Below are 68,846 nucleotides of genomic sequence, written 5' to 3'. Positions count from 1 at the left end.
AAAGGCAAGACTCGGAGCAAGAAGAAACAACGAGTTGCGCGGGTTCAAGAGGACACTTTTGGCCGGGCTACGGTCCGTAGTTTGGGGGGCTTCGCCCTGGGGATGACCCTCTCTGCAGCTTATGGGGCCTTGGTTATTTTTGGCCAAGGCTACAGCATCTGGTACTGCCTGCTCTCCACCATCACCCTGGCCATCGTCCTCGGCCTCGGCATGGCGTTTTCTTTCAAAGTCCGAGTAACTGTCCTTCTCATGCTTCCTCAATTTTTTTCAAGTAAGTGCCCCCAACACCACCTCCAGAAAAAAAATACAGGAAGTCCTCGACTTACGACCAGAATTGAGCCCCAAATTCCCGCTGCTAAGTGAGACCGTTCAATTTTTGTCCCATTGTTGGCTGATCTTTCTCGCCAGATCGTTGTTAAAGTAGAATCTCTGCACTGTTCAGTTACTCACACGGTTGTTAAGCGTGTTAAGATGGTCACAAAAAGCGGATCACGTGACCCCAGGACACCGCGACCGTCAATCTAGACGAGTCAGTGGCCGCGTGATTGAATTTCGATCACGTAATCGTGGGGAATGCTGCAATCTTTGCGTGGGGAAAAAAAAAGATCGCAAATCACTTTTTTTTCCCAGTGCCGGGGTGACTTTGAGCGGTCACTAAACGAAGCGCTGTAAGTCGAGGACGACCTGTAATGAAAAAGAAAATGGAAGGCTTCTTCACTGAAGGAGCAAGGCCCGAACGCTAATTTCCCAATCTGAGGAGAATCCGGTGTTAGGATTCTCTGAATCGAGTCTTCCCAAAATTGCCAGCGAGAAAGCAAGAATATTTGGACGATATACTGGGGTAGAAAGATCATCGGAGGTGTAATTGCAGTCTGAAAGTTTGTCGAACCCCAGAATAAGACACTTGTAGGGGGGGCCTGATTTATAGGAGGCAGTGTTCCCCACCCACTTGGGGTGCCCATTTTAGGGGGCTTGAAATGGTTTTAAGGTTGCGCGGGGGGCAGGGGGGGGCAAATGTGAATCCAGAAATAGATTCAAAACTCTGCAACGTTTTCCTTATTTCTCTCCTCCGACAGAAGAGGGGAAGATGGTACTGATACTCCTGGCGTTCGGAATGGCTATGGAAGGACCCTTTGCCAACATCGTCCGGAATTTCTACCGGAGCGCCGACACCGTCTCGTGCGGGGCCGAGCTGGCTCTCAACCAGACGGCGGAAATGCTGCAGCGAGCTCGCGAACCTCTGATCAGTGAGAGGGCCTGCCCAGCTGAACGAATACAAGACAGAATGCAGAATAGAATGTGGAACGTAGAATACAATATAGAACAGTCATGGCTAACCTTTTTCTCTGCCTGTGCCAAAAGCGTGCGCGCTGGCACCCCTATGGCAATGCGGGGGTTCCCTGCATGCGCACATGATTCCCCATGTGACCGACGACCCCCCCCCATGCATTCACACGAGGGGTGGGATTGAAAAAGTTTAGCAACCTGCACCATGATGGGAGGGGGGCGTGTTTTCACCCTTCACAGGCTCCTCGAGCCTCTGGGAGGGCGAAAACGGCTTCTCCCGTGCTCCAGAGGCCAGAAACGGGCCCATTCTCAGACTTCCGGTACTTCCGGTAGGCCCGTTTTTTTTTGCCCTCCCCAGGCTCCGGAGGCTTTTCTTGAGCCTCCGGGAAAGCGAAAACGGCTTCCTCTGAGCTCCAGAGGCCAGAAACGGGCCTGTTTTCGGACTTCCAGTAATTCTGGAACAAATAAAGAATAAAGAGTATAGAATATAAAATGGAATATAGAATGTAGAATTCCATTCCATTCCATTCGAGAATTGCTGGGAGCTATAAACTCTACTACAGAAAACGTAGCACGTACGATGCGCAGATTTGCAGAAAAATCCTCTTTTATTTATTTCCCAGGAATAATCGGGAGTTTGCCCAGTGAGATGTCCCAAGAAGGCATGTTCAGCTCCTATTCTATTCCCCTCTCCCCACTTCTGCCTAGATGCCTTAAAGAAAATCAAAGATATTGCCAGAAAAGCCAAAGTGGTTGGAGACCGTGTCCGAAAACTTTTCCGGTCTGTCATGGATGCGGTGCGGCATGTCGGTGAGTGAGGGAAGATTTTTGCAAGTTAAAAATTTAAAGAAAAGGGGGATTTCCAAAAGCTGCGATTCCTTTCACTGCTTCTTTGAGACCACAATCCCCATCTTCCCCAGCCAGCATGGCTCATTCCTGCAGTGTCTGACAGGGAAACATTGCTCCCCATCATCTAATCACATTTCTAATTTTATCGGACAAATGTGCTGAGATGACACTTTAATACGTGGCATTACCGGTTATGACCACCAGTGGCGCTGTTTGATTTTTGAGGAGTGAAACTCGATTTACATGGATCTTTATGAGATAGGTGGTCCTCGACTTACAACAGTTCGTTGTTCTGTCCCAGCTACGGGCCCCAAAGAACACAGCACACACAAAGTCTGTACAAACCTTAGTTTACTAAATTAAATCAGTCTTTTTCAAACAAAGGCTGTTAATTCACTTTCTTAACAGCCTACAAGAATCCAAAGAATAAATAATCGTAATCTTACTATGGTTGGCAGAAAGCCCAGAAGCAATTTGCAGGAAACTGATAAGAGAACTAAGATCAAAACGCGAAGGAGAGCGAACGAAGTTGTTCCCTGCAAATTGCTTCAGTCGGCGTTCCTCCTTAAATAGGCTAAGGGAGTGGCCAATTAGCCCCAAGCCTTACTCTCGAGGAGACCTCCTCCTGAGGAGCCACTCTTGCCTTTTGGCAGCTCTGCGCGCCCGTGCATCGAGAAGAGGCTCCTCCTCTTCTTCCTCTTCACTTATGGGAGCTTCTGGAGGTTCTGAAGGCCCTGGCTGAATCCCCGCCTCTGGCACCACATCTTCTCCAGCCTCCTCATTGTCCGACTTGAGCGCCAGCTGCACAGGCTGCTGGCGCAGCACCACACCAGCCTCCTCGCTGTCGGAATCAGATACCAGCTGCACAGGCCGCTGATGGGCCACAACAACAAAAGAAAACTAAACAATTAGGTGGTTAAATTAGGTGGAGGAATATGGAAACAAATGGGAAGGTTTCACATACATTCGGGGGCTCGATTGCGGTCATACGTCGAGGACAGCCCGTACGCGCCGCTTCTTTTGTCTTGCAGCTCACTGTATGCGCAACGTTTGGTACTTCCTTCTTCACATGGGCGACGTTTGCAACGAGGAGATGGGCCGGCCCTATCAGAAATGTGTCCGCATCTTTGACAGCGCCAAGGACCGGTGTGAACGCGCCATCCCTTTCCTTTCCTTTCTCTGCCACATCGTCCTTCTCTTCAAGTACCTCTGCGGATTGGCTAACAGTGAGCTCGCGGAGTCAGCGGTGGGATTCAAATCATGTTAACAACCGGTCCTCTGCCCTCATGACCGGCTGGGTGGGCGTGGCCATGGTGGGCGTGGCCAGGGGTGTGTGACAGGCAGCACTCGGCCTCCTGCACCAGGAGCAAAAATGGGCCGCGGAGCGCGCGCCTCCCCCCCTGCTCCTCGTTTTGGGCCTAGTAAGCCACCCTGCAGCCTCCTGGGAGCAAAAACGGGCTGCGGGGAGTGGGGGGGAGAGGAGGGCAGCTGTGGGGTCCTTGGTGCTCTCTGAACGTGGCTGTTTTCTTGCAGACGTTTCATGACCCAACTAGGTAACATCATCAGTGCTAGGTAATGAAACATCTGCAAGAAAACAGCCGAGTTCAGGGAAATTTGGCTGTTCTTGGGTGATCGGCCTTCACCGCACCATGCCAACCACGCTCTCCTCATTCCTTCCACAGTCCTTCTGGTGTTCTGCATCATACCGCAGTACATCGTGCCGTTTCTGCGTCGCAGAGTGGCAGAACGTAAGGCCAGAGCGGCGTCGGCGTCCTCCTCCTCCTCCTTTCCATTTCAATATTCCGCCTCTCGCAACGGCCAACCAAACACTTCCAAAAGAGGATTGGCTCTACCCCTTTCTATGTGTCCCAAACCCTCTTGAGGCCCCACCTACCTTTCTTACAGGCCCCACCCACCGGGTGTTCCTACCTGGGAGGGCAGGTGGTCCTGGAAAGGAAGGGAAAGGGGAAAAAAGGATTCCTCAGCCTTTCTGATATTTTCCTGTCTCTCTCTCTCTCTCTCACCCACTCCAAGCCATCGTGGCCATGTTGAATCGCGTGCGGGCCGAGTTCGAATTCAACATCACCACCATCCACCAGTACGAGGTGAGCATCAATGCCAGCAAGAAGCTCTCGGAGGTGGCCTTCGACATCATGGAGGAAGTGTCCGAGCGTCTGCAACCGGTGCGGGAAGCGGTGGGACTTTTCGGCTACATGTCCACTCTGGTCATGCTCTACATGTACCTCGGGTGAGCCAAGGAGGGGAGGAATAACAAGGGTTGGAAGGGATCCTGAAGGTCTTCTAGTCCAACCCCCCCAGGCTCAAGCAGGAAACCCTATCCCATTCTGGACAAATGGCTGCCCAGTCTCTTCTTGAAAACGTCCAGTGATGGAGCACCCACAACTTCTGGTGGCAAGGCGTTCCACTGGTTAATGGTTCTCACTGTCAGGGATTTTCTTCTTAGTTCTAGGTTGCTTCTCTCCAGGGGTGAAATCCAGCAGGTTCTGGAAACCGGTAGCGGAAATGTTGAGTAGTTCGGAGAACCGGTAGCGGAAATGTTGAGTAGTTCAGAGAACCGGTAGCGGAAATGTTGAGTAGTTCGGAGAACCGGTAGTGGAAATTTTGAGTAGTTCAGAGAACCGGTAGCGGAAATGTTGAGTAGTTTGGAGAACCGGTAGCGGAAATTTTGAGTAGTTCAGAGAACCGGCAAATGCCACCTTTGACTGGCCCCAGAGTGGGGAGGGAATGGGGATTTTGTAGTGTCCTTCCCGTGCCATGCCCACCAAGCCACGCCCACCAAGTCACCAAGCCATGCCCACAGAACCGGTAGTAAAATAATTTGGATTTCACCACTGCTTCTCTCCTTGGTTAGTTTCCATCCGTTGCTTCTTGTCCTGCCTTCATCTGCTTTGGAGAATAAGTCGACCCCCTCTTCTTTGGGGCAGCCCCCGAAATATTGGAACACTGCCATCACATCAGCCCCTGGTCCTTTTTTTCCCATTAAACTAGACATACCCTGTTCCAGAAATTCATATGTTTTAGCTTCCAGTTCTTTACAGGATGTGAGGAGGGGGTCCTTCTGGGGATGATGGACCCCCAGAGATGAAGGATGGGGAAATTTGATCCTGTTGTTTTGGGTCTTCTTTCCCCCACGAGGCCTTCTTCGCTTCTTCAGGGCTCTTCTGTACCGAAAACATTATCTACACGAGGACAGTTTCGACAACATTTATATCACCAAATCCTTTCTCGAAATGGACGCCGTTCGGAGGAAAAACAAGCGTCCGTCCGTGCTGCCCTTATCGCCGAAGGAAAGCACCAAATACATCCGGCCAAGTATGTGTGGTGTGGTGTGCAATTGTGTCTCAGGGGTGTGGATGTCACAAACTCCAGAAAGTCCTTGGCTTGTTGATAGCAAGGATGATTTTATTACGCCTTGTTGCACAGCCTCCCTGGTGTTACCGCGCAAGGAGCAGATCGCCTACGCACTGGCCCTGGCTCGTATCTGCCGCCAATTTATCTTGGTGATTTTGCTCATTGTGGCGGACTTCTCCGTCTACTGGCTGTTCGACTTGGTGCGCTATCATCTGGTGGGCGAGATCACCGCGAGAGGTAAGGTGGAGGGGCTGGAGGGAGGAAGGAAGGGCGTTTCATGTACTGGATTTCATCAGGGTGCGCACTTCTGCAGCTCGGGGGCCCGGTGGCTTTCTCTCTGATCGGCCTACCTCGTAGGGTCATTGCAGGGAAGGAAAAGAGGGAGGGGGAGAGGAAGGGGCAAGAAAAGGAAAGGGAAAAGGAAATGGGAAAGAAAGAAAGGAACGAAGGAAAGAAAAGGAGAGGGAGGGGAGAAAGGAAAGGGTGGAAGGAAGAGGCAAGCAAAGTGAAGTGAAAGTGAAAGTAAGTGGGGAAGAGAGGGAGAAAGGGTTAAAGAGGAAGGGAAGAGAGATGGAGGAAAGGGGAAAGGAAAGGGGAGAGGAGAGGAAAGTGAAAGCAAGAGAGGAGGAGCGAGGGAGGAAAGATTAGGGGAGGAGGGGAGAGAGAAAGGGAAGAAGGAAAGGAAAGGGAGAGAGGAGAAAGTGAAAGTGAAACTAAGAAGGGAAGAATGGAGAGAGGAGGAGAAAGAGGAAGGAAGGAACAAGGAAAGGAAAGGAAAGGAAAGGAGAAAGAGGGAAGGGAAAGAAAGGGAAAGGAAGGGAAAGGAAGGGAAAGGAAGGGAAGGAAAAGTGGATCCAAGAAAAAAGAAATCCTTCAAACTCTCCATACTCTATGATCCCCAAAACAAAGAAAGAGAGGTCACCCTAGCGGACACAGGTCCTTCTTCTTCTCTGCAGCTCCAGTACTGACCACGATCAGCGTGAACGGCTCTGGCTACACCAGTGAACTGTACCGCGACTTGGTCTCCTCCTTCGACGTGCTTCAGGAGGGGAATATCAGCGTGGTGTCCCCAAAATGCCGCCTGCGCCCATCGGAGCCCGACTACAACGGTTACCTCGTGATCGGTAGCTGGACTTCAGGCATTGCTTCCGTTCCCGCTCACCAAGGAAGAGACCCTGCCAGTTTCACTGAATTTTCTTCCCCGGTCTTCAGTGAAACTGACCAGATACTCTGCCTGCACGTCCGTTTTCCCCCAAAAAAGAATTGGCGGGAGAATTTTAAAAAAGATAAAAAGCAGTAAATGGGGATAGAAAGAAGTAGACAGTTATGGGTTTAAAAGAGAGAGACTTTGGGGGTTACAGGAAGTCCTCGACTTCCGACAGTTGGTTTAGTGACTGTTCAAAGTTACAACGGCATGGAATAAAAAGGTGATTTATGACCGTTTTTCACACTTAACAACCGTTGCAGCATCCCCTTGGTCACAAAACTCAGATGCTTGACAACCGGTTCATCTTTACGACGGTTGTAGGGTCCTCGAGTCACATGATTCCCTTTCGCGGCCTTCCAATGAGCTACGTCAACGGGGGAAGACAAATTCATTTTACGACCGTGGGGGCTGACTTAACCACTATAATTCGCTGAACAACGGCGGCAAGGAAGGTCGTAAAAGGGAGGCAAAACTTAGCGAACCAATTTCTTGCTCGGCATCTGAAATGTTGGGCTCCCTTGCGGTCGTAAGTCGAGGATCCCCTGCAGACATGGATGGATTTAAAAGCTTTGGGGATTATATGAACAGCAGAGCTGGTAGCACAAAGAGGTTGAATGCAAATTATTTCTTATCTGCACAAGGCAGCCGTTAAAAAGCAGAAAACTCTTAATTCCGTCACGGCGTTTGAATTCGAGGAAGAAAAAAATCTGCCTTTGGAGAGCGATAAAAGTACTTTAAATGACAAATGGGCCGTTTTTCAAGCACTCCAGCGACACAATTTCGCTGCGTTTAAAACTCCCTCGGCGGCCACTTGAACGGAAGCGGTGAGACGAGCATAAGACGCAGTGGCCAGGCATCGAAAGAGACACCGTAATCCATCATCCTCAGCGGGGTGTGTGTGTGTGTGTATCCATCATGCCCGCTGGCATGTTCTTGGGGGAGCCAAGAAGAATCCAGCGAGGGAGGCAGGGGTGGGCTTCAAACATTTTAGCAAGGGGTTCTCTGTCCAGTTGCTGGGTGGGCGTGGCCATGGCGGGTGTGGCCTAGTCAGTCTCCTGCACCACAGCGGGGGGCATTTTTTCCCTCCCCAGGCTCCAGTGGCTTTCCTTGAGTCTCCGGGAGGCCGGAAACGGACTTCCGGTAGGCCCGTTTTTTGTCCTCCCCGAGCCTCTGTGCGTGCCCTGCACTTACATGCATCCAAAATGGGCCGCGTGGGGACTCCTCGGAGGGGTGGGTGGGGCCAGCCAGGAGTGGGATTTGGGGGTTCTCTGAAGTGATTCTGAACTGCACAGAATCTTAGCTAGAGGTTCGCCCGAACCCCTGCGAACCCGCAGCAGCCCATCCCCGGAAGGAGGGTGTGACACCTGCAAATTTGTTTGGAAAGGGAGTCTTTGATTTACGACCATGTTTGGGACCTGATTTTTCTTGTCGTCAAGCAAGGCAGCCATTCAGTGAGTGGCCCCGATTTCACGAACCTTTTTTTTTTTTTTACACGGTTGTTCAGCGAATCAGGCCGTCATTAAACGGACCCGTTGACTTTGCTTGCGGGAAGCTGGCTGGCAGGGTCTCAAATGGGGATTGTGTGACCCTGGGATGCTGCAGTCATGGTAAATACATGTCGGTTGTCGGAATTTTGATCACATGATGGTGGGATGGTCGTAAGAGCGAGGAAAAATCGGGAGGACGGGCTTACTTCCGTCCTTAAATGTTTGACCAAACTATTTAAGATAGTTTTCCTAACTTTTAGCCAAACTTCCTATCTCCTTCCCTCTCTTGCTTCCAAACCCAAGCCTGTTTCCCTGGCTATAATGACAACCGCAGAATTGTTAAATTGAAAGGGCTCTTAGAGGTCATCTATTCCAACCCCCCCTGCTGGAGGCAGAGAAGGTGTGTTCACCCATCTTTTTTCATGCTTCTTCCCCAGGTCTCATGTACGGGATCTGTTTATTCAGTGCCATCTTCGGCACCTACATACAACGTATGCGGCGAGTTCTTTGCGCGTGGTATTATCCGTCACGGGAACGGGTGAGTGTCCCCCCCCCATTTTTCCTTTCTCCTGTGGCCTACCTCGCAATCAGGAAGGTGTTTTTGTGTGTGCGTGCGAGCTAAAGAAATAGGAAAACTTTAATTAAAGTCGCCGCCGACTCTTCGAGGCGAGCTGCAAACGGATTCAACCAAGATCTGCATCGCGTATCATGTTGGCAGTTGGCAATCTCGGAAGTTTAAAGAAAATAAAACTTTTTCCCCCAATTTAGGAACGGGTTTGCTACCTCTACAATACGATTTTGACTCGAAGGACCAAACTTATGAGCGCTGTGCTTAGGGCTGTACGGCAAAACTCAGCGGATGAAGGACACCAAAATATTTTACTCGTCTTTGCATCAAAGTAAGACATTTGCAGGGCAGTTCATAGGGCCACGCAATTTTGTAAAACGAATGAACGAATGAACGAACGAACGAATATTTTAACTGTACATCTCCCAAAGCTTTGGGAGCGAGATGCGAGGTCTCCAAATTTCATACACAAGTAGTCCTCGACTTACGACCACAACTGAGCCCAAGATTTATGTTGCTAAGTGAGACATTTAAGGGAGTTCTGCCCCATCTTACGACTTTTCTTGCCACGTTTCTTAAGTGAATTGCTGGCAGTTGTTATATTAATAACTCGGTCGTTAAGTGAGCCTGGGTTTCCCCGTCGACTTGGCTTGTCAAAAGGTGGATCGTGTAACCCTGGGGCGCTGCGAACGTCATAAATACGAGTCAGCGGCCAAGTGTCTGAATGTAAATCATGTCACCCCTGGGGAAGCTGCAACGGTCGTGAGTGTGAAATACGGTCCTAGGTCCCCTTTTTTCCCAGTGTTGTCGTAACTTCGAACGGGCACTAAACGAACGGTCATAAATCAAGGACCAGCTGTATTGAAGGTTTTTTTTTTTTTAAAGACACAGTTTGCTCGCAGGATGGCAAAATGACGAGACTCACAATAGTGGCGAAGTGGCCAGAAGCCCGCAAATCACAACCCCGGTGGACGAACTCACGGAAAAGCCACACGAGAATCCCATTGCGCTCTTTTTTCCTTTTGCGCGTCGTTCTTTCACACGCTTTCTCCCAAACGCACACTTGCTGCTTTGCCTCCTGCCACAGGTTCCGTCTGTGTCGCTGGTTGGTTAAGATGTTGGGGGTCCACGAAGCGTATTGCATGGGTTGCGGGAAGATCCAGAGAGGGGCGGACGGTGAGGACTTCGTGACGTGCATCACACCAGCTTGCCGAGGTTTGGAAATGAACGAAGGGAGGACGACGGGTGGGGGGGAATAGATGGGATCCCGTGTTATTTGACGCTTTTAAAAATCCTTCGCAGGGATCTACTGCCCCGAATGCTACAGGATTCTCAATAACACCTGCTCCATCTGCATGGCCCCCCTCACCTACCAGGGGGACATAGACGAGGAAATGTAAGTGCCTGCAGCTTACGGCCGTTGTTAAGTGAATCAGTCTCATTCTCTTCCTCTTGGCAAACCCCCACTTCCTTCTAGCACTGATGATGTTACCTAGTTGGGTCATGAAATGTCTGCAAGGAAACCACGAAGCTCAGAGAGCACCAAGGACCCAACAGTCATTGTAATGTGTCATGGTCTTCTTCTTCCTCCTCTTCCTCTTCTTCTTCTTCTCCTCCTCCTCCTCCTTCTCCTTCTCCTCCTCCTCCTTCTTCTTCCTCCTCCTCTTCCTGTTCTTCTCCTCCTCCTGCTCCTCTTCCTCCTCCTCCTTCTCCTCCTCCTCCTTCTTCTCCTCCTCCTCCTCCTTCTTCTCCTTTTTCTCCTCCTCCTCCTTCTTCTTCCTCCTTCTCCTCCTCCTCCTCCTTCTTCCTCCTCCTCTTCCTCTTCTCCTCCTCCTCCTCCTCCTCCTTCTTCCTCCTCCTCTTCCTCTTCTCCTCCTCCTCCTCCTCCTCCTCCTCCTTCTCCTCCTCCTCTTCCTAGCAAACCCATTCCCTTCTAGCCCCGATGATGTTCCCTAGTTGGGTCACGAAACGTCTGCAAGAAAACCACCCAGCTCAGAGAGCACCGAGGACCCCTCACATCAGGGACCCCTCTAGGAAAGGATGTGGTTCTACTAAACCCACTTTCTTTTTAAACCTTCATTCAGAGATTCAAGTGATGAAGAGGCAATGGTGCTCTGGACGAATGCAGTCCATGCGTTGCGCGGAGTCCCGGACGAGAAACGACAGAAGCAACGCCGATTGTTGAAGACACGGATCATGCGGGCGGTGAAAGGAGAAGGAGGGTGTCGCGCGTTACCTGCACAGCTGGCGAGGAAAATCTTGGCACAATTGAAAGAGGAGGAAGAGGAGGAGGAGGAGGAAGAGGAAGAGGAAGAGGAAGAGGAAGAGGAGGAAGAAGGTAGTGAAAGCGAGGAAGAGTCATCCCCCAGTTCAGACGATGAGAGCAGTACGTCGAGTTCGGACACAAGGTGAGAAGTGAATTCTCCTCCCCCATCGGCCATTCCCACAGTAGATCCATATTGTTTTCAACAGAGTGGCCCGCACTGCAGGGATGGAAGGGTGAAGGAAGTTGCGTCTCTCTGTACTGTGCTATCAACCAGCCAGAGTGCAGATGGTGCAGCCAAACTACATCGGTGGGGTTTCCGCATTGTGCTGTGACACAGTTGGTTGAATCGGGGTTTAATCATGGCTGAATCAGGGTTTAATCATGGTTGAATCAGGGTTTAATCATGGGTCATTGGTTGAATGGTGGCTTAATCCTGGAAAGAAGCCCCCAGTGGGTTGGGTTGGCCAGTTAGAACAGTGGGGTCTCCAAACTTAGCAACTTTAAGACTTGTGGACTTCAACTCCCAGAATTCCCCAGCCAGCATGGGTTGAAGTCCATAAGTCTTAAAGTGATGCTGACTGGGGAATTCTGGGAGTTGAAGTCCTTAAGTCTTAAAGTTGCCAAGTTTGGAGACCCCGGAACATAAACAGAGAATTACAAATTACTGGGGGTTTCAAACTTGTTGGCCCGGCCCCCCGACAAGCTGCATCATGGCTTGTGAAGGTAAATTAGGAAAATATATTTAGAAAAAAATATTTTTAAAACATATTTCTTCCCCCCTTTCCTTGCTCCCTTTGAGTCAAGAAAAGGCCAAAATATTTAGCTTTTAAACTCTTTTTACAAGTCAGAGACCATCTGGTAGGAGATGTAACTTCACAGCAATAAAGTAAAAAAACAAATTTAAAATAAAATATAAAATAAAGTGTTTTCTCCTTTTCAGCCATCTGGACTTCAGTTACCAAAACAAGGCCGAGATAAGCAGCGGCGAGGAATTAGAAGAGGTAAAAACTGACCAAAAACTTCACTCGAATAAAGCGAGAAAGAGAATCTGAAAAAAATGACTTTTCCCATAAACTGATCTTCTCGTCTACGTAGAGAAGGTAGATCTACCTGATATTATTCAATAGAGCGATTCAACGAGGCAAAATATGGACTTATTCTCACCCCCCCAAATCTTCTTTGTGTTCTTGGGGACTTCAAGGATCTTTTAGAATTCAGATTTTTGGCAAAAACACAGACGTCGTTGTGAAAAAAAAGCTTTTCAATCTGTTTTACAGCATGAAGATTACTTGGTGGTCTCCCGTTCTTGGTACTGACTAGCCCGAAACTCGTTTTACTTTTAGAGTTCAGATGTGGTGGCTTTCAGGATGAGTCCTTCAACCTGTCACCCAAAGTCAAAAAGGCATTTGATAAATTGGACCTTATGATAGAAATTTAGAACTCAGGGAGAGTTGGAACATATGGTAGAAATCTAGAACTCAGGGAGAGTTGGAACATATGGTAGAAATCTAGAACTCAAGGGGTTGGTCCTTATGGTAGAAAGCTAGAACTCAAGGAGGATTGGACCTTATGGCATAACTCTAGAACTCAAGGAGAGTTGGACCTTATGGTAGAAATCTAGAACTCAAGGGGTTGGTCTTTATGGTCGAAATTTAGAACTCAAGGAGAGTTGGACTTTATGGTAGAAATCTAGAACTCAGGGAGTTGATTCTTATGGTAGAACTCTAGAACTCAAGGAGAGTTGGACCTTATGGTAGAAATCTAGAACTCAAGGGGTTGATTCTTATGGTAGAACTCTAGAACTCAAGGAGAGTTGGACCTTATGGTAGAAATCTAGCAACTCAGTTTGGACCTTATGGTAGAAATCTAGAACTCAGGGAGAGTTGGACCTTGTGGTAGAAATCTAGAACTCAAGGAGAGTTGGACCTTATGGTAAAAATCTGGAACTCAAGGAGAGTTGGATTTTACAGTAGAAATCTAGAACTCAAGGGGTTGGTCCTTATAGTAGAAATCTAGAACTCAAGGAGAGTTGGACCTTATGGTAGAAATCTAGAACTCAAGGACCTTATGGTAGAAATCTAGCAACTCAGGTTGGACCTTATGGTAGAAATCTAGAACAAGGAGAGTTGGACCTTATGGTAGAAATCTGGAACTCAAGGAGATTTGTCCCAAACACAGCTACACGTTCACCATGCCTCTTTTGGTTTTTTTAAATTTAACAATTTCCTTAAAAGTTGCGATCCGGACGTGCCACGCCAAAAGCGAGCAAAAGATACACCGACACACCACCGCAGGCGACAACGGTTCCCTGCTCTCCATTTTATTATCAAGCCCTCGGCACAGACCCAAAAAATAAAATAAAAATCCCCTTGAATTCCAGCACACAAACAATAACAATCGTTTTTAAAAAAATAAAACCGAAGCAGGAACAATCAATCCCCTTTTTTTCCACAGTCCAAGTAACTAGGCTTTTTCTTCCCCCTCCCGCTTCGACTAGCGCTACCCCTGCCAGGTAGGACACTGTAAGAGAAGGAGAGGTTTACTCGACAGACTGTAAAAAAAATCTTCCAACGGGGAAACTGAGGAAATAAGACAGGAAACGTTGCATAAAATAATTGGGAACCTGCTTTTTCTCTCTCTCTCTCTCTCTCTTCCTCCTTTCTTGGTTTCAAGTAGCTAATTCAAGTTTAAACGCAAAGGCACTTGTAAGGCTAAGGAAAATTCAGTCATTTCCTCTTTTTTTCCCGGAAGGGGAAGGGGAGATGGGGATTCATCGAAGTGGGTGGGATACAGGAGGGGATAAAATATATTATCTCTCTTAAATACAGATTAACTCTCAGCAAATACTTCTGGAGGGCGGGAGCTTCTTGTGGTTTTCACACACATACAAACGCACGTACACCCCTCCCTAATTTTAATCTCTCGGAAATCTCCAGGAAAATGCAAAATAAAAATAAAAATAAAAATAAAAAAGTGTGCAAAGATAGGAGCGAGAAACTTCCCACCGTGAAGGCATTTCTTAGTGCAATCGAGTCAGGAAATTCAAGGAAAAAGGATGCAAAAGAATTCTAAGGTTGGGGGGGGGGGTATCATTCCTTTTTTAAAAAAATAATAATAATTAAAAAAAATTATTCGTTTTGTGCAAACTGCCTCGGGGTACCTTTGGTTGAGGAGGGGGAGGGGCAGGTTTGAGCAAGGGGGGGAGATGGGAGAAGCGTCCCCCGTCCCATATTTATGTGCTAATTGTTTTGCAACACGCTTAGGGCGGATGTAGGAAAGGGGGGGAAGGTTTTCTTGCAGCCCCTTCCCCTTCATTGCAGGGAGGATGGGGAAGGCAAAGCTATATAAAGGATCCGAGGGAGTGTGCAGAGAGCAGCCCTCTGCACTGTGCAAGACAGCCACCAGGGGGCAGCCAAGTTTAGGCCAGGGGATTTTGTGATCAAAGGAATCCCATTTTCCTAAACTGGATTTCTGGGATCGGGCGGGAATCTCCCGATGGAATACGCCGTGAAGTCTCTGGGCTGGGTCCGCACTGCCTGACTGGATGCAGCATGCGTGGCCCAAGCTTAAGGGATACAGATAGTCCTCGGCTTATGACCAAAATGTCTTATCGCTAAGCGAGACAGATGTTTAAGGGCGTTTTCGCCCCGTTTTAACGACCGTTCTTGTTAAGTGAATCACTGCAATTGCTAAGTTCGCAGCAGACTTGTTAAGGGAAGCTGTCTTCCCCCGTGATTTTACTTGTCAGACCGTCGCAAAAGGGGATCACGTGACCCCCACCCCCACCCCCAGGATGCTGTGACCATCATAAGAATGAACCAAGCATCTGAATTTTTGATCACATGACCACCAGGGATGCTGCAACGGTCGTTAAGTGTGAAAAAGTCATTTTTTTTCCAGTGCTGTTGTAACTTTGAACAGTCTCTAAATGAATTGTTATAGGTCGAGGACTATCTGCAAGATACTCGGGGGAAGGGGGGACAAGGATACCGCACCTATCTCCAGTCTGTGGATGATGGGATTGAGAGCAGGGGGCCAGGTCAGGCCCCCTGTTCTGTAGAGAGCCTGTTTGGAATGATCTGGTGGGGGTGGGGGAAGACATTTTATTCTTTTTTTAACTTCCTGAAATGGCGGGGGGGGGACCCAAAATGCAGCAATTGAGCCCTGACATGTCATCCAAGTGGATCCCTGGGCCCTCTGAGCAAGAAAATTTGTTTAGAATTGAATTTCTGCACCCTGAACAGGAAAAAGAATCAGGTTTGCCTCTCTTCTCCCTTCCTGATCCTAAAACGATATCCTTAACAGAGAAGGGAAAGAAGAAATTGCCCCCATTCTCACTCTTTTCTCCTTCCTAATGTGAAGCAATGCCCCCCCCCAAATAGCCCCCACCCTGAGTGCTGCTCCTCCCTGCCCCACAACCCATTCGTTTTTCATCGGCTGGGGAAGCAAAACTCGACTATACTTCCCTCCCTGCAAATATATGCTTATTTGAGACACCCTGAGCAAACATGCACCAATTGGCCCTTGATGCCCACCGTCGATCCCCTGTCCAATTGACCCCACTCTCCTTGGCTTTATAGGCTGCTTAAGGCACAGAATTGGGAGAGTGGTGAAGGGGGGTCCTAGTGCATTTGGTCTCCGTGACAATGTCCGGGGAACGCTATATCATCTCGCCATCAATGGTCTGTTTGAGCGAATGAATAGAGATAGTGCACAAACGAGTTTTGCGGTGATGGCCGTCCGAGGAAGTTACGCTGTTTGGACAACTGCCGTTGGGCCAGCTGCTGTTGGGCCATCCTTCTGCACCCCCTCTACAGCTCCTTCTTCCTCTTCCTCCTCCTCCTCCTCTTTGGGGGCGGGTGACCTGGCAGCCGCCCCAGCAGGCCAGTAGTTGTGTAGCTCCTCTACGCGCCCGTTGGTTAAGCCCAGTTGAGCGGAGGCCAAGGCGATGCCGGTAGGTACCAAGGAATCGGTCTCCGGATCGGGGCCCCTCCGCCGGCGCCTGGTCCGGACTTCCAGACAGTTCTGGCCTTTCAGGTGGCGCTGGAGGTGGTCGTCCTTGGCGAAGGCTTTGTGGCAAAGGCAGCACTCATAGGGACGGGCGCCCGTGTGCAAGTGAAGGTGGTTTTTCAGATCGTAGCTGTGCAGGAAGCGAGCTGTGCAGTGGGGACACGAATAGGGGCGCTCACCAGTGTGTTTGCGCATGTGGATCTTGAGTTTGTCATTCCTGGGGAGAGATGAGGAACATGGGTGTAAATTGAGGGAGGGGGCATTGCTAGGTGTTTGACACTTAACTCAGTCCTTAGAATGATGGAAAGGAAGCCAGGAAAATGGAGTGAGCAAGGAGATGCAATTACAGGTAAGCCTCAAGTCACGACCACAATTGAGCCTAAAATTTATGTTGCTAAGTGAAACATTTGTTAAGTGAGTTTTCCCCTATTTTACTACCTTTCTTGCCTCTTTCTCCTTTCTTCCTTCCCTCTTTCCTTTTCTTTCCTTTCTCCCTCCTTCCCCTTTTCCTTCTTTCCATCCTTCCTTCCTCCCTCTTTCTATTTCCCTCATTTTTCCCCTCCCTCTTTCCCTTTTCCTCTTTTCCCCTTCCTTCCTTCCTTCCTCCTTCTCCCCTCCCTTTCCTCCCTCTCCTTTCTTTTCTTCCTCCCTCCCTCCCAAAATTATCCATGAGTGGGGAATCTTTTGTCTCTCCAAAACCAATACTTGATACCCAGCCTGGGATTAATTTGGGGAGTGGTGTGGGATGCGATCGCCTCTTCTGAGTCAAGATCTACTCTTACCTGGTAAAACGGACACCACACACGTCACAGGCAAACGGCTTCTCCCCGGTGTGGGTCCGCATGTGACGAGGTAGCTTGCCTGCCCCATGGATGATCTTGTGACAGACAGGACATTCCTGGGGCATCTGCGAACGCCGTTTGCGTACCAGCTTGTCTGGGGGATCAAGACCCACAGACAGCCCCTCCTGGTTTAGCCGACGCATGTAGGATAGGATGTCCTGATCCACGGTCTCGTCGTCTGAACCCAGATCTTCTGGGGAGAGACCGTACGGGAAGGGGAAGGTACGAGAGGGGGCCATGACCTCCTCCTCCTCCTCACGGGGGTGGCCCAACGCTGGGGCAGGTGACGCCTGGTTGGGTGGACTGGGGCGCTCCTGAGTTCCCGTGGAGGACGGAGACAATGAAGGAGAAACTTCCGTGATGTGGTTGTTTAGCCGCGAACCTCTGGCTTGCAAGAACTTGCGTGTTTTCTTGCTACGGCGGGGAGCTGGACATGCGGGGGGCTCGGCTAGGTCACCTTCCATGTTGGGCATCGTGCCGAAAGCTTCTAGGTAACGCCGGGCGCGTTCCCGAGCGGCGTCATCTGGCACGGGAGCCTCCAAGCCATTCCCTTGCAGGATCTCTACGCAAGCCGCGATGACGCACGGTATCTCCAGGATCCGTGCGGCGCGCAGCACCTCGCAGAGACTGCCCGTGCTGATGGTCAGGGTGGCGGTGTAGGCGAAGTCCAGCAGGGCCCCCAAGGCTTCCGCCCCCACGAAATCCAGCTCGCACACGGCCATGCAGGGGCCGGCGAAAAGCCTTTGGAAGTAGCGGCTGCAGGCAGCCAATACTGCCCGGTGACTCTGATACTCGGAGCCCTGGGCTCGGAGGGTGACATCGCACAGCATCCCTCGGCGACGTTGCTCGTTCAGGCGACCCAGCAATTCGCTGCTGTGTTCCGGGAAAGGTATGCCGATGAGGTCATCTTCAGGGCTACCCATTGCCTCACCTGTACGGGGGGGAAAAAAAGAGTCAGCGGTATCAGTGGGGCAGTTCAGCGGAGAAGACGCTGGATTAGGAATAACCGAATAACAGAGTTGGAGGTTCTGCTGGTCTCCTGACAGCGAGGACAATTAATCAGTGGAACAACTTGCCACCAGAAGTTATGGGTGCTCCATCACTGGAAGTTTTTAAGAAAAGATTGGACAATCATTTGTCTGAAATGGGATAAGGTTTCCTGCCTGAGCGGGGGATTAGATTAGAAGGGCTCCAAGATCCCTTCCAACTCTGTTATTCTACTTTCTTTCCTTCCTTCCTTCCTTCCTTCCTTCCTTCCTTCCTTCCTTCCTTCCTTCCTTCCTTCCTTCCTTCGTCTGAAATGTCACAGGGTTTCCTGCCTGAGCAGGAGGTTAGACTAGAAGACCTCTAAGCTCCCTTCGAAATGTGTTATTCTCTTACTCTACTATCCTCCCTCCCTCCCTCCATCAACTGGTGGTTTCCCAGAAGAGATTGGACAAGACCCGAATAACAAGAGTCGGAAGGGACCTTGGAGGTCTTCTAGTCAAACCCCCTTGCTCGGACAGGAAAGCCTGTGACATTTCTTAGCTTAGCAACAAGATATTTGGGCTCTAATGTGGTTGTTAAGAGGAGAACTACCCCGGACATGCAAGATTTTGTGGATTTGTAACTTTGCTAAATAAAATGGATTTTCGCTTCTCCGGCCGTGTTTTCTGTCGTTCTGTCTGTCTGTCTGGGGCTGACAGCGAACGAGGACTGGATCCTGGCCTTGCCAACGAAGAAGAGGTAGGTTAGCAAAGGAGGGCGAAGGAGGATGTGTGTACTGACGGAGTCTGCACCTCCGCTCAGGAGGAAGAGGTTTCGCCGGAGGTTACGCGGCGGAGATCAAGGTGCTTGATAACTACTCAATCGAGCAGATTTCCTAGGAAAGATAACTCAGGTGCCGCATGGCAGGCGCTGCGCCTTGGGTGTCTCTGGGGGAGGCAGTCGGCTTTGAACCTTCGCTGGGCGAAGGGGGCAGAGACGTAGGAGGCGGCCCTGGTTGACGCACTAAGATGTAGTTCCCTCTCTTCCCCTCGAATGGGCTGGGGAAGATGGGAGAGAGAGAGAGAGAGAGAGTTCTCCGGGCTTCGACAGGATGACCTTTGCCCAGCTGTTTCAGGATCTGACCTGCCTGGACTGAGCACCGAGAGTAGAGGTGGGATGGTGTCATTAAGGAGGAGGAGCTAAGACAGGGTTACTCAGCCTTGGCAACTTTAAGACGGGTGGGCTTCTACTCCCAGAATCCCCCAGCCAGCCTGCTTTAAGATGGGTGGGCTTCAATTCCCAGAATTCTCCAACCAGCATGCTTTAAGAGGGGTGGACTTCAACTCCCAGAATCCCCCAGCTAGCCTACTTTAAGAGGGGTGGACTTCAACTCCCAGAATCCCCCAGCTAGCCTACTTTAAGAGGGATGGACTTCAACTCCCAGAATCCCCCAGCCAGCCTGCTTTAAGGGGGGGGGACTTCAACTCCCATTCAACTCACAGCTGACCATGAAAATCCTATTAAAATAACAAACCATTAAATGTATGTCCTATCTGAGTTAGTATTGGTTCATTGAGAGGAGGCCAAGACACAACCGGATTCTCCCCCCCTCAATAGATCCTGAAAAGGTGAAACCTGTGTTGAGATCCACTATTTTCCCCTCCCTCCTTCCTTGCTTCCTTGCTTCCTTCCTTCCTTCCTTCCTTCCTTCCTTCCTTCCTTCCTTCCGAACGCCCAGAACCCAAAGCCGTAAAGCCAGCATTTCGCCCGCCTCCAATTTCCAATCATTCCAAATCCTAAAATATATTACCTTACAAAATATAAATCAAATAGAAAGGGCTGGCAGAGAGGGACAGAAAAACAACAACAACACCACTGCCATTTATGAAACCTGCAGCCCGACTCGGCGACCCCTCTCGCCCTTTGCCCATGCTCAGAGGCACTCTTAGCGCTGCAGCAAACCCATCCGAGAGGACGGCCCGGTTCGGCAAAAGATGGGAGTCCCCCAGCTTCGCTGGCTCACCTGCCTTCTCTCGCCACCCTTTGCCCAGATTGTTCAGGTGCCCTGGGCGAGGATGCGGAGAGGAGAGAGAGGTGGGGCCGAGTTATGGGGGGCAGAGGAGCAGGAAGGAGGAGAAACTGAGGCATGCCCCTTCTCGCCCGGGGGTGGGGGGGGGGAAAGAGCCAGCTAGGTCTGGGCGGTGGCCACTCCCTGGCATTTGGGTGCCCGCCAGGAGGGCTGTTTGCCTTTGCCAGGACAGAGGGAAAAAGGGGTGGGTGGGTGGGTAGGTAGGGGCAGGAACGGGCTTCGGTGGGGGCCGCCCTCCGTTCTCTGCCAAGCAGGCTCGACCGGCTGAGCAAGGGGTGGGCAGGCTAGGTGCCGGGCGTGGTGGGGAAGCTAGGGCATTCTGACCCAAGGTTTAGGTGCGGCACCCAACAGAGTTGACACCCCCAGCTATGCCAGCTCAGCCTGGCAGGCCTCGCCGGGCACGGAACCAAAAGGGGAAACTTTTATCCAAGTCCTCTCAGACTTTGAGACTAGCCTCTCGGCAGCCCGTGAGCTGAGTGTCCCACTCTTTTCCCACCGTTGGCCCCCGCCCTGGCAGCCCTCGGGCGTTGCGTGCCCGTCCTTGGCTTTCCCCCCACCCCCCTGAGTTTAATCCTGTGTGAGATTGTGGGCTTTTTTTTTCTTTTTTCCACACAAGGCGTACCGTTCGGAAACCCGACGCGCAAGCTGGCACAAACCCGCGCTGGCTCAGCCCAGTTTTGCAAACTTAACAAGAAAAGAAACGCGCCGGAGATTAAACCACGATTGCTAAGGGGTGGGATTCTCACCCCACCCTACCCTTTGCCCATGTGTGTGTGTGTGTGTCTCTGGCGCCCAAAAGGCCAGCTTACTCCGGTGAAATGGCGGCCTGGCTTGGGTTAGGTTTGACTCCGCGGCTCTGCGGCCTTTGGAATCCCGGCCTTGAGTTCTGCAAAGGAAACGGGCCTATAAATCCCAGGGCCTTTATGGAGGTTTTTTCCTGTGTTTTTTTTTGTGACCGGAAAGTTTGGCTAGGACAGCGGTCTGCAACCTTAAACACTCAAAGAGCCATTTGGACCCGTTTCACCACAGAAAAGAAAACACCGGGAGTCACAAAAACCCTTCCCGGGCCTAACTATTTCTCGAGCAGCCACAAAACTAGCATATGTAGTCGAATTAAACGTTCTTTTTTCTTCTGAAACTTTTCTTTTCTTGGGATTTATCCATGGTTGGCCTAACCGGGGGTTGAAAAGCTCAATAAACCGCGCGTCGGTGAGTGTCGCACATTGGCGGTTGTGATACGTATTTTGAGCGACAGGGAGCCGCAGCAGAGGGGTGAAAGAGCCACATGTGGCTCCAGAGCTGCAGGTTGCCGACTCCTGAGCTCGGAGGAACTAAATCCTGACCCCGTTTTCGCCCAGCAAGAAAGAATAAAAGAATGAAGTCGGGAGGCATCTCCAAACACGTTTTGGGGTGTCCGAGAGAAACCATCTCCAAAATTAAAATTGGTTCCATTTTGTTTTCAAAAAAAGGAGACATTTTCCTGCTGAATATCTGCCTGGTTGGCATAAACGCATCGGATCCCAAGCCTTAACTTTGCAGTAAATCCAGATCTGGCTTGAATTGTTTTCCTGAATTGCCCTGGGACTAGCCAGAAGTTTCCTGATATTAAACCAGCATTGGTTGATGGACACGTCGCGTTAAAGAACAGATAGTCCTTAACTTACAATAACCTGTTTAGTGACCGTTCGGGGAAAAAAGTGAACGCTTTTCACATTTTACGACCGTCGCAGCATCCCCGGGGGGGTCGTGTGATCCAAACTCAGACGCTTGGCTACAACTCGTATTTACGACGGTGGGGGTCATGTTGATCCCCTTTTGCGACCGTCTGACAAGCGAGAGTCAACGGGGAAGTTGGATTCGCTGAACGACCGTGGGACTCGCTTAACAACTGCAGCAAAATCCGCTTAACCACTACGGCGGGAGAAAAATGGGGCAAAACTCACTGAACGAATGTTTTGCTTCGCGACAGAAACGGCGGGCTCAGTTTTGGTCGTGAGTCGAGGACTACCTGTAATTAAAAAAAAATAAAATAAAATAAAAAAGCTCATTTCAGGTTTTGGCTTGAGCCTCCCTCGCAAGGCTGTTGGTAAGGCTGAGTGCTCAGGGTGGGAGGGGCACAGGTCGTCCTCGACTTACAGCCATTTCTTTAGTGACCAGCCAAAGTTACAACCGCCATGAAAAAAAAGGTGATTTATAACCGTTCCTTGCACTTACAACCCTCTCATGGAATCCTCCTGGTCATGTGATCAGAAATCGTATGCTGGGAAACTGGCATGTACTCATGACGGTTGCAACATCCTGGGGTCACGTGGTCCCCTTTTGCGACCTTCGCAGCTGGCTGCCGACAAGGAAATTCAACAGGGAAAGCTGGATTTGTTTAACGACTGCCGTGATTTGCTTAACAGCCAGGTTGTAAAATAGGCTGCGGCTTCCCGAACAACCGCCTTATTTGACGTTCACATAGAATCCCCGAGTTTGGAAGGGACCTTGGAGGTCATCTAGTCCCTGTCGGTTTGCAAGAAACTGGCTGAACGACAGAAATTCTGTTGCCAATTGTTGGCTGTAAATCGAGGACGACTTGCACGGGAACAAAATAAAACCAGGAAATCCAGAATGTCAAGTTAGCTACTGGAGTTCCCAATGAATATATGTCAATTTTTTATTTTTTTTTACAACCTCGGGAGCTGGGGGAAACCACGATAGTGAATTTAAAAAAATAAACAAGGAGGAGACACTAAACTTGGTTTGTATTTATCTTGGTTAGTCCGGGGTGGGAGCACGCCAACGTGCATTTTGTGTTTTGGCATGCCGTCTCTTGAGAAACCTAAAATGATGGGGGGGGTTTCCCCCCCCCACTTTTTCCTGCGTTTTTCTCGCCTGCAATTCGGCCGAAATAAAAATGTAGGAAAAGGAAACCTACATCGCATCCAAGTTTATTTCCATTCCTCCACCCGTCTCAAAATCCCTCTTGATTCACACGGCAGGGGAAAAAAAAAAAAATCTGGTAACCAAAGAGTTTGAAAAGGGGAAGAATTTCCCATGAAGGGTGAAATATTTTACGGCTAAAAAAAAAAAACCCCGCAAACAAACCAGCATCGCTCTAAATGTCATTTTTGGGTAGCTGAACCCCAAACTGGGTTAGTTGAATCCCCGGGCTAACCACCTTGAAGCAAACAGCCAAGGAATCTTAAATTGAACGAGGGTAGCAAAAACAGGAAATTTCGACAAGGCATCTCTAAGCGATTTCCAAATTAGATTTATTTCCCTCCCACACTCATCCTTTCAATGTGGCTTCGAGCATCTTTTCCTGTTTTCTGCAAAAGATTTCGAGATGGCAACAAACCGGCTGTAAAATGGGACATCAAAAATGGTGGGTGTGCCAGCCCGGGGGGGGGGCGGGCATCTCACGCCCTGATTGAAGACACCAATATTGCCAGCATCGAACCCAGAACTGCATGGAAGCGACCGATGAAGAAGCGACCCTGAAAATGGGCGGCCTCCTCGATGGGGACTAGCGGCATGCCTCGCCGATGACTGGTTAAATCTAAGAAACACGGCGTCAACGAAGCGGGGCTCGTTCGCAACCGAGAGCGGCATGCCCCGGGGGGGGGGAAGAGGCAATGCCTTGATTCTCCAGAGCATGTACAGATGGCTTTTTTTCTTTCCCCGCTTCCTAAAATTCAGCCGTGAGAAGCCACAGAGGTTGCGACGGAGAATTAGAAATTTAAAAGGGAGGGGTGGGGGGTGGAAAAATGGATGTGGGGATGGGAGGTGGGGGATTTTTTTCTTCCACCCCCAGGGAGATGCTGTGACATGATAAAGGCCTCCAACGCCACCGAAGAAGGGAGCCGAGAAAACTGTACACGAGACGTTTACGGGAAATACATAAATACACCGGGACTTTCTACGCTCTGATTTGTCACCCAAAGTCGCACCGCTGAAAAATCCCTGCTTTCCCTCCATTGAGGGTCTCTTTCGAGTCCCTTGGAACCACATCATGGTTTGGGGAACCCCTGAAAAAAACACCTCCTAATCCAAACCTTTGCAGTAGCCTGTTTTCCAAATTGGGGAGAGGGGGGGCGCATTAGAAGAGGGGGTCTGGAGGTCTCTATCGGCCATGTTCCACAACACATCAGAAGCCCGACAGGTTTTCCCCCCCCCCTTCCTAAAAGATTTAAGAAGCAAGAAAACCTGGTTTATAAGGAGCCATAAAGCAAATTTGTGGGTGGGTGGGAAGTCAGGAGATAATTTGGGGGAGAAGAGGGATTTTGGGGGGACCCCTTAGCCAGAGAAACATCCCAAAGGCAAATTTTGCAACTTTCGCGCAGATCGGTTGAGCTGCAGGCTCCGGAGCTTGTTCCCCAAGTTTCTAGTCCTCAAGAGACCTCCGGACCCTTATAACCCAGGCACGTGTGTTTTTGCTAACTTGGGCCGGGCCTTTTGGGGTGTCTCTGCGAAGGCAGGAAAAGGCGAACCTTTTGTTCCAGCACAAATTTGGCACGGAGGAGGATTGCCGAGAAGAGCCCGCCAAGTTAATTAAGGGGAGGGGGGGAGAGAAAAATTCCTGGGAAATTGAATTGAGCCGCCAGCAGAGTTTGCCTCGTCACCAAACCTCGGGCGTGAATCTTCAGATTCGGTTTCTACTTCGAAACCCCTAAAAAGGAACTTGCGGGGGCCTACCTCGCAGGGAAGTGGGTTCAATGCACACTCAGAATCATGGATTGCAACAAAGATTTTGCAAAGCCGAATCCACAAAAAAAACCTGGTTAGGGAAAGACCATTTTTCCCTTCTTCGGATCTCAACCTAAACCATTCGAATTTTGTATTTTTGAGCCAACTTTTGCAAACCACGCGGATGAACTTTGCGATGGGGGCGAAGGCAGGAACTCACAACTCGGATGTTTTGCTGTGCAAGCACAATGCAATCCATGCCTCTCAGGAAGCGCGATGCGTTCTCACTCGGTTTTTTTGTGTGTCCGTTTCGGCGTGACATGCTGCCGGATCTCATGAAGGACAGTCGTTTTTTTTTTTTTTTTTACCTTGTCCACCCTAATCTAATCTAAGCAACCTTTCAGTTTAAGAGACCTAGAAATTGGTTTTCTAGGTCTGGAAGTTGTAAGCGAAACACCGAAACGTTCTTATAATTTTTTGGAATTGGACGAGATCTATTTTGCCTCTTTTATCAATGCGCTTTTCAAGGGAAAGTACCGTAAAATGGAGAGATTTAGATGGTGCGTTAATCAGTGTTTTTAATGATACAGCAATTTGTTGACGAGAGGCAGTTTGATGGAGCGAGAAGCTAGAAACCAAAAGACCTGAGTTCTAGTCCCACCTTAGACACAAAACCAGCTGGGAGACCTTGGGCCAGCCCCTTTCCCTCAGCCCTAAGAAGGAAGCAATGGCAAACCGCTTTTGAAAAAAACGGCCCAAAGACTGGTCCAAGCCATCTCTGAGAAACAGACAGGGTCAAACACAAGAAAAGTAAAATTGTTGACCTAGCCAGAGTTGTTAAATTCACAGCCTTAAGCCACGGCTTATGGACAGCGATGATAGTTTTCCTAAAAATTTACCCAACAGTATCACAAATCCAAAGCAGGATTCAAAGTTACTAATCTCCAGGAAATTAAAGTCAGGTATTCGGGATCAAAGATTAGTCAATTTCACCTTGCAAATGCGTTAATTTCACCGTGCAAATATATCAATTTTACCTTGCAAATGAGTCAATTTCACCTTGAAATTGTGTCAATTTCAAATTAGAGGGTTTTTCTTTTTTTTACAAAAACAAACATTTTTTTTAAATGTTTTAAAAAAAAATCGGCACCTTCTAAACTGAATTAATATTTCTCCTGCCGTCCTGTCAATTCCGATAGTCCTTTGAATCTAAAAGGGGCATTCAGGAAAGGAGATGGAATGGGTTCAAAGGTTTTGCTCCTCCCTCAAATCCCTAAAGTTGGATGCCCAACGAAAACAGGGGCCGTCTTGCTGAGAACGCTACCCATCTGGCATCAAAATGGGGCACAGGGCGCAGAGAGAGATGGTATCACCGGGGCATTAGCATGCCAAACTGGAACGGGGTGTGCATTTTTTTTCACCGCCCATAAATCCCTCTGTTGCAAGGCCCCCAGGGAAAAGGGGGGCACCATGTGCCAGGCAAGTTGTGGGTGGGAAAATCACATGCCCGGACAAGTTTAGGAACACATGCAAGTTTTTCCTTGGGGCAAGAAGGACCCTAAGTCTGGGAAAGGAAAAAAGAAAAATAAAATTTTGGGTGGGGGGGGGGTGGAGAGACAAAAGTCTGGTGGAAATTGCACAGCCTATTCCGTCTGCGATTTCGCTAGTTTGGTGAGGGAGAGAAATCTTGCAAAATTAATTCCCACAGTAATTGAAAAGATGCTGGGTGGGACGATGCCAACCTCTGGGAACAGAAAACCCATGGTGCTTTTTTTTTTTTTTTGAGTCATGCAGCCACACTGCATGTGGCTAGTCCTCAGCGTCTTAGGACAGCCAAGAATGCTTTTCCCACCCAAAGCTTTTTGGATCCGGGCAGGATTTTGACGGCACTTAAGAGCACAGCTCCCAAGTCTTTTTAGCCTCCAAATGATACCGAAGGTGCGGTTTTTGCGATTGATCTTTTCGCCTTGACCATCTGTTTCTGGGTGAAAGACCCTGTTCTCGTGTCCATTTTGGGAGGCGAAATTTCAGTGGCTGCTGAGGTTTAATCCAGCTGAGATTAAGGGTGGGGAGAAATTGGGGCGTTTGGACACTGGAGGAAAACAACCACGGGCAGGTCAGGCACCCACACATTAGCCTGGCGAGTTTCCTCTCTGCCAACCGAGTCAAGCTTGCTTTTTCAACCATCCTGCGTGGGTTTTAATGTTTCAGCCAAGAGATGTTTCACCCCTCCAAATACACTTTTTAAATAATGGGGTGCTTATTTATCCAACTGGAAGTAGGGTCCACTAGGCAGTCTGAGCTGAACTCTTTCACTCATCCCTGTTTCAGTGAGACCTTCCATCTCCAAAGCCCATCTAGTCAGGACCCAGTGGGATATTTAAAGATCAATATTTGGAAGAAAGAAAGAAAGAGAGAGAGAAAGAAAGAAAGAAAGAAAGAAAGAAAGAAAGAAAGAAAGAAAGAAAGAAAGAAAAAAGGAAGGAAGGAAAAAAGAAAAAAGAAGGGAAGAAGGAAAGAGAAAGAAAGAGGGAAGGAAGGAAGGAAGGAAAAAAGAAAAAAATAAGGGAAGAAGGAAAGAGAAAGAAGGAAGGAAGGAAGGAAGGAAGGAAGGAAAAAAGGAAGGAAGGAAAAAAGAAAAAAGAAGGGAAGAAGGAAAGAGAAAGAAGGAAGGAAGGAAGCAAGGAAGGAAGGAAGCAAGGAAGAAAGAAGTGACTTGGGATCATTTTTCATGTTTTCATTTGCAAGCATCCCCATGGTCACAAAATCCAGACCCTTGACTCATATTTATGACCGTTGCAGCAACCCGGGCTCACGCGATTCCCTTTTGCGACCTTCCTGATTTGCTTAACAATGGTGTTGCTAACTTAACGACTTCAGGGATTCCCTTAGCAACGGTGGCAAAAAGAAAAATCGTAACAGGAGGCCAAAATTCACTGAAGAGCCGTCTCACTTAGCAACGGAAATTTGGGCTCAGTTGTGGTCATAATACAGGCCCTCCTCCTACGGCTTTTAATGCTTGCAGTGCGGAGGACGAGCGAGGCCTCTCCCACTGATTGCATAGGCAGCAATTGAAGGATTACAACGCCCAGCAGCCCCAGCCGGGCAGCTTTCTAATACTATCATCCTCGGTTTACAAAACCCCGGGCAGAGATTTGCTAAACAGCCTCTCTCGAGGTCGCTTTGAAGCATCTGGAAAAACACGTTTGCATATTTAAACATTGAGATGCGGAGGGAGGGAAGTGGATCTCGGATAAACCAGGTTTAATTTTTTTTGAAAACCCCAAATTTACACCTTCACGTCAGCTTAGAGTGATGAAGTTTCTAAGGCCAAGTTTGTCAACCATGGGTCTTTTAAGAAGGGTGGACTTCGACGTCCCAGAATTCCTTAGCCAGAATTATGGCTGGCTGGGGAATTCTGGGAGTCGAAGTCCACCCCTGTTAAACGGTTGACAAACATGGTTTGATCTCTTCTGTTTACGATTGCTACCGTCTCCAAAATGGCTTTCACCGTCACCCAGAAGCGTAAAACGAAGTTTGGCTTTGCCGATTGGATTACATTGTCCCTTCGACATATTGCTCGCTAGCGCTGCATTGTAGCTCCCTCCTGGTTTCCTTCAGACAACTCTCTTAACCTGGTTAGTTAAAGCTATCCATTTCTACCGTTTCCCCCCAAATAAACATTCCCTGACAATAAGCCCAATCGGGCTTTTGAGTGCACGGCAATAAGGCCGAGTGCTTATTTCAGGGTTCAAAAAAAAAAAATAAGTCAGGGTCTTATTTTCGGGGAAACACGGTAATAGGCAAAAAAAAAAAAAAAGACCGACATTATACACAGGCCACCTTAGAAAACAAATTCTGGCATTTTACCACCGATTAACCGAGCAGACAAAATGCAAACAGGCTGTTTCCCCAAACAAACCAGGATGGATTAACCAGGTTTAATAAATTATATCACCATACCTAGGTCTTGACCTGACCTGATATTCGACATGCTGGATCAAGCTAACCTTTAAGTAATCGTTTTAGTTTGGTTGTTTTTCATGAGGGAAGAAAAACAAATAACCGAAGATTATACGTTTCGGATTCAGCGGTATTCTGGATTTCACCCCCTGCCTCTTTTGAAAGAAATCGCTACAAAGGAAAAGAAACAACAAAGCGGAAACGATTACGATGAAGAAAAGGACGCCAACTATCGATTCTCTGAAATTCGAAAGGGGGGGGAAAAAAACCCGTACCGACCTTCGGATGCTTTTCTCCTAAAACACTGAGGACTAGAAGGATGGTGGAATGTTTTAAATCCTTCGCAAATCTTGGAAAAACCAGGCTAGAAATTCAACCCTGCCTCGTTGGCCCTCGATTTGAATCTCGGTGGGCCGAGCCGCAATCTCTAAAAATATATATATATTCCTTTCTTCTCCTGGTGCATTAAGATTATCCTAGATCAGATCTCTCAGACTTGATTCAAGAGATTCCCCCTCCCTTTCTGAATCCTTTCTGAATCCTTCCACACACACACACACACACACCAACTCAATATCCCTTCCCAACAAATTCCTCGGAGTACAAATTTTGCAGGATGGATTCTGAGCCAACCTCAGGAATTGGGTATCGCAAAGAAGAGGGGTGGTTGAGAGAAAAAGGGGGAAAAATGATTTTTGTGGGGGAGGAAGAAGAGGGAAACTACGCACTGGGGTCTTAGAATGGGGCAGCACCCCAAATCAAGCCATGTTGGCTTTCTTTCTATCAGCTTTGTCTGCCATCTCAGTGTCGTGCCAAGCGGGCACTCTTGGGCATGGTGCCTTGGCATTTCAAGCAAGTTGCCTGACCCTAATCCTAAATTTGGGGGGGGCTGTTTCTCTCCAACACTACCCCCCACTCAAATCTTGCCAGGGTGCCCCCCTCACTCACCCCTCGCCACGGCTGTTCCTCCACCCGGCGTCTGTGCAGATGTGAGTACACCTATGTGCAGTGGTGTAGCAAACTCGGGCTCTCTTACCACCACAAAAAGCGGGCAACGCCCACACCCCCGGTTATGCAGCACCCGTTCCCACGTTCCCGCCCCCCTCTTTTTAACCCTTTCGCCCTCCCCAGGCAGAACAACAGCCCCCCAATTCCACCGGTGAAAACTCCTCGCCAGGCGCAAAGGAGGAAACATGCGAACAACTCAGGAAAAGCCACTTCCAAGTCTATCCTGTCAAACGCCTTCTGGCAGTTTCGACCCAGGCTCTTTATCCTCGAGCAAGGGTGATCTACCTTATAGGGTTGTAGGAAAGGCTACTTTAAGGTCCCTGCTAGCTTGCTTCTCAAGGACCGGCCTCTGCGCTTCCCGCAAGGATTAATGATACAAGTAGTCTCGATTTACGACCGCAGTTGGGGACAGAATTTCCATCGCTGAGCGAGGTGGGTATTAAGGGAGCTGTGCCTGATTTTACCACTGTTGTTAAGCGAATCACTGCCGTTAAGTGACTCCAGTGGTTGCTAAATGAATCCAGCTTCCCCCATTGACTTTTGCTTGTTGGAATGGTCATTAAACGAATCCACCTTCCTCCATTGACTTTTGCTTGTCGGAACGTTGCAAATGGCGATGACATGACCCCAGGATACCACAGCCGTTGTAAATACATGCTGGTTGACCCCGTGACGCTGCGAGTCCTGCGACGGTCTTAAGTGCGAGGACCGGTTGCAAGTCACTTTTTTTCAAGAGTCCCTGGAACGGTCACTAAAGGAGTAGTTGTAAGTTGAGGGCTAACCAAGCTATGGGTGTACTGCCACCTGCTTTAGAGCTACATCTTCCTGTTCGGAGGAGGGGTATGTGTGAAGCACTTTAGGTATGCTCAGAGGCCAGAGCTTTTTAACCGTTCTCCCAAAGGATGCACAGTGTGTTCTTAATCACGTCACCAGGATAAATCAAGCCAATTTTAAAGCGAATTTGATATACGTTTTGGTTTATTCCAGCTAAGAAGGGGGCAGAACAGACAGATAATTCCTGCAACCCCCCCTTCCTCCCACCCGCCCAATCTGATCCTATGCTGGACACACCCCGAGACAGGATTTTATCTCTGGATCTTCAATGGCACCCCTGGGAACCAGGGTGCCAGAAGGTGTCTTTAATCCATTGCACATCAAAACAATTTCTGTTCCGGCATCGGTAACGCAATAAGGAACTATTCCAGCGGAGAGAGGCCTCTGAGCATGTGCCAAGTGCTTTCCCAACCCATCGGCAAGAGGGACAGAAGAAACCCAACTGTCGGAGCACAGTGTCGGATTTGTATTTTAAGACGTGCGGTCTAAGCGGCCTTCGGTCGGCCTCACCTGAGTTACACAAATTGTGGGTAACGTGGAAAAACAAAAAACAAAATCTAGAAAGTTTTTTCTCGCCGTCTCGTTAATATTAGAAAGAGAAGCGCGAAGAAGGGGCTGAGAAAATGAGCAAAACAATGTAGAAATAATGAATCTGCCGAGATTGGTCAGAGAAAGGAAAAAAAATCCCATAAGGACAGTATTATTATTATTATTATTATTATTATTATTATTATTATTATTATTATTATTATTTAATCTTTAGTGAGATTCACAGCCTTTGAGGCTGGTTAATAGCTCAGCAGCTCGAGTCCTAACCAAGAACCTAGGAACTGTTAAGGTATTGTGGGAGGATTATTATTATTATTATTATTATTATTGAAAGGTTGGAAACTTATGTGGATATTTTTGGTGGAAAGAGGACAAGAAAATAGTCATTTGGTGGTTTGAATTAGGAGCTCAAAATGAGACTAAGAGGCTGGAGGAAAGAGGGAGGGAGGGAGAAATAGAGGGAGAGAGGGAAGGCGGGAAGGAAGGAAGGAAGAGGAAGGGGGAGGGAGAGAAGTATGGGGGAGGGAGGAAAGGAAAGGAAAGGAGGAAGGGAAGAGAAGGGAAGGGAAGACGAAGAGGAGTGGGTGAAAAGGAAGGAAGGAAAGAAAGAGAAGAGGAGGATGGAAGGGAGGAAGGAAGGAAAGAAGGAAAGAAGAAAGGGGAAGGGAAGAGTTATAAAGAGGAGTGGGTGAAAAGAAGGGAAGGAAGGAAGGAAGGAAGGAAGGAAGGAAGGAAGGAAGGAAGGAAGGAAAAGAAATGAGAACAGGAAGGGAAAGGGGAAGGGGAAGGGAGAGAAAGACAAGGAAGGAAAGAAGGAAGGAAGGAAAAGAAAGGAAAGGAGAATGGGAAAAGGAAGGGGAAGGGGAAGGGAGAGAAAGAGAAAGAAGGAAGGAAGGAAGGAAAGGAAAGGAGAAGGGGAAGCGAAAGGAGAGAAAGGGAAGGAAAGAAGGAAGGAAAGGAAGGAAGGAAGCAAGGAAGAAGAGAAGGAAAGGGGAAAAGAAGGGAGAAAAAAGGAGGGAAAGAAAGGAAGACATCCTCCCCCCTCCTTTTCCTTTCTAATTTTTCTGTCTTGCTTTTTCTCTTTAGCTTCGCTTCCTTCTCCTGAAAAAAATCCAGGTAAAAAACATAGTGTTTTTTTTTTTTTTAAAGGAATATTTTCAAGAGCTTTGCTTTCCCAGAATCCTCAGCCACCCCGGCCGGGCCTGCTGCATTCTGGGAACTGAAGTCCATTCACCCAAGCCAGCACAAACTTTGCCAGCCGTTCGGTAGCAGGATCAAAGGGAAGCTCTGGGATCAAAAGCGCTGGCTAAACCGGTGCCCATTCCTGGAACTTGGCAGAAAAAACGACTGGGAAGAAGGTGTCTGGCGAAATTCCTTGGCATTTATCAGGGCAGGGCTGAAAATGGCTTGCCACAGCCTGCCCAGCGGAGCAGCCCGACTTGAGTGACTGGCTAAAAAAAAATGCCACAGCTTGACTCAGTTTCTCCCCAGTGGCCCAACCAGAATGGGCATCCGGGCAATTTTACGGGGTGGTGTGTAGGGGAAAAGAAAGAAAATGGGATTACGAGTAGTCCTCCGAATTACGACCGCGACACGAAGCCAAACTTTCGGTCGCTGAGCGAGACAGCCGTTAACGTTTTATGATCATCCTTGCTGCAGTGAATCTGGCTTCCCCCACCCCCACCCCCCATTAACTTTGCTCGGCAGGTTGCAAAAGGGGACACTGCGATCGTCATAACTATAAGTCAGCTGCCAAGTATTTCAATTTTTTTTTTAATTTGATTTATATGCCGCCCTTCTCCGGAGACTCAGGGCGGCTTACAATGCGTTAAGCAATAGCAATTTTGATCGTGGGGATTCCGCAACGGTTGTAAGTGTGAAACGCGGACATGACCGGTCACTCAATGGACTGTTGTAAGTCGAGGACGACTGATTGACTCACAGTTATGATGGTTGCGGCGTTTCTCCCCCCCCGCCAGGGTCGCGCGATCCCCTTTTGCGACCGTTTGAGGAGCAAAGCCAACGGGGAAGATGGATTCACTTAACAACCGTGTTGCTAACTGAATAACTGCCTTGAATCGTTTAACGACGGAGGCAAGAGAGGTCGTTAAAAAATGGGGCAGGGCTCGTTTGAAGCACCGTCTCGCTTAGCAACGGAAACGCCGGGCTCAATTCCGGTTGTAAGTCAGGACTGTCCTTTGGTCTTTGCCATCTCCAATGAAATCATCTCTGAATTTGCCATTTTTTTACGCTTGTCCTGTTTTCAGCGCAAAAAAAAAATAAAAAGGAAAAGGAAAATTTAAAAGGGGAAAATAAGGTACTGCAGAAGGGAAGATGGAGAACTAAGCCCCTAAGCAGGGGGGTTGGACTAGAAGACCTCCAAGGTCCCTTCCAACTCTGTTATTCTATTCTATTCTAAACGACAGAATGAGAAAGCGGAAAAATAAAAGAGGGAACCGGAGCTAAACTTCGGTAGAAAACAGCGGGTGGAAAAAAAGGGGAAGCCAGGAGGGGGAGGAGGGGTTTCCGGAGAACTGTGATTGTGTCATTTTCCCACCCCTTTTCCCCACAGCAAGGGGAGAGGCTGGTTGTTAAACAACAACACAAACGGCTCAAAACAGACCCACAACATTTCCTAGAATTCCGCTAATCGCAAATCTGCAAACAACGTTTTATTTTATTTTATTTTTTTATCCCCTTTCCATCCACTGTTTTCTTCATTCTGAGTTCAAATCTCGCCTGGCTGGCTCCCAAAAATCTCCAGGTTGCCCCCCACCCCCAAAAAGCCATTTCCCCATCCTCCATGCACCTGGGAAATCCTCTCTGCCTACACTGCAGGGCTGTGGTTGCTCAGAAAGGATGGATTCAGGTTGGCCACTTATTACAAGTTTAAAAACATTTTGTTGCCGAGCACTTAGCATTTGAGGATAGTCTGCTCCTGACTCTGGAGGCTCTGTTGAGAGAATCCCAGCCGCCTTCTCTCCTTCTTTGGAAAAGAGGCCTAGATTTACTTATGGGGAGGGAGGGAGGGAGGGAGGGAGGGAGGGAGGGAGGAAGGAAGGAAGGAAGGAAGGAAGGAAGGAAGGAAGATGAGTAGATAAATAGATGAATTGAAGGGAAAGAAGGAAGGGAGATGAGTAGATAAATAGATGGATCGAAGGGAAGGAAGGAAGGAAGGAAGGAAGGAAGGAAGGAAGGAAGGAAGGAAGGAAGGAAGGAAGGAAGATGAGTAGATAAATAGATGAATTGAAGGGAAGGAAGGAAGGAAGGAAGGAAGGAAGGAAGTAAGGAAGGAAGGAAGGAAATAGACAGCGGTGGGATGGATGGATGGATAGATAGATAAATACGTAGGTAAGTAGGTAGGAGGAAGGAACGGAGGGAAAGAAAGAAGGGAAAAAAGGAAGAGAGGAAAGAAACAAGAACAAAGAAGGAAGAAAGAAAAAAAAGAAAGAAAGAAAGAAAGAGAAGGAAGGAAGAAAAAAGAAAGGAAGGAAGAAAAGAAAGAGAGGGAGGGAGGGAAGAAAGGCGGGAAGGAGGAAAGGAGGGGAGGAAGGAAGAAAAAAGAAAGAAAAAGAAAAAAAGAAAGGAGAGAAAGAAAGAAGGAAAAAGGAAGAAGGAAGAAAGAAAGAGAAGGAAGGAAGAAAAAAGGAAGGAAGAAAAAAGAAAGGAAGGAAGAAAAGAAAGGGAGGGAAATAAGGGAGGGAAGAAAGGGAGGGGAGGAAGGAAGAAGCAAGGAAGAAAAAAGAAAGAAAAGAAGAAGAAAGAAAGAAAGAAAGAAAGAAAGAAAGAAAGAAAGAAAGAAAGAAAGAAAGAAAGAAAGAAAGAAAGGAGGGCACCAGAAGGACTACTTCTCTGCCCTTTCGCCCAATCTGCTTCCCCCACTATCTCCCCCATCATCCCCGCCCGAAGCTTCCCAGGAGGTGCTCCTTCCTGGCAGCCAGGTGCCCTGGTCGAGTGATAAGTTGGGTGAGCTGGGCACCGAGGAAAACAAGATTTGGCAGGGCACGGAGGGGTGGGAATCAGAAACTCTGGGACTGCAACGGACCAGGGGTGGGGTGGGGGTGGGGGGGCCGCGTGCGGGGCGTGGAGAAGGCCGGTGACTCAGCCTGGGTGGGGGCGCCGGCTTGCCAGCGCTTTGTGGTGTTGCAAACCAAAGCTATTATTATCCTTTGCTTTTGCAAACTCTTCAGCCCGAAAGAGAGGACTCGGTGGCAAGCTTTGCCAGCAGCTCAGGGAAAAGCAAGAGTTAGCCAGAGCATGCGCAGAGTTCTGGAAAGCCCACAGAGGGATCCCTGAACGCCTGGTCTTATCTCAGGGGAGGCATCAGAGGGAGGGGGGAGTCTGCAATTTTTAGAGCTCCGGGGCCGAAGACCTCCCCCGCCCCTAATTCATAACACCACCCCCCCTCTTCCCAGAAGGATGCTCCCCCCACAACTTCTGGGGAAATCCACACTTCCTGTCTGAGACAGTGACTAAGCAGAGATGGTCTCGCTCTCCTTACCGCCCACCATGTCCCCCCCCCCCCGTCATCCCTATATAGGGCGAGGGTTCCCTTTTGGTCTTCACTGTAGAAATATTTGGGGGGGAAAAAAACCTCCCCGGAACCTGCCATCTCAAGTGGTGATGTAGGCAGATCGAGTCAGTGAGCCAAGCTGCGTACGCTACCGGTGGGTTTTCGGGTCCCGGTTATCCCAATTTGAGAGGGGTTGAAGAGATCCCTCCGGCTAGTCGTTTCTAGAATAGAAAAAGGAAGCTAGCCGGGGGGGGGGGGGCGGGCTCATGACGGACTACAACTCCCGTCATCCTCCGCCGAGCTGGTTTGGAATCAGGGGAGCTGTAGTCCTACCTTGCAGGGGTGTTCCAAGGCCAAAAAAAAAATGAAATGCTATATGCACCCACGACCATAGATTTCAACTCTGTATCTTTGCAGGCAACGCTCAACCCATAGAACAATCTTAACAACAACCTTGTAAGGTGGGACGGAATTGCTTCAGAAGAAGTGAGGTGGCATGGTCTGTGTGTGTGTGTGCGTGCGTGAGAGAGAGAGAGAGAGGGAGACAGGCTCCTTAAATTATTCTTATGGGTTTGGGCAGAGTCAGTAAGGCAACCTGTTTGTAACTTTGAAACGGGCCAGCAAAAAGTAAAAAGTCTGTTTCGAGCGGTTTTGCAAAATGCAGGAAGAGAAGAACAGAATTTAAAAAATTAGTGAAAAGAACGGCGGCTAAAATAATATTCTAGGAAATGGGTCGGAAAAAAATTGAGCAACCAGAAACTTCCCACAATTTTAAGAGAGAGGAATACCTTCCGTACACATGGTTCTGCCTTTCCATGCCAGCTTTTTACAACCTGGAGGCACACCTTTAAGAGGTTGGACTTCAACTCCCAGAATTCCCTGGCGAGAACACGTTCCTTTTGATGCGTATTCCCACAGCGTCCCTGCTTAAAAGGTAAAGGTTCCCCACGCGCATACGTGCTAGTCGTTCCCGACTCTAGGGGGCGGTGCTCATCTCCGTTTCAAAGCCGAAGAGCCAGTGCTGTCCGAAGACGTCTCCGTGGTCATGTGGCCGGCATGACTCAACGCCAAAGGCGCACGGAAAACGCTGTTCCCTTCCCACCAAAGGTGGTCCCTATTTTTTCTACTTGCATTTTTTTTTTTTACGTGCTTTCGAACTGCTAGGTTGGCAGAAGCTGGGACAAGTCACGGGAGCTCACCCCGTTACGCGGCGCTCGGGACTCGAACCTCTGAACTGCCGACCTTTCGATCGACAAGCTCAGCGTCTTAGCCGCGTCCCTGCTTACTCTCTTGTAATCCCTTTCTCTCCGCAATCCCTTTCGCTGCAATCTCTCCGCTCTAGAGAGAGCGGGAGGAGGGGGAAGAAAACAACACAAAAAACCAAGCACGTCCGGCTGGAGAATTCTGGGAGTTGTAGTCTCAGACTTGTTCACAACATTGAAAAAAACACATGGCTAAAAAAAGTGAGAAGGACAATTCACAAACTCAACCAGCTTGGCACGAAAAACACCCCAGAGTGCTTTGCATACACTCCTTCTCGTTTTTACCCAGAATGCTAAGCTGAACCTTTTATCCCCTGGGTCCTCCTCCTGGCTTTAAGATTGCAAAAGGGTTGGCGAGGGGAAGAGAGAGAGAGAGAGAGAAATGGAGAGAAAATTATCTAGGGTGGGACCTTGAGCCCCCCCAGGGCAACTGGGTGGGGTTGACTGGCAGGCTGAGTGGGCGTTAAATTGAGAGCAACAACACAACAGGTTGTGCTTTGTGTACGATGGGAGAGTTCGTGTGCCAGCGTTAAAGACGCAAGGCTCGATGGCCTTCAAAAACCAGGTCCTTCCAAGGGTTTAGGAAAAGGAGACGGATTATTGTTGTAAAATTGGGTGAAATACGCTGTGCAGGAGAAAAGAAAACAGACGTTCGTATTATTTTTCTACTTGAAAAATACTATTGAAATTACTTAGGAGCCTGAGCGGCGTAGGAGGCTAATGCCTCCTACTAAGGCAGCATTTAACATCCAGCTGCCTGCAATTACTGCGAGTTCAATTCTCACCAGGCTCAAGGTCGACTCAGCCTTCCGTCCTTTCTAAAGTGGGTAAAATGAGGACTCGGTTTGTGGGGGCAATAAGCTGAACTTTGTATAAAATATACAAAAGTATGAAGGCTATTGCTTAACGCATTGTAAGCCGCCCTGAGTCTCCGGAGAAGGGCGGCATATAAAAATAAATAAAAATAAAAATAAAATAAAATAAAATAAAATAAAATAAAATAAAATAAAATAAAATAATAAAATAAAATAAAATAAATAAAATAAAATAAAATAAAATAAAATAAAATAAAATAAAATAAAATAAAATAAAATAAAATAAAATAAAATAAAATAAAATAAGGAAGGATAGGTGGACCTGCCCTAAGATTAAAGAAATTGTGGGGGAAGATAAAAATCTGGCTGGATGAAATAACAGGGCAGAAAATCGGAAAAAATAAAAGCCGGAATTATTCCTATTGGGCATTCTAGAAGGGAAAATGGAAAGAAGTATATACATATATATAAAATATTCATTATAATTCCGAGCTTTAAATTAGATAGATAGATAGATAGATAGATAGATAGATAGATAGGAGATAGATAGATAGATAAAAGATAGATAGACAGATAAAAGAGATAGACAGATAGAAGAGATAAAGAGATAGATAGATAGATAGATAGATAGATAGATAGATAGATAGATAGATAAATAGATAGATAAGAGATAGATAGATAGAAGAGATAGATAGATAGATAGATAGATAGACAGAAGAGATAGATGATAGATAGATAGATAGATAGATAGATAGATAGATAGATAGATAGAAGAGATAGATGATAGATAGATAGATAGATAGATAGATAGATAGACAGAAGAGATAGATGATAGATAGATAGATAGATAGACAGAAGAGATAGATGATAGATAGATAGATAGATAGATAGATAGATAGACAGAAGAGATAGATGATAGATAGATAGATAGATAGATAGACAGACAGAAGAGATAGATGATAGATAGATAGATAGATAGATAGATAGATAGATAGATAGATAGATAGACAGAAGAGATAGATGATAGATAGATAGATAGATAGATAGATAGATAGACAGAAGAGATAGATGATAGATAGATAGATAGATAGATAGATAGATAGATAGATAGATAGATAGATAGATAGATAGACAGAAGAGATAGATGATAGATAGATAGATAGATAGATAGATAGATAGATAGATAGATAGATAGATAGATAGATAGATAGATTTGGGATTTTGAGCCCAGTGTGCAACCTTAAAGGGGAGGGAGTTTAATCCTTAGTATAGGTCTTCTGCGTAAGCAGGGGGTTGGGCTAGATGACCTCCAAGGTCCCTTCGAACTCTGTTACTGTTTGTGAACAGCAGTGAGGAAAAAACAAATGACATTTTTTGTTTCAGGCTGGAAAGCAACGGAGAAGCAATCTCTGTGCTGAAAAAACACTGAAGTTTTTTTCCCCCCTCCTTAAACTATATCTATCTATCTATCTATCTATCTATCTGCACCCTGTTGGCTAGCTTGCTTGCTCCTGTTTCCGTCCCTTGGGCCTCGGATTCGAATCCACGTCCTTCCAGGAGCAGGAAGGGAAAGTTTGTTTTGGAAATGCATTCTGACGTTCAGAGAGGAAATAATTAAAGCATCTTTAAAGGTCTGGGGAAGTTTGTAAGTTGGGGGGGAAATCCTCGCTGCACCCCCCCACCCCACCCCAGTAAGGGTGCCCCTGTGCTTACCCCATCCGGTGCCCATGGGGCTGGCGGGAGAGAGTCTGCGTAAGAGAGTCTGCGGCCGGAGGGCCCCAAACAGCCAGCCTGACCTACTTCTCTCTTTCTGTCTCATCCGTCACCTGTTTCTCTTCCCCCCTTCAAGAGAGGGGAACTGCGTCAGGGCAGTTGGGTTTGCAAGGAACTCCCCTTTTCTGGGGGAGGGAGGGGGGGCACGCTGCCCCCAAAGCCTTGGGCGAGAGATTGCTCCCCCCCCCTCGCAAGGAAAAAGGAGGGGGGGTTCTACTAGGGAGGGAGGGAAGGAGAGAAGGAACGAAGGGGAGGGAAGAATTAGAAGGGAAGGGAAGAGAGAGGGAGGAGGGAAGGAAGGAAAGTATTGAGGAAGGAAGGAAGGAAGAGGTGAAGGGGAGGGGGGGAAGAATTAGGGAGGGAGGGAAGGAAGGAAAGAAAGAAGGAAGGAGGTGAAGGGAAGAATTAGAAGGGAAGGGAAGAGAGGAAGGAAGGAGGGAAGGAAGAGAAGGAGGGAAGAGGGAGGGAGGAAGGGGAGGGAAGAATTAGAGGGGAAGGGAAGAGAGACGGAGGAGGGAAGGGAGGAAAGTATTAAGGAAGGAAGGAAGGAAGGAAGGAAGGAAGGAAGAAAGGAAAGAAAGAAAGAAGGAGGTGAAGGGGAGGGAGGGAAGAATTAGGGAGGGAAGGAAGGAAGGAAAGAAAGAAGGAGGTAAAGGGAAGAATTAGAGGGGAAGGGAAGAGAGAGGAAGGAGGGAAGGGAGGAGAGTATGAAGGAAGGAAAGAAAGGAAGAAAGAAAGAAAGAAAGAAAGAAAGAAAGAAAGAAAGAAAGAAAGAAAGAAGGAGGCGAAGGGGAGGGAGGGAAGAATGAGGGAGGGAAGGAAGGAAGGAAAGAAAGAAGGAGGTAAAGGGAAGAATTAGAGGGGAAGGGAAGAGAGGAAGGAAGGAGGGAGGGAAGGGAGGAAGGGAGGGAAGAATTAGAGGGGAAGGGAAAAGAGGAGGGAGGGAGGTGGATGAAGGGAAGAATTAGAGGGGACAGGAAGAGAGAGGGAGGAGGGAAGGAAGGAAAGTATGGAGGAAGGAAGGAAGGAAAGAAAGAAAGAAGGAGGTAAAGGAAGAATTAGAGGGGAAGGGAAGAGAGAGGAAGGAGGGAAGGGAGGAGATTATTAAGGAAGGAAGGAAGGAAGGAAGGAAGGAAGGAAGGAAGGAAGGAAGGAAGGAAGGAAAGAAAGAAAGAAAGAAAGAAAGAAAGAAAGAAAGAAAGAAAGAAAGAAAGAAAGAAAGAAGGAGGCGAAGGGGAGGGAGGGAAGAATGAGGGAGGGAAGGAAGGAAGGAAAGAAAGAAGGAGGTAAAGGGAAGAATTAGAGGGGAAGGGAAGAGAGGAAGGAAGGAGGGAGGGAAGGGAGGAAGGGAGGGAAGAATTAGAGGGGAAGGGAAAAGAGGAGGGAGGGAGGTGGAGGAAGGGAAGAATTAGAGGGGACAGGAAGAGAGAGGGAGGAGGGAAGGAAGGAAAGTATGGAGGAAGGAAGGAAGGAAGGAAGGAAAGGAGATGAAGGGGAGGGAGGGAAGAATAAGGGAGGGAGGGAGGGAAGGAACGGCTGAATAGCTCCTCTTCTCAAGGGTAAAACAGATCTCGAGACTCCTACCGGTGGCACGCAGGGCAGGGGGCAAACTGCCATGAGCTCTGCCCGAGGAAACTCCACACCCCCATGAGAATGATGGGGCAAGGCCTCTGCCCTTCCCCCCCCCCTCCACCCAGCCTCCGCCAGCATCTCCCCCCCCCCCCCCGCTCTCCCAGCCCAGAGTTCACCTTCTTCCTTCTTGGCACTGCCAACCACGCCTGGCACCATGCCCAGTTCCGCGCCTCGCCTCCTCGGAGGTTTGGCCTCCTCCCGGCCAAAGGAGGCTTCGGTTTCAAGGCTGGGGAAGGGCCCCGGGGGGGTTGCCATGGAGCGCCCGCTGGCTCTACCTCGGCTCCCACCCGGGAGGGGGGCATCGCTGGCAAAAGCGCTGGGTGGGGCCAAAGGACGATTTCGCGGCGGTTTCATCAGCCGCCACCCTCCCCCCAAGGAGGGATCGGTGCCTCCCAGCAGGCCAGGGGAACAGGAGCCGTGCCAGGCCTGGCTTTGGCATCAGGGATGGCACGCTGAATGGTGGGGCTTTTGGACGGCACCCCGCTCTCCATTTTGGGGGTACACAACAACAACAACCGTCTCCTTTCCTGCGTGCCTTGCTAAAAAAAAATAAAACAACAACCAAATTTACATCCTGGATCGATGGGCAGTGGGGCTCCCAGCGTGGCCTCCGAAGCAACGGAGGCAAAAAAAAACCCCAGGGACGGCGAGGCCAGCCACTCCAGCTGAGCCCACTTCGGCCCGCTGCCGTTCCGTACCCGTACCGGCGAAATTATTCTGGGTTGGCCTGCAGCCCCCTTCAAGCCCCCTCTACGGAACAAGTCTCCTTAGGTGGAAAGGAAGGGAGGGAGGGAGGACGATTGGTTTGGGAAGCTCTACGGCGCCTGTTGAATTTCTGCCTGCCGCCCAGAGGATACTCAAGTTTGGCCTGTTTGAGAAAGAAGCATCAGGGTTCAGAGTTTAACACACACACACACCCCAAATTCTCTCGCAGGGGTTCAGACTGGCATGGGATATAGTGAGATGGGCAACCTATACATTTAGTAGATAGAGGGAGGGAGGGGAAGGGAAGGGAAGGAAGGAAGGAAGGAACGTAGGAAGGAAGAAGGAAGGAAGGAAGGAAGGAAGGTAGGTAGGTAGGTAGGAAGGAAAGAAGGAAAGAAGGAAGGTAGGTAGGAAGGAAAGAAGGAAAGAAGGAAGGAAGGAAGGAAGGAAGGAAGGAAGGAAAGAAGGAAAGAAGGAAGGAACGAAGGAAAAAGATATATAGATGATAGTTATATATAGATGATAGATGATGATGTAAGATAGCTAGATAGCCAGGTAGCTAGACAGCTAGCTATAGATAGGTAGGTAGGTAGATCGATAGATAGATAAAAAGAAGAGAGAGAGAAAGAGAGAAAGAGGGAGAAAGAGAAAGAGAGAGAAAGGGAGGGGGAGAGAGAGAGAAAGAGGGAGGGAGGGGGAGAAAGAAGGAGAGAGAGAAAGACAGAGGAAGAGGGAGGGCGGGAGACACACACAGAAATAGATAGATAGATAGATGAGAGAGGGGGGAGGGAAAGAGAGTGAGGAAGAGAGACAGAGAGATAGAGAGAAAGAGAGAGAGAGAGAGAGGGAGGGAGGGGGGAGAGAGAGAACGAGGGAGGAAGGGAGGGGAGAGAGAGGGAAAGAAAGACAGAGAAAGAAAGAGAGAAAGAGGGAGGGAGGGAGGCACACACAGAGAGATGATAGATAGATAGATAGATAGATAGATAGATAGATAGATAGATAGATAGATAGATAGATAGACAGATAAGAGAGAGAGAGAAAGAGAGGGAGAGAAAGAGAGAAAGAGAGAGAGAAAGAGAAAGAGGGAGAGAAAGAGAGAGAGAGAAAGAGGGAGGGGGAGAGAGAAAGAAAGACAGAAAGACAGAGAAAGAGGGAGGGAGGGAGGCACACACACAGATAATAGATAGATAGATAGATAGATAGATAGATAGATAGATAGATAGATAGATAAGAGAGAGAGAGAGAGGGAAGGAGGGAGAGAGAGGGAGAGAAAGAGAGTGAGAAAGAGAGAGAGAGAGAGAAAGAAAGAGTGGGGGGGATCTCCCAGTTCTAGGGTTCAAAGGGGTGCAGCACACACGCCTCCCGCTTACCTTGAGTGATAAGACGTGTGAGCTTCCTAGGTGTGTGCGCACGGCCTCTCCTGCCCCCGTCTTCCCCCCCCCTCGGCACCCGCTCCCCCGAGGGTTTTGCACGCATGCACCAGCGTGCAAAGGGAACCAAGCAGCCTTCTCTTGGCTCCTTGCAAGCCGCCCCCTTCATTCCCCGCCTCCCCCCCCCTCCTTCCGTGTTGCACATCCAGGACACCTGGGGACAGTCGGCAGGTGCCGTCTTAGCGACACGCAGCCACACTCACCTATGCGCTGGCAGGCTGGGAAGAGGGGCGGGGGAACCGGAGTCAGGTGTGCCAACCTGAGGCTCTTGGCCTTCCTTCCCCACCCCCCCCCATCGTCCTTGGCATCTGTTCAGGAGAGGAGGGCAGGGGAGATCTTTGGAGGGGTGGGAGGGGGGCAGTGCCAACCAATGTGGGGAGCTCTTTTAAGATCTGCGTGGATGGGGCACCACCAGGGGATTTTTCAGGGCTGTGGGTTAGAGCGGAGAGCGGGGAAAAAAAAAACAAACAGCTCTTCGCGGAACACGCCAGCGCAAAGTGTTTCTGTACTAAAATAACCGAGGACAACTGAGTTGGAAGGGACATTGGGGGTCATCTAGTCCCACCCCGCCCCCCCTGCTCGGGCAGGAAGAGTCTCTCTCTCTCTCTCTCTATCCCATTTCAGAGCGAGGCCGGTTGGCAAGAAACTGGGTTCTGCTGCACGAAGCCATTTGGAAAAGGGGGGCAGACAGGTGCGCAGAGAAGGGACCTTGGAGGACTTCTAGTCCAACCCCTAATTCTGTTTCAGGCAAGGGGTTGTCCAGTCTCTCTTCTGGAAAACCTCCAGTGATGAGGAAGGAAGGAAGGAAGGAAGGAAGGAAGGAAGGAGAGAAGAAAGGTAAGTAGGAAGGGAGTAGAGGGGAAGGGAAACAGAAAGGTGGGAGGGAGGGAGGAAGGAAGGGAGGGAGGGAGGGAGGAAGGGAAGGATAGAAGGAAGAAAGGAAGAAGGAAGGAAGGAAGGAGAGAAGAAAGGTAGGTAGGAAGGGAGTAGAGGGGAAGGGAAACAGAAAGGTGGGAGGGAGGGAGGAAGGAAGGAAGGGAGGGAGGGAGGAAGGGAAGGATAGAAGGAAGAAAGGAAGAAGGAAGGAAGGAAGGAGAGAAGAAAGGTAGGTAGGAAGGGAGTAGAGGGGAAGGGAAACAGAAAGGTGGGAGGGAGGGAGGGAGGAAGGGAGGGAGGGAGGGAAGGATAGAAAGAAGAAAGGAAGAAGGAAGGAAGGAAGGAGAGAAGAAAGGTAGGTAGGAAGGGAGTAGAGGGGAAGGGAAACAGAGATAAAGTGGGAGGGAGGGAGGGAAAGAAGGAGGGAAGGAAAGAAGAGGGAAGGGAAAGCGAGAGAAAGGAAAGGAAGGAAGGAAGAAAAAAGAAAATGAGAAGGAAGGTGGGCAGGAAGGAAGTAGAGGGGAAGGGAAGTAGAGAAAGGAGGGAGGGAGGGAAGGAAGGAGGGAAGGAAGGGAAGGGAGAGGGAAAGAGGGGAATAGAAAGAGAGAGAAAGGGAAGGAAGGAAGGAAGGAAGGAAGGAAGGAAGGAAGGAAGGAAGGAAGGAAGGAAGGATAACAGAGTGGGAAGGGACCTTGGAGATCCTCTAGTCCACCCCCTCGCTCAACCGGACAACTGGTTCTCCGATCTTTCCTTTAAAACCTCCAGGGTTGGAGAAACGAAAGCAATTCGCAGCATCCCGAAGTCTTCCCAGAAATTGGCCCAGCCGGTTCGGCGTGGAAGATGACCTCACGGCAACCACACACCCCAGCGAAGGAGGGCAGGGTTAATCCGTGGGGCTGGGTGTGCCCCGTGGAGGGCACAGAGTCCAATCGATAACTTTGGCCCCCGGGAGAAAGTCACCCATCCTCCCACCTTCAAACCAACCCATCGAAGAAGAGAAGATTCGCAACGCGGCCTCCGTCCGATGTGCCATTCCAATGGGCGCAACCGGGCAAACTCGGAAGCCATTTCGTCTCAGCTTTGAAAAAAGCGGGTAGGAAGGTGGAAAGAAGGGAAGAACAGAACGGAATAGAATAGAATAGAATTATAGAATTTACAATTTAGAGTAGAGTAGAGTAGAGTAGAGTAGAATAGAAATATAGAATTTACAATTTACAATTTACAATTTAGAATAGAATAGAATAGAGGAGAGGAGAGGAGAGGAGAGGAGAGGAGAGGAGAGGAGAGGAGAGGAGAGGAGAAGAGAAGAGAAGAGAAGAGAAGAGAAGAGAAGAGAAGAGAAGAGAAGAGAAGAGAAGAGAAGAGAAGAGAAATAGAATAGAATAGAATAGAATAGAATAGAAATAAGAATTAGAATAGAATAGAATAGAATAGAATAGAATAGAATAGAATAGAATAGAATAGAGGAGAGGAGAAGAGAAGAGAAGAGAAGAGAAGAGAAGAGAAGAGAAGAGAAGAGAAGAGAAGAGAAGAGAAATAGAATAGAATAGAATAGAATAGAAATAGAAATAAGAATTAGAATAGAATAGAATAGAATAGAATAGAAGAGAAGAGAAGAGAGGAGAAGAGAAGAGAAGAGAAGAGAAGAGAAGAGAAGAGAAGAGAAGAGAAGAGAAGAGAGGAGAAGAGAAGAGAAGAGAAGAGAAGAGAAGAGAAGAGAAGAGAAGAGAAGAGAAGAGAAATAGAATAGAATAGAATAGAAATAGAAATAAGAATTAGAATAGAATAGAATAGAATAGAATAGAATAGAATAGAATAGAGGAGAGGAGAAGAGAAGAGAAGAGAAGAGAAGAGAAGAGAAGAGAAGAGAAATAGAATAGAATAGAATAGAAATAGAAATAAGAATTAGAATAGAATAGAATAGAATAGAATAGAAGAGAAGAGAAGAGAAGAGAAGAGAAGAGAAATAGAATAGAATAGAATAGAAATAGAAATAAGAATTAGAATAGAATAGAATAGAATAGAATAGAATAGAATAGAATAGAATAGAATAGAATAGAATAGAATAGAATAACAGAGTTGGAAGGGACCTTGGAGGTCATCCAGTCCAACCCCCTGATCAGGCAGGAGATCCTATACCATTTCAGACAAGAAGGCCTCACCTGGTGCCCATCAGATGCCCACCTGTGCCAAGGCACGATTCCTTTATCGTGGGCACCCCCCACACCGTGTACGCCGGCCAGATTCGGTGGGAGGGTTCTAAAAAAAAACCCGGGATGGCTGTTGAGAGTTTTATCTCTGCACCACATACCACCAATTTTATAATTTATTATTATTATTATTATTATTATTATTATTATTATTACTATTATTATCATCATCATCATCATCATCATCATTATTATCATTATTATCATTATTATTATTATTATTATTTTTGCAAGACGGGGATCGCCCAACATGGGACTCTCTACATGCCCAGGAGGGGTTTGAGTTAGTGATGAGAAAGGACAGGGTTTAATAAAACCGGGGAACAGGCTAAGGTGGCCAACGGAACACCAGGTAGTCCTCGAATTACGATTCGTTTAGCGACCGTCCAAAGTTACAACGGGACTGAAAAAAATGCGACTCGGGATCGTTTTCTCGCTTACGACTTTTGGGGCACGTGATTCAAATGCAGGCGCCTGCCAACGGACGCGTATTTATGACGGTGTCCCGGTGTGGGTCACAACCTTTGGGCGAGCCGAGGCTCACTTAACGACCGTCGACTAAACTAACAAGTGCAGAGATTCCCTTAAGAAAAGGTCGTAAAACGGGGACAAAGCTTTTGACTTTCGACAAGTGAATAGAAAATAGAATAACGAAGAGTTGGAAGGGACCTTGGGAGGTCATCTAGTCCAACCCCCCCCCAAGGCTCGAGCGGGCGGGAAGACCCTTCGCAAGGGTCTCAGTCAGCAACAGAAATCCTGGGCGCCATTGTACGTCGTACGTCGAGGATCATTTCTACTTCCCGCTAAATGAAGCAGATGCGTATGAAGTGTGCCACTCATTTCTGCCCGGTGACCCCAAAATCGGCGCATCGGAGTTTCTCCCTAACTGAGCCAACATTACCCCAATACAAAAACAGAAGGAACAGATAAAACGAGAGGGAGGGAGGGAAGGAAGAAAGGAAGGAAGGAAGGAAGGAAGGACAGAATAATAGAATGGAAGGGAACTTGGAGGCCTTCTAGTCCAACAGGAAGGAAGGAAGGAAGGAAGGAAGGAAGGAAGGAAGGAAGGAAGGAAGGAAGGAAGGAAGGAAGGAGGGAGGGAGGGAGGGAGGGAGGGTGGGTGGAAGGGAGGGAGGAAGGAAGGAAGGAAGGAAGGACAGAATAATAGATTGGAAGGGAATTTGGAGGCCTTCTAGTCCAACAGGAAGGAAGGAAGGAAGGAAGGAAGAAAGGAAGAAAGGAAGGAAGGAAGGAAGGAAGGAAGGAAGGAAGGAAGGAAGGAAGGAAGGAAGGAATAATAGAATGGAAGGGAACTTGGAGGCGTTCTAGTCCAACAGGAAGGAAGGAAGGAAGGAAGGAAGGAAGGAAGGAAGGAAGGAAGGAAGGAAGGAAGGACAGAATAATAGAATAATAGAATGGAAGGGAACTTGGAGGCCTTCTAGTCCAACAGGAAGGAAGGAAGGAAGGAAGGAAGGAAGGAAGGAAGGAAGGAAGGAAGGAAGGAAGGACAGAATAATAGAATGGAAGGGAACTTGGAGGCGTTCTAGTCCAACAGGAAGGAAGGAAGGAAGGAAGGAAGGAAGGAAGGAAGGAAGGAAGGAAGGAAGGAAGGAAGGAAGGAAGGAAGGAAGAAAGGATATCAGAATAACAAACTGGAAGGGACCTTGGAGGTCCTGTAGTCCACCCCCCTACTCAAGCAGGAGACCTATTCTTTAACTGACCACAGTTTGACCCATAGATTGAACCCCCCCCCCGGGCTCGGCCTGACCCAGCGGGGGGGGGGGGGCAGTCTGTGGACTGAAACATGCTGGATTCCGGTGGGGCTGAACTCGTAGGGTGAAGGTGGACCCCCCCCCCAGAGATTTTTTGGGGGTGTGTGTGTGTATATTTTGGATATAAAATAAATGGGGAATTTAGCTGCTTCCTGCCCTCCCTCCCCACTTGAATTTTTTTTTTTCCCTGCCCAAGCTGCTTTTTTGAAAGTTGGGGGAAGAAGAGGAGGAGGAGGAGAGCCTGGGGGAAAGGATTAATGTTGACTTTTGGGTGGGTGGGGGGAGCTGTGAGAAAGAGGAAGGAGGAAGCTAATGGGATTAGGGAGAGAAAAGGCAGAAGGGGGGGGAGGAACGTACAGACACCCCCCACACACACCCCACCCTCGGGAGCCCCCAAGGCAAAAAAAAACAAAAAAAACCCAAAATCAGCTCAAACGACCAGGGAGATAAGAGTTCAAAGCCCACCTCGAAACTCAAGAGAGACAGGAGTAGGAAGGGGGCACAGCCGAAACTGCCCTCCCACCCACCCACCCCTCCTTCCAGACGCGCTGGATCACCTCCCCCATCATCCCCAGCCTGGAGCCTCTGGCTTGCTAAGGGAGAGAAAGCGGTGGGGGCTTCATCTTTGTGGGGGGAGGGGGGGTTTCAAGAAGAGGTCGGGCTGCCATCTGTCAGAAAGGGGTGCTTGCTTGGGCGGCGGCGGGGGGTAGGGGTGGTCTAGATGACCTACAGAGGTCCCTTTTTCCAAGGTCCGACTCTGTAGAAAAGGTTGCGGGTTAGGGAAGAAGGCGGCGGCGGCGCCGGAGGGGAAGGGGGTCTTGGGTTGAAGAGCGGAGACGACTCCCCCCCCCAACCACCCCCAATGGGGAGGGGAGAGGGGAGCCCCGAAATGTGGGGGGGGGAGACACTCACCCCCTCCTTGGCGGATGCTGTTCGGTCAGCCGGCTGTGGGTTCAAGCGGATTTGGGGCGGGGGTCGCTCCTGCTGGTGCTTTTACGCGGAGTGTCGGGCGCGATCTCTCCTGCTCCTCCACCACCTCTCGCTCCTCTTCTCTCCCCCCCCTCCCTGCTCACCTGTCCTCTTAGCCACGCCCTCTCCACTCACCTGTCCGCCCACCCTCCCCTCCACGACTCCTCCAGCTCGGCGGCCGCAAGCGACCTCCGCCTTCCCAGGTAAGGAGGGAAACTCAACCCCCTCCTCCTCCTCCTCCTCCTCCTCCTTTCTTTCCCTAGTCTCTCTCTCTCTCTCCCTCTCTCTCTCTCTCTCTCTTTCTTCCCCTCCCCACGGCTCCGCCCCTTTACCTGCCCTCCAGCGCCGCCTCACCTGGCTGCGGACTCCGCTCGCCATCCGTGCCTCGCCCGGCCGGGCGATCGACTTGGCCAGCCGCCTCTGCTGCGTTCCTCCCATTGGGTGGCGGGGAGTTCCCCCGGCTTCCCATTGGTGGGTTGCACCTGGGCTGGGGTTGTTGGGGTTTTTTTTTTTTTTTTGGTCTTTTCTTTGCTCTCCCCCCCCTCCCCCGGTCGCCCCCGCCCCCCCCTTCGAAATCTGGGGAAGGAAAAAGAAGCGGGGAGCGGAGAAAAAGCTTTAGCAATGAATCTCTTTTGGTCCCTTTCGCGTAGGGCGCCCGCAATTGGAAATTCCCCCCGATGCCGGGATGGGGAGGGTTTTTGGGGACGGGGGAGGGAGGGGGAGGGCTCTTGGGGACTTGGGTGGGGGGGAGAGAGGGGAGGGAGGGAGGGGGGGGAAAGGGAGGGTCACTTCAAAGGGTGGGGGGGAGGGGTGGGGCTGAATCACAGGCGACACTGCGGAAGAGGATGTGTGCGAGTGGAAAAGATGACGGAATCGGCCGGCCGGGCGGTGGGGGGACGAGATGGGACTTCCCGGTGGGGAGGGACGGGTGTGGGGTGGGGTGTGGGGGGGGTGTGGGACAGAAGAAAGACGGGGCGTTCCTCTCTGCCTCCCATCCCCCCCCCACCGGCCTCCATGCAACCCTGCCCCTCCCCCACCTTTCCCAGCGCCCTGCCCCCCTCCCCTCAATCTGTCCAGCCTGCCCCATCGATTCTGGGGGGGGTGGGGGGGTGGGGGGGTGAGGAGGGGTATATGGAACGCTAAAGGGGTCCGAAAGCCAGTTTGGAAAGGTTTGACTCTTTGGGGGGGGGTCTCACAACAAGCCACCCCCTCCCCCCCTTTTCACACACATACATACACAGAGAGAGAGAGGGAGAGAGAGGAATCCCAGGTGGCTTAACTCAGTTCGTTTCTGATTGAGGGGAGCCCCCTCCCCACCCCCTTTTCAGGGAGGGTATATAAACAGTATATAAACACTCCTTTGTAGCACTGATGAGGTAAGCTAGTTGGGTCAGGAAACGTCTTCAAGAAAATAACCAAGCTCAGAGAGGATCAGGGACCCCGCGGTTCATAGTTCTCCTCCCTTCCTTCCTCCCTCCCTCCCTCCCTTCCTCCTCCCCCTCCTTCTCTCTGCAAACCCTACCTACTCCCTTCCAACACTGATGAGGTTACCTAATTGGGTCATGAAACGTCTACAAGAAAATAACCAACCTCAGAGAGCACCAAGGACCCCCCAGTTCTCCTCCTCCTCCTCCTCCTCCTCCACCTCCACCTCCTCCTCTTCTTCTTCCTCCTCTTCCTCCTCCTCCTCCCCCACCTCCTCCTCCTCCTCTTCTTCTTCCTCCTCTTCCTCCTCCTCCTCCACCTCCTCCTCTTCTTCCTCCTCCTCTTCCTCCCCCTCCTCCCCCTCTTCTTCCTCCTCTTCCTCCTCCTCCTCCTCTTCTTCCTCCTCTTCCTCCTCCTCCTCCCCACCTCCTCCTCCTCCTCTTCTTCTTCCTCCTCTTCCTCCTCCTCCTCCACCTCCTCCTCCTCTTCCTCCTCCTCCTCCACCACCTCCTCCTCCTCCACCTCTTCCTCTCTGCAAACCCCACACCCTTCCAGCACTGATGATGTAACCTAGTTGGGGCTTGAAACGTCTTCAAGAAAACCGGAGAGCGCCAAAGACCCCCCCACATACACACACAGCCACAAAAAACTAACTATTCCTTTTTTTAAAAAAAATCACCCCAAACAGGAGCGTTTCCCAGCTTTCTTAAAAGCAGAAGTATGAATGCTTAGCTGCAGAATCCGGGCGCCTCCCTGGCTCTCAGGATCCCAAATAGCTGGGGGGCAGAATGCTTTCCCGGGTCCCTGTGGGAAGGGTGGGGGAGGCTTGGAACGGCAGGCAGGGTGAGAGATTTGACTTAGGATTGTGCGGGGGAAGAAAAGTTGGGTTCCAGGATTCCTAGGAGGGAGGGAGTCCAGCCAAGAGCGGAAAAATGGGTAGAATAACAGACCTGGAAGGGACCTTGGAGGTCATCTAGTCCAACCCCCTGCTCAAGCAGGAAATCCTATTCCGTTTCGGACAAATGGCTGTCCAGTCTCTTCTTAAAAGCCTCCAGTGATGGAGAAAGAAGGAAGGAAGGAAGGAAGGAAGGAAGGAAGGAAGGAAGGAAGGAAGGCAGGCAGGAAAGAAGGAAGAAAGGAAGGAAGGCAGGCATGAAAGGAAGGAAGGAAGGAAGGAAGGAAGGCATGAAAGGAAGGAAGGAAGGAAGGAAGGCAGGAAAGAAGGAAGGAAGGAAGGAAGGCAGGAAGGCAGGCAGGAAAGAAAGGAAGGAAGGAAGGAAGGAAAGCAGGAAGGAAGGAAGGAAGGAAGGAAGGAAGGAAGGAAGGAAGGAAGGAAGGAAGGAAGGAAGGAAGGAAGGAAGGAAAAATAGCAGAATAATAGAGCTGGGAGGAACCTTGGAGGTCATCTAGTCCACTTCCAAACGTCCACTTCCAGCATCCCCTTGGTCATACACGATCCAAATTCAGAGGCTTGGCAACGGATTCACATTGACGACGGCGATCCCCTTCTGCGACCTTCCGTCAAGCAAAGTCAAGGGGGAGGATTCAGTTAACGACGGTGTTACTCATGGAACAGCTGCCCCAATCGACACCCCCCCCTGTAACGGGAAAAGTCGTAAAATGGAGCTAAACTCACTGCACAAATGTTCCCCTCGGCACCCTAAATTTTGGGGATCGATTGGGGGGGACGGACGTAAGTCGAGGACTTTACTTTTTACTTTTATTTGATTTGTATACCGCCCTACTCCCGAAGGAGCGGTGAACAGCCAACAATAAAATACATACATACAAAATTTAAAAAGCAGAAACAAAATCGAATTAAATAGTTTGGCCCAGACAGATTAAAAAAAAACAAACACCCAATCAATTTAAAACAAATGAAACTTTGAATATTAAAAATATTTTAAAAATGTTAAAAATTATTTAAAAAGAGGGAGAAAGTTAGGCCAGGTGGAATAAAAAGGTCTTAAGAGCGCGGCGGAAGGTGCGCAGATCCGGGATCTACCTGTATAGATGAATTAATTTTTTTTTTTTTTTTTTTAAAAAGGTGCACGAAAAGAATTGCAATTGAAGGAAATTTCGGCCGATTTTCTTTTGGGTTGGTTTCTTCTGGGTTCCAAAAGGGTCTTGTTTGGTTTGGAAAGAGGGGGGGGCGGCGACTTGGAAACCAATCGAGAGGGAGGGAAGGGAGAGGAGGCCCAGGCTACCTATTGCACATCGGGTGGGGCTCAGGTGAGACCAGGTGAGCAGGGAGCCAGGAAGGAACACGATGTTGCTAACCCCACCTAGCTTGGTTGCAACCGAACAGGTTGGGCTTGTGTGGCCCCACCCAGTCACCTGTGCGAGGGGGTGTGCACAAGGAAGCCCGGTGCCAACTTGCCCTGGCGTCATGTCGAGGCAATTCAGGCCACCTGGCCGCCATCCGGACTCCCCGATTTCTCCTCTGCTCCCTCCTTTCCACGCGCTCCCTTCTCTCGGCTAGTCGCAGGGAGGGAATAGGCCGCCTTGGTCAGCAATGGAAATTCTGTTGCTGGTTGTGAGATGATGGATGGACGGATAGATAGAAGGATAGATAGATAATAATCATAATTTTATTGTCATTGTACGTATATACACAGTATAGCCATACAACGAAATTCACTTAACACCCAAAGACCAGGTCCAACATAGATAGGTAGATAGATAGATAGATAGATAGATAGATAGATAGATAGATAGATAGATAGATATGATAGATAGATAGATAGATAGATAGATAGATAGATGGATGGATGGATGGATAGATATGACAGAGAAGATAGATAAATAGATATGATAGAAAAGATAGATAGATAGATAGATAGATAGATAGATAGATAGATAGATAGATGACAGAGAAGATAGATAGATAGATAGATAGATAGATAGATAGATAGATTTGACAGAGAAGATAGATAAATAGATATGATAGATAGATAGATAGATAGATAGATAGATAGATAGATAGATAGATATCAGAGAAGATAGATAATTAGATATGATAGAAAAGATAGATAGATAGATAGATAGATAGATAGATAGATAGATAGATAGATAGGTCGATAGATGGATATGGCAGAGAAGATAGATAGATATGACAGAAGATAAATAGATGGATAGATAGATAGATAGATAGATAGATAGATAGATAGATAGATAGATACAGTAGATGGATAGATATGACAGAGAAGATAGATAGATGGATAGATATGACAGAGAAGATAGATAGATGGATAGATAGATAGATGAATGGATAGATATGACAGATAAGATAGATAAATAGATATGATAGAAAAGATAGATAGATGGATGAATGGATAGATATGGCAGAGAAGATAGATATGACAGAGAAGATAAATAGATAGATAGATAAGATAGATATGACAGAAGATAAATAAATAGATATGACAGAGAAGATAGATAGATAGATAGATAGATAGATAGATAGATAGATAGATAGATAGATAGATAGATATAGAGGTTAATAGATATAGATTGATGATAGATATTAACAGATAAAGACAGATTAGGAGGGATATAGATAGATGAAAGAGAGATTAATAGAGAGACAGATATAGACAGATAGATGAGAAAGTGAGTGAGTGAGAGATACAGAATAGAGAGACAGATGGATAGAGATACACAGGTAGGTAAGTAGGTAGGTAGGTAGTAGATAGATAGATAGACGATGGATGGACGGACAGACATAGATAGATGGATGGATAGGTGATAGATATTAACAGATTAGGAGGGATAGACAGATTAAATAGATAGATGATAGCTATTAACATATAAAGATATATTAGGAGGGCGATAGATAGATAGATAGATAGATAGATAGATAGATAGATAGATAGATAGATAGATAGATATAGATAGATAGACAGACAGACAGACAGACAGACAGACAGACAGACAGATTTCCCTTCTGGGCATTGATCTTATGGTCCCATTTTCACATCCCAAGGGTTCACACACCCATAACCTGTTCAAATATGCAGGTCCCGGTTTACGTGGGATGCGAATGCGAATATTACCATGATCTTATTTCATGGTTTTGGTGAATCCCTCCTGCCATCCGAAGCAGCGGCCAACCTTGAGAACAGAAAAGTTAAAAAGAAAAAAAACTCTGGAGCTTCCCCAACAGAAGCAGGATTTTAAAAATAAATAAATAAATAAAACGCGGATGGTGTTTTCTACCAGGCCTGTTTGCAAAGAAACAAAAGATGGAGTCGTTCCTTCTTCCTGAGGCAGGGAGTTCCAGAGACACCAGGAGCCTTGGCTAATAACTCCCCCCCCTCCCTCTTCTCCCCCCACCCCCCCAGATAAAGGCATTGTGACAGCAGAAAACGAGGCAGGTTTCTTGGGCTGATTTTATACCGCAGGCGGTTGGAATTGAAAGATCTAAGAAACCCTTACAATTAAAATGTTTTGTGTTTTTTCCCTCATCCAAACCAGGTGTGCCCTCCTGGAGACTGCCAGCTTCCATCCTCTCCCCAAACGGAGCCAAGCTTCTAGTCCTCGTGAGCCAATTGCAAACCACCTTAGCCCAGAGTTTCGAGCCTTACCTTATAGCGGGGGAGTGGGGGAAGAAAAATAATAATAATAATAATAATAATAAAAAACGTCCATCGATTAAGGTCAAACGGGCCAGCCCATTTCGGTGGGCTGGGGGGGGGGAAGGGGGGGAAATGCGTGTCGTCACACAAACCCAGCTTGGCGGGAGCGAGTGCGAATCCTGCTGCAATCTCAGCCCTTGAAGGAAGCCGGTGAGTGGGTTAAAAGTGGGCACCAAGCAAAAAAAACAACAACAACCCACCGAAAACTGAGGGCTGGGGGGTTTTTGGGCGACGTTGTGGGGATCTGGAGGCGGTGGGTGGTTTTTGGGGTGGCGTGTGGGGAGGCTGGCATTCCCCCCCTTACCAGCTGTGCCCCTCTTCCTTCCCCCCCCACCCCTCTCTGAAGTGGTTGGCACACAGGAAACCCACCCCACTCTTTCCCCACCGAGCTACTCAACCCTCCCCGGCTGAATTTTTTCAGCGAAAAAGTGGGTTGAGTTGGCAGACAGCGGTAAAGCCACAGGCGGGAACGGGGCGGATTCCCGAGCTGTCAATCACAGACCCCAGATGAAAGCGTGGGGTGGGGTGGGGTGGGGTGGTTCTCTCTCTCTCTCTCTCTTTTTCTCCCCACAGCCCCACCTCAAACCATCCAAGGATCTTTAGATCCTTGCTGGAGGCAGATTCGCACGATTCGGTCCAGGTCGTCGTCGTCTCCGTTTCCACAGGATGGGAGACCACAAGGAGATCAAATGTTTGGCCCGTCTTGATTACAGGAGTTAACAACCATTGGTTTGGCGACTGTTTGAAGTTACGATAACACTACGGGAAAAAAAAAAACCCGGGTTAGGACCGCCGTTCACACATTACGGCTGCTCAAAATTCGGACGCTTGGCGATTTGTGACGGTCGCAGCGTTGCGCGATTCTCCTCTTTGCGACCTTCTGACGAGCAAAGTCCACAGGGAAGCCAGATTCACTTAAGAACCGTGTGAGTAAGTTAACCACGGCAGCGGTACTCACTTAACGACGGTGGATAAGAGAGGTTGTAAAACGGGGCAAAACTCAAACCGTCTCATATTGCAGCGGAAAATTTTGAGCAGAGTGGTGGTCGTTAAGTCGAGAACTATCTGCAAAGCAGCCTCCGTGAGCCAGGCCTGACATCGATGCGACTGTGAATGGCGGTTGCGTTTCAGGAAATCATGGTTTGTTTTAATCGTGGCTTGTTTCCTAAACTGCCTCTGATTGGTCCTACACAATAGGAAGTCGTCAAGGGGTTTTTACAATTTTAGGGGGTTTACAAGTGGCAGTTGGTGGATTTGAGCCTGAAACACAACCCCTGATCCACAAGGAAACAACACAATTCGCACAACGCATTTAACCCGGTTTATAAAACCATCCTAATTCCCAGGACTGGATATTTTGCGATCGAAAATATTCATTTTGGGTTCCCCCAAAAGCTGTAATTCCCCACCTCAAAAACTAACCAGGATGGAAAAAATGAGCCCATTTTATTGACGGCGGCAGCTAAGTTGGCAAATAATTGAAATAAATTTCCACTTGAATTCAAACTTTGAAATAGAAAATAGTGAATTTTTTTTTTTAGCAGTACTGTGCAGCGAGCGCCCTCTGCTGGCAGGTCTGCAAACTCCAGGGTTGTGTGGACCAAAAAACATATTTATTTGTCTATTATTTTAAATGCATATATTTGCAAAAAGGAGGGGTGATTTAGCCTCTGCTGATCCCTGACCTTTCCCCCACTAAAACCTCCCAAATTCAATGCATTTGGAATTTAACGCTGTTCGTGCACAATGGAGTAGAAGAATTGCACTTTGCATATGCTCAGGAGCCTGTTAGTTAAAAATCCCTCACGTTTCTGCCTTTCCAATTGCCAAAAACTTGCCACGCAGGAGGTTGATTCAGTCAAATAAGCAAAAGAAAAACCCAGTCGGTGATCACTCTGTACATGCTCAGGAGCACTGGATAATTATAAAAACCATGGAATTAGATTCCTGGATGAGAATATTTAATATTTAGAATAGACGTTGGGCATTTATGCATTCAAATTTAAGATTTTCGAGTGCAGTTTAAAAAAAAATTGATTTGCACTTATATCGCATAGTCCTCGACTTTCAACAGTTCGTTTAGCGACCATTCGAAGTTATGACGCTGAAAAAAGTGACTTACGACCGTTTTTCGCACTTACGACCGTTGCAACATCTCCGGGGACACGTGATCAAAATTCAGAGGTTTGGCAACTGACTTGTATTTACGACAGTCACATGATCCCCGTTTTGTGACCTTCGGACGAGGAAAATTCACGGGGAAGCCACGTTCGCTTAATCCCTCAAAAGTTTCCCTTAACAACAAAGTTGGTAAAATGGGGCAAAACTCACTTAAGGACTGTCTCGCTAAGTGGCAGAACTTTTGGGGTCCGTGGCGGTCGTTAAGTCGAGGATTACCTGCACAGTATTAAAAAAAAAATATTTTTTTTGACTTGTACTGGTTTTGCTGTGTTTTTCTTTTCGCAATAACCATCAAAATCATTCGTTTTTAAAGAAGCAATTTAATTAAATTTAATTAATTAGAGATATACAGAAGGAAAACTCAGTCCTAAATATTCCTAAACATTTCCCACAACACGGAATTTTAGACAAATTCCGAAACTTCTCAAACCACAAAGCAACTTACGATTTCTTCAGCCACAAAACTGAACATTTTAATGTTTCAACCACCTGGTAACGAATCGATTTCCCGCCGTCTTTCCAATCGTTCTCCTCTTTCGTCATCCCCCCACCCCAAAAAACTTGACTTTTTCTTCTCGTTTTCCAACGTTCGGCTCCAGAAGGAAGAAGATGGGGCGATTCTATATCAAGTCAGCTACTGTGCTAGGACCGCATACAGGCAGTCCTTGAACTTGCGACCGTTCATTTAGAGTGACCGTTCAAAGTTACGACGGCGCTGAAAAAAAAGGGGGGATTTAGCTTTTTCACACTGGATCCCACGTGATCACAATTCAGACTGACTTGGCCACTGGCTCATATTTACGATGGCCACAGCGTCCCAGAGGTCACGCAATCCCCTTTTGCGACCTGCCGACGAGCCAGGTCAAAGGGGAAGACGGATTTGCTTAACGACGTGCAGCTAACTTTTAACAACCGCCGGGATTCACTGGAACAAAAGTGCGGCAAGGAAGGAGGGGGCTAAAGCTCGCTTAGCAGATGTCACGCTTAACAACATGGGCTCCGTTGGGGATCGTAAGGTGAGGACTCACTGTTTTTCGGAGGAAAGGGGTGGAAAAATTTGCAAAATTGTTATCGGAGAGATTCGTGTGCTCTGCTTCGTCCTCGCGTTACAATTTTGCAGAGAATTCTCGCTACCCCATAAAAAATATATAAAATGTGGGGGTTCCCCTGCTTTGTAAGTGTTTTGCCTGCTTGAGGCTGTTTTCCCGAGGGTACAGGCAGTCCTCGACTTACGATGCTTCATTTAGCGACCGTTCGAAGTTACAACGGCCCTTTAAAAAGGCACTTAATGTCCTTGCACTTATGACCAACCCAGTATTGCCCCCCCCAGGGTCAAAATTGAGGTGCTTGACAACCGGGTTGTATTTACGACGGTCGTAGCATCTCAGAGGCCAATGATCAGCACTTGCGACTTTCTCAGCTGGCTTCCAACAAGCAAAGCCAAGGAGGGAGGGAAGGGGGGAAAGCCGGATTTGCATAACGACCCTGTGACCCACTTAACAACGGCGGTGATTTCTTTAACCACCGTCCCCCGCTGTTTCCCGCCAAACGAAGAAAAAAACGGGAGGAAGCCAGATTCGCTTTAACAATTGCGGGACTCCCTAAACGATGGCAATTAATGATTTGGCTAACGATTTTTTTTTTAAAAAAAATTGGGTGCATCTCACAGAGCAACCGCCTTGCTTAGCCGGCGGACCTTCTGGTCGTAAATCGAGGACTATCTGCATTTAGGTCACAAAAGCAATAGATACTAGGGAAGAAAGCGGAGGGCGAGCGAGGAGCTCCTCAAAGCTTTAAGACCTCTCCGGCAAAGGAAGTTGAGTTTCTTGACTCTCCGAATAATCTACGTTGAGGGGGCGCGGTGTGTTCCCACAACCCCCTGCGTTGGGTTGTTGTGTCCCCCCACCCCAAAAAAATGGCTTCATCTCGGGGCGTTCAACAGCACTTCCAGCCAACACGGGCAAGCGGTAATGAACCGTCGAGTGTACGAAGCACCCCAACCTTTCCCGAAACTGATGCGGATCGTGTGCCCATCGTGGGGCCCTTCGCCGGCACCCGGACGTCTGCTCGTTAGATACATGGCCCGCTCGTAATCAAAGACCTTGATGGAGTAACCGGGTTGGATTTTGTGAACCGGAGGGGCGGAGCTCCCCACGGGCCCCAGAGTAGGGGAACAGACGAAGAGGGGGTGCTCGCTTCGGTTGTACGCCCAAACCCCGTTAGCTTCTTGGCTGAGCAGCAAACCGCGTCCGATTTTAGCCTGGGTTCGCCGGACGGCCTGGCTGCGGTTTCGGGATGCCAGCTGGCCCAGGCAGAGCCCGTTGCCGTTGGGGAGGTTGAAGAAAACGCAGACGTAATCTTCGTGGACCGGGTAGAGCCTCCCCACCCGGAGGCGATACTCCCAGTAAGCCAGTTTGCACCAGTAGCCGTCTCTCAGGGAACAGCGGGAGAGGGTGGTATCTGCGGGAGAGAAAGGGGTTACAAAATCAAGCTTCGTCGCTTGAGACTTTCAAGAAGAGATTGGACCGCCATTTGTCAGAATTGGTGTAGGTAGGGTTTCCTGTTTGGGCAGTGGGGTGGACTAAATGACCTCCAAGGTCCCTTCCAACTCTGTTAATCTGTAAATAGTCCTTGATTTACGAGAGTTTGGCGACGGCGCTGAAAAAAAAAAGGGGACTTGTGTTTTGCAACCATTTGCAATTTAGTGGGACAATTGATTTAACCTTTAAAGGACCTTGGAGGTCATCCAGTCCAACCCCCTGCTCAGGCAGGAAACCTTATACCATTCCAGACGAGTGGTTTGTCCAGTTCTCTTCTTAAAAATCTCCGGTGATGGAGAAGCAAGCCATGTTTTCTGGAGAAAAGTTGTTCCGTTGATTCATTGATCAGGGTTTATAATAGAATAATGGAAGGGACCTTAGAGGTCCTCTAGTCCAACCCCCTGCTCAGGCAGGAAACCCTGTTACCGGTTCAGACAATTGGTTCTTAAAAGCTAGGATAAAATATAGAATACGCAATGCAGTGAGTAACAGAGTAGGAAGGGGCCCTTAGAGGTCTTCTAGTCCAACCCTATGCTCAAGCAGGAAACCCTATTCCATTCGAGACAAATGGCTGTCCAGTCTCTTCTTTAACCCCCCCCCGTGATGGATCACCCACAACTTCTAGTGGCAAGTCGTCCCACTGATCCATTTGTCTTCCACCGTCAGGAAATTCCTTGTTAGTTCTAGGTTGCTTCTCTCCTTGATTAGTTTCCATCCATTGCTTCTTCTCCTGCCTTCGGATGCTTTGGGGAATAAGTGGACTCCCCCTTCTTCTTTGGGTTCATCCTTGGAAGCTTTTGAGAAGAGACTGGACTGCCATTTGTCAGAAATGGTGTAGCGGGGGTTGGACTAGATGACTTCCAAGGTCCCTTTTCAACTCGGTTATTCTATATTCCCACGGAGCAGAAGTTGCCTTCAGAAGTTGCGGGAGCTTCCAGTTCCCTGGAAGCTTTTATAGAAGAGACTGGACTGCCGTCGGTCAACAATGGCGTAGGGTCCCCTTCTTGGGCGGGCGGGTTGGGCTAGATGACCTCTAAGGTCCCTTCCGACTCTGTTACTGCTCGTCTCTGCCCTCTTTCCAAAGTCTCAACAACATCTATCTTTATATATATATATTGGTCGTGACCAAAACTGGACATCGTCTTGGGCGTGCGTCCCTGGGGAGAGGCTGGCACCCTTCGAGACGTGCGGCCGAGTTTCGGGGCGCCACGTAGCCGTGGGACTTCCTTGGGGGGGGGGAACCCTGTCTCCGGCTGGGGGAGGAAAACAAACCAGGCGCCTAGGGGCTGCTGGGAGGCGGCTAGGTGGCCGGTTGCCAACGTTCAACCCTGCTTCGTACGTCAAGAGTCTATTTAGCGTCTCTCTCTCTCTCTCTCTCTGGCCGCCATTTCCTCTGGCTAGAAATAAACAAGGCATCCGGTCCAGTCCGGTTCGGCAGTCTAGGAGGAGGAAGGAGGAAATTCGCCTCCAGCCAACGTGGCCTTCCGGGTTCCCATTCCTTCTCTTGGGACAATCCACCAAACGTGGCACGCCCAGACAGACAAACAAACTAACTTCCCCCTTGTGCATTGCAGCTTTGAAGGAGGTGGGGGGTGGGGGGGGGCGGAGGGGGGGGGAGGGGGAGGAGGAGGAGGAGGAGGAAGGAGAGGAAGTGGCCGCTTTGGAAAATAGGAAAATAAAATCGGGGATGGGGGAATTGGGGGGGTGGGGTGGAAATTGTTTGGATCGACAGGTCTAAGGGCCTGTGTGGATAATAATAATAATAATAATAATAATAATAATAATAATAATAATAATAATAATAATAATAATAATAATAATAATAATAATAATGGCGGAATAAGAGAGTTGGAAGGGAGTTGGGAGGTCTTCTAGTCCAACCCCCTTTCTTTCTTTCTTTCTTTCTTTCTTTCTTTCTTTCTTTCTTTCTTTCTTTCTTTCTTTCTTCTTTCTCTTTCTTTCTTTACCTTCTTCCTTCCTTCCTTCAGAGTAACACAATCGGAAGGGACCTTGGAGGTCTTCTATCCAACCCCCTCTGCCTCCCTCTTTCTTTCTTTCTTTCTTTCTTTCTTTCTTTCTTTCTTTCTTTCTTTCTTTCTTTCTTTCTCTCTCTCTCTTTCCTTCCTTCCTTCCTTCCGAGTAACACAGTCAGAAGGGACCTTAGAAGTCTTCTATCCAACCCCCTCTGCCTCGCTCTTTTTCTCTTTTTTCCTTTCTGTCTTTCTGTCTTTCTCTCTCACTCTTTCTTTCCTTCCTTCCTTCAGAATAACAGTCAGAAGGGACCTTGGAGGTCTTCTAGTCCAACCCCCTGCCTGCTTCTTTCTTTCTCTCATTCTTTCTTTCTTTCTCTTTCTTTCTTTCCTTCCTTCCTCCTTCCTTCCTTCAGAATAACACAGTCGGAAGGGACCTTCTAGTCTTCTAGTCCAACCCCCGCCTGCTTCCTTCCTTCCTTCTCTTTCCTTTCTTTCTTTCTTTCTTTCTTTCTTTCTTTCTTTCTTTCTTTCTTTCTTTCTTTCCTTCTTTCTTTCTCTCTCTCTCTCTCTCTCTCTCTCTCTTCTTCCTTCCTTCCTTCCTTCCTTCCTTCCTTCCTTCCTTCCTTTCTTTTGTTGGTTCGATTTATATGCCGCCCTTCTCCGGAGACTCAGGGCAGCTTACAATGCGTTAAGCAATAGCCTTCATCCTTTTGTATATTTTATACAAAGTCATCTTATTGCCCCCACAAACCGGGTCCTCATTTTACCTACCTCGGAAGGATGGAAGGCTGAGTCAACCTTGAGCCTGGCGAGATTCGAACTCACAGTAATTGCAGGCAGCTGGCAGCTAAGTGTTACTTTAACAGCACTTTAGTCCGCTGCACCACCAAGGCTCCTTCCTTCCTTCCTTCCTTCCTTCCTTCCTTCCTTCCTTCCTTCCTTCCTTCCTTCCTTCCTTCCTTCTTTCCTTCAGAATAACAGAGTTGGAAGGGACCTTAGAGGTCTTCTAGTCCAACCCCCTTCTCAAGCAGGAGACCCTACGTCCAATAGTTGTCCAATCTCTTCTTGGATAAACCTCCAGGGATGGAGAACCCACAACTTCTGGTGGCAAGTCGTTCCACTGGTTAATTGTTCTCGCCGTCAGGAAAGGCTGCCAATCGCTCCAGCAGCCTTTGTGTGTCAGCTGCGACTTAAAACAAGCCCATTGCATGGCCAAACCCCACCCACCCCCCACCCCCACACACCTCCCGTCCTCCTTACCTACCTTGCCATCCTTTGCAGTAGTTTTCTAAAACGTTGGTGCCCTTCAGAGGTGCAGAAAAAGGCGAGAGTTTGCAATACGGCGGTGGTGGGGTGTCTGTGGAAAGGCCAGATTGGGGGGAAAAAAAAAACAACTCAGAAGTTTCGAAAGGCAGGTGGTTGTTAAGTGTGAAAAACGGTCGTAAGTCACTTTTTTCAGTGCCCTTGGAACTTTGAATGGTCACTAAATTAACTGTTGTAAGTCGAGGACCCCCTGTATTATATTGTCCATATTTTATATTGATAGATAGATAGATAGATAGATAGATAGATAGATAGATAGATAGATATAGTGTAGATATATGTAGATATATCTATATAGGTAAAGGTAAAGGTTCCCCTCTCACATATATGCTAGTCATTCCCGACTATATAATATATATATATATTATACAGACAGACAGACAGACAGAGAGAGGGGGAGGGGATGGATAGATAGATATAGATATTAACATACAAAGACATAGATAGATAGATATGAATAGATAGATAGATAGATATTAACATACCAAGATATAGATAGATAGGTATGAATGGATAGATAGATAGATAGATAGATAGATAGATAGATAGATAGATAGATAGATAGATATTAACATACAAAGACATAGATAGATAGATGATAGATATGAATAGATAGATAGATAGATAGATATTAACATACCAAGATATAGATAGATAGGTATGAATGGATAGATAGATAGATAGATAGATAGATATGAATAGATAGATAGATGATAGATAGATATGAATGGATAGATGATAGATATGAATAGATAGATAGATATTAACATACCAAGATATAGATAGATAGGTATGAATGGATAGATAGATAGATAGATAGATAGATAGATGATAGATATGAATAGATAGATATTAACATACAAAGATATAGATAGGTATGAATGGATAGATAGATAGATAGATAGATAGATATGAATAGATAGATAGATGATAGATAGATATGAATGGATAGATAGATAGATAGATATTAACATACAAAGACATAGATAGATAGATGATAGATATGAATAGATAGATAGATAGATAGATAGATATTAACATACCAAGATATAGATAGATAGGTATGAATGGATAGATAGATAGATAGATAGATAGATAGATAGATAGATAGATATGAATAGATAGATAGATGATAGATAGATATGAATGGATAGATGATAGATATGAATAGATAGATAGATATTAACATACCAAGATATAGATAGATAGGTATGAATGGATAGATAGATAGATAGATAGATAGATAGATAGATAGATGATAGATATGAATAGATAGATATTAACATACAAAGATATAGATAGGTATGAATGGATAGATAGATAAATAGATAGATATGAATAGATAAGATAGATAGATAGATAGATAGATAGATAGATAGATAGATAGGTGATAGATAGGTATGAATCGATAGATAGATAGATGATATAGATAGATATGAATGGATAGATAGTTGATAGATATGAATAGATAGATAAATAGATAGGTGATAGATAGGTAAGATGGATGGATGATAGATGGATAGATAGAAATGAATGGATAGAAATGGATAGATAGATAGATATAAATGGATAGATAGATAACAATAGATGGGTATGAATGGATAGATAGATAGGTAAGATGGATGGATGATAGATAGATGGATAGATATAGATATATAGATGGTATATTTGCTGATCTTTTATTTAAATTAAATCCGTACAGCAACGATTTCACGGCCTCTGTAGATGCCATTCACTAAATCAATCAATCAATCAATTAAAAAAAAAACACCCTAACCACCAAACGGCCCGTTCCCACGGGGGTCGCATCACGAGGCCTCTAGGGAGAGACCCAGTCCCCACCTCTGGGTCTTATTCTGAGGCGGAGCTGTGCACCATTTCGAGCAACGCTCTGCCCGCCCGCCCCTCTGGCTTCCTTTGCACCGTGGGGTGCATCCCTCCCTCCCTCCCTCCCTCCTTCTCCTTGCACCCCAATACCCACCGGGGAGAGCGAGACGGCTAAGGTGATGCGGGTTGCAGCAATGGACAGCAGCCCCCTCGCCTCCTGCGTTCTTGCAGAAGCACAAGCGCTTCAGCTCGTGGGGCTGGCGGAGGTCCGGCCACCGGTAGAGACGGCAAAGCAGGAGCGAAGCCGACGGGCCTGGCTTGACCCCGCGGGGTTCGACCCAAACGCAGCCCGATTCTCCGGCCCCCTGGCTCTCCACCGCCTGCAGCAAGAGCTCCAGTTCCTTGTCCTTCAGCTTCTTGAAGAGCGCGTGGGCCAAGGGTTTCAGAACCCCGTGGTTGTCCTCCAGGCCGGGTGTCAGGCAGCGCAATCTCCAAAGCCGTTGCACCAAGCTGGCTCTCCGAGACCGGAACATGAGGCTCAAGTGGAAGGGGAAGAGGAGAGAACATAAAACAGGTTAACAAGAGTCGGGAAGGCACCTTGGAGGTCATTTAGCCTGACCCCACCATTGCCCAAGCAGTGAGACACGACACCATTGTTGACCGATGGCAATCCGGTCTCTTCTTTGAAAGCTTCCAGGGATGAAGCTCCCCGCAACTTCTGAAGGCAACTTCTGCTCCATGGGAATATAGAATAACATTGCTGGTCTAAATGTCCTCTTAAGTTCCCCCCCCCCTTTCTCTGCCCGGCCTAACTCACAGGGTTGTTGTTGTTGTTGTTACAACTAGTGATGGGGGGGGGAAAAAAAACAGAGGAGGAAACGTTAAGCCTCCATCCTTTTGTTCCAGGAAGGGAAGGCAAAATATAAATAATGCCAAAAATAAAACGCAATTGTGGGACTTCACAGGAGTCACGCTGTTAAACTCCTTCTCTAAATCTATTTAATGATTTTAATTTTTAATCATTGTTGCGTCTTGTGTTTTTAAATTGGCTGTACACCGCCCTGAGTCCTTCGGGAGAAGGGCGGTATAGAAATAAAATTATTATTATTATTATTATTATTATTATTATTATTATTATTATTATTATTATTATTATTATTATTATTCTCTTAGGATGGGACTCGGCTCCCTTTGCCACAAATCCGTGCAAAAGAGTGAAAAGAGCCTTGGTAGTACAGTGGTCTAAAGCACCCTGTTATTAAGACCAGCTGCCCGCAATTACTGCTAGTTCGAATCTCGCCAAGGCTCAAGGTTGACTCAGCCTTCCATCCTTTCTGAGGTGGGTAAAATGAGGACCCGGATTGTGGGGGCAATAAGCTGATTTTTGTATAAATATACAAAAGGATGAAGGCTATTGCTTAGCGCATTGTAAGTCGCCCTGAGTCTCCGGAGAAGGGCGGCATATAAATCAAATTTTTAAAAAAAGAAAAAAAGTGGAGGCTGTCACACACCCCCTCCCCAAAGAGAGACCCTCACACTTGCTAAAATGAGCACCCCCCGAATCCCGGAGCTAACCCGAACAACAGCGCCCCCCCCTTCTCACAACCTGGTGAAAACACGACCCCAATGCATCCTCTATCCAGCCCAGATATGTGTGTGAATGCAGAAACATCCAGCTCCAGGATACCTCCCCTCTAAATCTTAAGACCACCCCCCCACCCCCTCTTTGCAAGTTAAGAGCCATAGAATAACAGAATAGTGGAAGGGACCTTGGAGGTCATCTAGTCCAACCCTTCACCCGAGAGCGGGCGGCATAGAAATATGACTAATAAATAAATAAATAAATAAATAACCCCTCCCCCACCTGAGCAAGGAGACCCTACCCCATTTCTGACCGATGGCAGCCCAGTCTCTTCTTGAAAAGCCTCCAGGGATGAAGCTCCCACAACTTCCGAAGGCAACTTCTGTCCCATTGAATATAAGAATCACGGAAGGGACCTTGGAGGTCATCTAGTCCAACCCCTCGCCCGAGCAAGGAGACCCTACCCCATTTCTGACCGATGGCAGTCCAGTCTCTTCTTGAAAAGCCTCCAGGGATGAAGGCAATTTCTGGTTCCATGGTTGGGTTATTCTCACTGTGCCAGAAAATTTCTCCTTATTTCCAGGTTTATTTATTTATTTATTTATTTATTTATTTATTTATTTATTTATTTATTTATTTATTTATTATATTTCCATACCGCCTTTCTCCCGTAGGACTCAAGGCGGTGTACAGCCGAGAAAAATATAGACACACAAACACAACATCAACAAACTGATCTCTCCTGGATCGGTTTCCATCCCTTGTCCGGCCTTCAAAGGTACTTTTGGAAAATAGTGCTTGCCGTACCGTCAGTCGCCGTTATAAGTCGAGGACTACCTGTTACAGGGACTGCCAGAACTCTCCCTCGTCCCAATCCCCCTAATCCAGTCCAGATATGTGTGAACGCAGAAACTCCCAGTGCTTAAGGAGCATCTTTGGAAAGGATGCCTGAATTCTACCTCCTCCAGGATGCCTCCCTTCCAAATCGTAAGCCCACCCACCCCCTCTTTGCAAAGTTAGAATGAAAGGGCTGCCTGGGTTTGAGCCCACCACCCAAGAAATCACTCACTGCGTAAAAGAGGGGAAGGCTGGAAGGTCTCCGTTGGATGCTGCTGCCCGACAGCTGAAGGGCTCTTAACCTACGGATTTCCTGCCCCAAATCTTTTCTTTGCTGGCTGTTCCCTCCTACTCCTTCCCTAACCCGGCCTCTGGGGGAGGGAGAGGAAACGGGGAGGGGGCTGCTTGGAGTAACCACAGTTTGCCTGGGGGGGGGAAACTTGGGTTGGTCAGTTTGGGTCAATGAGGCCGATTCGGGGCTCGGCAGCCCCCCCCAAAACAAAGTGGGGTTTTTCTCCCCGTTTTGCGGCCAGACGTGGCGAACCGGATCCCAATTCCTTGGTTTGAAGGGGTGGAGCAGTTAGCGGAGTAAGGGGGGGAAGGTCTGCCAAGGGGGCAATGCTGGGGTCCCCTTCCCTCTGCACCCCCAGCTTTGATCTAAAGACCTTTTTATTCCACCTGGCCTAACTTTCTCCCTCTTTTTAAACAATTTTTAACATTTTTAATATTTTTAATACTCAAAGTTTAAATTTGTTTTAAATTGATGGGGGTTTTAATTTGTCTGGGCCAAACTATTTACTTCGATTTTATTTCTGCTTTTTAAATTTTGTATATATGTATTTTATTGTTGGCTGTAGTCCTTCGGGAGTAGGGCGGTATACAAATCAAATTAAAGTAAAGTAAAGATGTTGCAATCTCCTTGTGCTGGGTTCAAGTCCAGCCACTGATGTCAGGGCTGGATGGAAGGAGCCCCCAGTTCTGGATTTGCAGCAACAGAGAAACTGAGTTGGCTCCCCTTAAACTTCCCCTCCTCTCCTCCCCTCCCCCGTGACCCCCAATGTTTAAATTCTGGGGCACAGGAGTGAAGTCCACTTGTGGCTCAGTGGCTAAGACACCGAGCTGGTCGATCAGAAAGGTTCGGCGGTTCGAATCCCTAGTTACCGGCCTCCTGCGTGAGCAGGGGGTTGGACTAGATGACCTCCAGAGTCCCTTCCAATTCTGTTACTGTTCCTGACTTTAAGTTAGCCGCAGCAAGTCACTACGAGTTCTCAAAGGAACAAGCAAGCAATCTATGTTTCCGAGCTGAGAGCAAGCCAACTTTTTCTCTTTATCCTGGTTTGTTCTCACTTTGCCCCTCTGAAACCCCCTCCCCACAGGTAGGGGAAGAATCAATGCCCGTGCACCCCATTAGGCAGCCCTAGAGATACACCCCGTCTCCTCTGATTATTATTTTTTTTAATATTTTATTGAATTTATATACCGCCCTACTCCCGAAGGACTCAGGGCGGTGAACAGCCATAGAAGAAAACATATAAATACAACATTTAAAATAAAACAAAACAAATTAAATAATTTGGCTGAACAAATTTAAAACCC

General features: G+C 48.1%; 3 protein-coding genes across 8 annotated transcripts in view; 1 reads left to right on the top strand and 2 right to left on the bottom strand.

Annotated features, from left to right (window-relative positions):
- The window catches only part of DCST2 (DC-STAMP domain containing 2), a 12,588-nt gene extending 269 nt beyond the window's left edge, over positions 1 to 12,319 (top strand). The window contains exons 1-15 of the mRNA XM_034406986.3: positions 1 to 271; positions 1,077 to 1,247; positions 1,996 to 2,097; positions 3,168 to 3,362; positions 3,819 to 3,884; positions 4,171 to 4,384; positions 5,312 to 5,469; positions 5,581 to 5,745; positions 6,465 to 6,632; positions 8,640 to 8,740; positions 8,971 to 9,101; positions 9,858 to 9,985; positions 10,073 to 10,166; positions 10,855 to 11,178; positions 11,977 to 12,319. The exon at positions 1 to 271 is cut by the window's left edge and continues 269 nt beyond it. Of these exons, the coding sequence (XP_034262877.2) occupies positions 1 to 271; positions 1,077 to 1,247; positions 1,996 to 2,097; positions 3,168 to 3,362; positions 3,819 to 3,884; positions 4,171 to 4,384; positions 5,312 to 5,469; positions 5,581 to 5,745; positions 6,465 to 6,632; positions 8,640 to 8,740; positions 8,971 to 9,101; positions 9,858 to 9,985; positions 10,073 to 10,166; positions 10,855 to 11,178; positions 11,977 to 12,088 (2,400 nt within the window). The 3' untranslated portion in view covers positions 12,089 to 12,319. The remainder of the gene's footprint in view (positions 272 to 1,076; positions 1,248 to 1,995; positions 2,098 to 3,167; positions 3,363 to 3,818; positions 3,885 to 4,170; positions 4,385 to 5,311; positions 5,470 to 5,580; positions 5,746 to 6,464; positions 6,633 to 8,639; positions 8,741 to 8,970; positions 9,102 to 9,857; positions 9,986 to 10,072; positions 10,167 to 10,854; positions 11,179 to 11,976) is intronic.
- A 1,016-nt stretch (positions 12,320 to 13,335) lies between these two features.
- Positions 13,336 to 49,394, bottom strand: ZBTB7B (zinc finger and BTB domain containing 7B). Of its 5 annotated transcripts, none has more exons than XM_087881333.1 (3): positions 49,280 to 49,394; positions 16,829 to 17,819; positions 13,336 to 16,263 (listed from the first exon to the last, which is right to left on the bottom strand). In XM_087881333.1, the coding sequence occupies exons 1-3, from the start codon at positions 49,392 to 49,394 to the stop codon at positions 15,786 to 15,788; spliced, it is 1,584 nt and encodes a 527-aa protein (XP_087737459.1). In that variant the 3' UTR covers positions 13,336 to 15,785. The 5 variants fall into 5 exon arrangements, with proteins under 5 accessions (XP_087737459.1, XP_060541068.2, XP_060541069.2 ...); XM_060685085.2 differs by lacking the exon at positions 49,280 to 49,394 and adding an exon at positions 48,869 to 49,016; XM_060685086.2 differs by lacking the exon at positions 49,280 to 49,394 and adding an exon at positions 43,039 to 43,104.
- An 8,074-nt stretch (positions 49,395 to 57,468) lies between these two features.
- Positions 57,469 to 67,611, bottom strand: LOC117658847 (SMAD family member 6-like). 2 transcript variants are annotated; one of them, XM_034406953.3, is made up of 4 exons: positions 67,483 to 67,611; positions 64,986 to 65,368; positions 62,946 to 63,038; positions 57,469 to 59,628 (listed from the first exon to the last, which is right to left on the bottom strand). In XM_034406953.3, the coding sequence occupies exons 2-4, from the start codon at positions 65,362 to 65,364 to the stop codon at positions 59,090 to 59,092; spliced, it is 1,011 nt and encodes a 336-aa protein (XP_034262844.2). In that variant the 5' UTR covers positions 65,365 to 65,368; positions 67,483 to 67,611; the 3' UTR covers positions 57,469 to 59,089. The 2 variants fall into 2 exon arrangements, with proteins under 2 accessions (XP_034262844.2, XP_034262845.2); XM_034406954.3 differs by lacking the exon at positions 67,483 to 67,611 and having other exon boundaries at positions 64,986 to 65,892.
- Positions 67,612 to 68,846: the final 1,235 nt, after the last annotated feature.

The sequence above is a fragment of the Pantherophis guttatus genome, chromosome 18 (genome assembly GCF_059756535.1).
Source record: "Pantherophis guttatus breed Tessera chromosome 18, ASM5975653v1, whole genome shotgun sequence".
Lineage (NCBI taxonomy): Eukaryota > Metazoa > Chordata > Lepidosauria > Squamata > Colubridae > Pantherophis > Pantherophis guttatus.
This window is presented reverse-complemented; position numbering and strand designations above follow the sequence as displayed.

Excerpts from the sequence above, each read along its gene's own strand:
- LOC117658847 (XM_034406953.3), bottom strand. The coding sequence starts at position 65,364 with ATGTTCCGGTCTCGGAGAGCCAGCTTGGTGCAACGGCTTTGGAGATTG. Across the intron at positions 63,039-64,985 it reads TAGCCGTCTCGCTCTCCCCG|ACACCCCACCACCGCCGTAT; the intron begins GTGGGTATTGGG and ends GCCTTTCCACAG. Across the intron at positions 59,629-62,945 it reads CTACTGCAAAGGATGGCAAG|ATACCACCCTCTCCCGCTGT; the intron begins GTAGGTAAGGAG and ends TCTCTCCCGCAG.
- ZBTB7B (XM_087881333.1), bottom strand. The coding sequence starts at position 49,394 with ATGGGAAGCCGGGGGAACTCCCCGCCACCCAATGGGAGGAACGCAGCA. Across the intron at positions 17,820-49,279 it reads CGAGCGGAGTCCGCAGCCAG|GTGAGGCAATGGGTAGCCCT; the intron begins GTGAGGCGGCGC and ends CCCCCCGTACAG. Across the intron at positions 16,264-16,828 it reads TGTGGTGTCCGTTTTACCAG|GAATGACAAACTCAAGATCC; the intron begins GTAAGAGTAGAT and ends ATCTCTCCCCAG.